General features: G+C 43.5%; 1 protein-coding gene and 1 pseudogene across 1 annotated transcript; both read right to left on the bottom strand.

The window, feature by feature from the left end:
- Positions 1-16,963: 16,963 nt before the first annotated feature.
- LOC141110027 (trypsin-3-like) lies at positions 16,964-26,354 on the bottom strand (annotated as a pseudogene).
- Positions 26,355-42,231: 15,877 nt separating this feature from the next.
- On the bottom strand, positions 42,232-51,281 carry LOC141110667 (trypsin-3-like). The gene is made up of 5 exons (XM_073602145.1): positions 51,166-51,281; positions 49,443-49,608; positions 47,840-48,099; positions 45,483-45,619; positions 42,232-42,420 (listed from the first exon to the last, which is right to left on the bottom strand). The coding sequence occupies exons 1-5, from the start codon at positions 51,203-51,205 to the stop codon at positions 42,271-42,273; spliced, it is 753 nt and encodes a 250-aa protein (XP_073458246.1). The 5' UTR covers positions 51,206-51,281; the 3' UTR covers positions 42,232-42,270.
- Between the last annotated feature and the right edge of the window lie 20,808 nt (positions 51,282-72,089).

Genomic DNA, 72,089 nt, shown 5'->3' with positions numbered 1-72,089 from the left:
TTTTGGGTGGCAAGGAACTGTCAAAAGATCTCTGGGATAAAGCTGTGGACAGGCATAGGTCGGGAGATGGAGAAAAAAAAATATTATTGCCTAGAAGCACAGTGAAGTCTATTATTAAGAAGTGGAAGGTATTTGGTACAACACAGACCCTCACTGGGTCAGGACGTCCCTCCAAACTGGACGAAAGAGCCAGGAGGAAACTGGTCAGAGAGGCTACCAAGAAGCCTACAGAAACTCTGAAGCAGTTGCAGGAATTTATGACAAAGAGTGGTCATTGTGCACGTGACAACAATATCACAAATTCTCCACAAATGTGGTTTGTATGGGAGGGTTGCAAGAAAAAAGGCACACCTCAAGAAAGGCCACATGCAGTCATGGCTGAGCTTTGCCAAAATGCACCTTGAAGATTCTGAGGCCACATGGAAAAAGGTGTAATGGTCAGATGAGACTAAAATTAAATTATTTGGCCTCAACACCAAACGATATATCTGGTGGAAATCCGAAACAGGTCACCGTCCAAATAACACCATTCCTTCAGTAAAGCATGGAGGTGGTAATATCCTGTTATGGGAGTGTTTCTCGCCAGCAGGGACTAGAACACTTGTCCAGATAGAAGGAAAAATTAATGGGGAAAAATACTGTCAAATTCTTGAGGAAAATTTGCTGCCCTCTACCAGAAAGTTGTCAATGGCAAGGTGGTTTACCTTCCAACATGACAATGACTTAAAGCACACAGCAAAAATGACCATGCAGTGGTTGAAGGAGAAAAAGGTGAATGTCCTTGCATGGCTTGTCAGAGCCCAGACTTAAGCCTCGTACACACGATTGGATTATATGCAGACAAAACCTCGGACTTTTGTCCGAAGGGCGTTGGCCAGGAACTTGTCTTGCATACAAACAACAAGGAATTTTCGTCCAACAAACACGAACGTAGTGATCTACTACGTGGTTTTTCAGCTCTTTAGCGCCACCCTTTGGGTTCCTTCTGCTAATGTTGTGTTAATAGAAGTTTGGTGAGTTCGCTTTTCATTGCGCATTTTTCATTTCGCACTTTTCATTTAGTTTCTGAGCGCCGTTCGTCAACCAGCCATGTTGCGGAATTGGAGGAGATAACGTGTTGTTATTGGCCTTGGAGTTATTGCTTTGACCCAAGTCCAGTCGAGGAACAGGAGGAGGAGGATTTCTTGGACCAAAAATTGGTTGCTTTATTAATCGTGACCAATTATGTCATATAAAGAAAAAAAAGAAGAAAACTTAGAATCGCGCTAAACCTGTGAATGTAAATAGGAATGAACTGTAAATGGTACACACAAAATGTGCGAACCATTCACAATACAATGTGAATAAACAAAAAATGTGTTGATAAGCCCTATATTACGTACAAAAACGTGCAAGCCAACCACAATGCACTCGTAAATGGCAAATGGGTAAAGATGAATTATTAAAACCTAAACATTATGTGAACATATATGAACAGTCATAAATTGTAAACAAAAACTCAGTCCATATCCAAACAAGAGAAACAGTCTATGTGTAAATAGCTCAAAAGTGTTACATCCACCCGTGCAGAAATCAAAAATAAAGTCCATCCATAGATGAGATGAATCTTCAACCGCTGATTAACAAGGAATATGTGCAATCCACCACCACTATGGAAAGAATCAGGTGAAGAGAAGGGATACCATTGCTCCAGTCAGGTTCACCGAAATGAAAGTCTCTCCTCTAGGAATGAAGAGCCCCAGGTGCCTGCAAATGCATATAGCGAATGAAGATAATTGGACAAATCTGGACAGCTGCACTCCAATGAAAAGTTTCTTATGCCTTTTATTGTTTAAAACAGGATCACACTGTACAACCCATAGCGAAGCAGTACAGGCTAACGCGTTTCACACTACCGAGAGTGCTTACTTATAGCTGGGCGGAGCAGGACGACGCGCTGACGTGACCTCGAGTCACTGTTTGTGTACGGGTTTGTCTAAATGTGTACCGGCCGACACATCGGACTTCAGGCTTTCTAATTTTTACTACTTTGCGATCTGAAGAGCCGCTAGCAAGCAAGTCAGCAGTCTCAATGTGCTCTGAAGTCACAGCTGTGCCTAAATGATATGCTTTCCCTGATCCCCTGTAGAGGGGGATCACGGCTTTCTGGTAAGAAGTGATTCTTTCCATAGTGGTGGTGGATTGCACATACTCCTTGTTAATCAGCGGTTGAAGATTCATCTCATCTATGGATGGACTATATTTTTGATTTCTGCACGGGTGGATGTAACACTTTTCAGCTATTTACACATCGACTGTTTGTCTTGTTTGGATATGGACTGAGTTTTTGTTTACAATTTATGAATTTTCATATATGTTCACATAATGTTTAGGTTTTATTAATTCATCTTTACCCATTTGCCATTCACAAGTGCATTGTGGTTGGCTGGCACATTTTTGTACGTAATATAGGGCTTATCAACACATTTTTTGTTTATTCACATTGTATTGTGAATGGCTCGCACATTTTGTGTGTAGTACCATTTACGGTTCATTCCTATTTACATTCACAGGTTTAGCGCGATTCTAAGTTTTCTTTTTATTTTTCACTATATTGATGTTATATAGGAGAATTGCTGCTTCCACTACATAACAATTTATCAGGTGTTATGTTATTTATCTTAGCGCAGTTTCTTTTCTTTTTTCTACAATTATATCATATGCCTTTTCTGCGGGAGCTCCAGGAGAATAATCCAGATGATTTTCTGAATTATCTCCGGATGACGGACCCCTGCTTTCACCAACTCTTGGCATTGTTGACCCCCTATATTAAGAAGGACACATGCATGAGGCTTTTATTTTATTTTTTGGTTGAATAATGATTTGATTTAGTGTATTTTCTAGATTTTTGGATGCATAGAATGCACTTTTTGGTTAAGTCCTATTGGCAGATAGCATGTCTAATTTTATTCGTTTTTTTTTAATGCACAAAAAAAAAAATTGTGGAGAATAATACTTGGCTATGTGTTTTACTTCAAATGACAGTTTGTGAGTAGGCAGTTACATTTTAAAAAATACAATGTAAAATTAACAAGGGACACCAACATAGTTGTAGCTTTGATCTTAAAAACTATGGGATAATCGTGTTGTGGTAACTTGCACCAAAAAAAAACAAAAAAAAAACAGGCACAATCATATTCTTGATATCACTAGAAAAAAAAGCCTTTGAAAATTCGTTTACCATAACTCCATCAGTATCACCAGCAAAGCAGCTTCATTATTATCCAATTAAAGAAGAAGAGAATGCGCGCTGCATTTCGAGATTTCATAATTTCCCACGTCACGAATGTTAATTCTGTATTACGAACCCTAGTTTACAAGACCGACCGCTTCCAGCTCGTCCTTGCTTCCGAGCATGCGTGTTTGTACTTTGGACTTTTGTCCGACGGACTTGTGTACACACGCTGGGAAAATCTGACAACAGACAACTTGTCCGCATAAAATTTGAAAAAACCTGCTATCCAACATTTGTCCGTGGAAAATCCGACAACAATTGTCCGATGGAGTGTACAAACAGTTGGGTTTTCCGACAACAGCCTGTCATCACACAATTACGTTTCCGCTTTAGTCTAGGTGTGCAAAGTTAGTAGAGACATATCCCAACAGATCAAAGGCTGTAATTAAAGCAAAAGGTGGTTCAACAAAATACTGACATAAGGAGGTGATCCTTTTTCCAACAGTGATTCTGTTTTTGATTTTTTTTTTCTGACATGTTGGTGTTATATCTTTCACTTGGATGTTATTAGTTGCACTGAGTGAATACATCTGGATAAAACAAAAACTGTGTATCTTCATTTCAGGCTGCAAAGCAACAATATGTGATTATTTTCTATACCCACTGTATGTAATGACAAGGGTTGCTGGTATAAGCTGGAGGGTCTATTGGTGCTGGTTGCAGGGGGATTTATTGTTGGTGGGGGTATCCATGGTTGAGGGTGAAGTCCATAGTTACTAAGTGGGGTCCTATGTTGTGTGTGTGTGTGGGTGGGGGGGGTGGGGGGGGGCAGTTGTTCCTGGGAGGAATCTATTGTTGAGGGAGGGATCTATTGTTGCTGGCTGCTGGAGTCTATCGTTCTTAGAGTGGATCTTTTGTTACTGTATTTTGATGCAGGGGGTCTATTGTTGCTGGGTGGAGGGTGGGTTATCATTAACAAGTTCCGTACAGCAGTGTGAGCAGTGTGCAGCTCAGTGGCGAGAATATGGTGTTACTCACCTCTGTCACTTATTAAGCAATGGCAGGTTGCGCCCATTCGCCCAAATGCAAGCCAGATATGGTTTGTCAAACAAAATGTACTTCCCCTACCTTTAATTGCAGCACGCCATTAAAGCGCAAGCATCCTTAGAGCAGGCGGTGCTATCTCCCACTCCTCTTTTCAATATGATGCAGCAATCCACATCCACTAAAGGGTTCATCTCCAGGTGCTATGCGATGCTGCTGCCAGATTTCCTGGAGAATTTTCTCTACACGGCTATGGAAAAATGGGTGGAGGATGTGGATGATATGGACCGGGGATCAGTGGTTGGAGGCCCTGGAATCGGTCCATGGCTGTTCTTTAAATGTAACCCAAAGACTGTCCCAACTATATACTGTATATATTATTGAGGGTTCATCGTACCCCACTTAAATTGTTGCTGGCTGCTGGAGTCTATAGTTCTTAGAGTGGATCTGTTGTTACTGTCTAGTGGGTATATTGTTGCTAGGGGGGGAGGGTGGGTTATCATTAACAAATTCCATACAAATTACTGCGCTTTACAAATTGATACTTTATTCTGTTTTCTCTCAGAGGTGGGAAGGGTGCAGAGACAAGGGATGACTCAGAAGGGGTGAGTACCTGTTTTCTGAGAAAAAAAGCCCTGAACATATCGGACTATTTTCCAGCAGGGAGGATGGCAGACAACTGAACTTTCGCAGATAGATTCTACGGGATCATTCCCACCAGGTGGATCCGCTGCCTCGGAGTCCGCCTCTGTCCGCCAGCTCAGCGGAGATCTCTCTGTTGATCTCCGCTGAGCCGGCGGATGACAGGTCCCTCTCTGCTGACTGAGCGGGGATGGGCTTGTCCAGCGCCGCTGCTGCCTATGGAGAGATCGGACGAAACCGGACAGCATGTCCGTTTTCATCAGATCTCACCCGATCTGATCTGCCAGCGATGGATGCGAACGTAGGGGCATCCGTCTGCTTTTAGCGTATCAGACCGGGTCGGATGTCAGCGGACATGTCCCCGCTGACATCCATCACTCCATAGACTAGCATGGAGCGCCCGTTCAGGTCTGCCGTCAAAACTGACAGGCGGACCTAAATGGTCCGACCGTGTGAAAGGGGGCTACTTCCTCAAGCAGCCATTAGTGACTCACCACATGAACCTAAAAGACTCCCCCCAGGGGACTACACAGGAGACGGGAGCACTCGAGAGGCTTACATAGATCTAGTTCTTTTACATGGCCCAGTGTGCTCTCATAGATGGAGGTATGTTCGCAAAACTGCCACAGGGTAATGAACAGGAATTAAACTTGGAGCACTTTGCAGTACATCTTCAACTGAAGGACTTGGGACTGGTGTTGCCTGGAAAGCCATGTTTCTCATGTTTTGCTGAAGGATGCCAATGCACAAACTAGAAAACAATGATAAGCTTTCTGGCATGCTATTGGCTAGAATATCTCAGATAAAACATGCCATTTACATTAATTTAAAGTGCAATGGAACTTTCTATTTCAATCAGCTAAATGCATTCCAATAGCATCAAAACAAAAATAGTATAAAGTCTTAGTTTTCTTTTGAAAGCAGCCACAAGGAGCAGAACAACCTAACCCATGGTAGCATGCTACAGAAAAATACCTTTTCTATCTGTGTGGAAGCCGTGGTCTCTCTGCAGAGGTCCAACATGCCCCCTGCTAAGTCAGACCTATGTGCTTCCTGCTGATTGGAGGGATTTAGCTCTAACATGGCAGAATCTTTTATAGTCCTCTGCGAAGTCAACTGCTTCCACAAGGGGAGAAAGGATCCCACTGTTGATCTTGCTGATAGGGGACAGGCTTTTCTACACAGGCTGTTGTAGTGATATAATGTATAGTAGTATCGTGGGTAGATTAGTAGTTATTATAATGATGATGTAAGTACTCTTTCGCAGCAACCCAATTCTTCCAGAGAGATGCACTTTATTGACTTCCAACACAGAACAAAGTCCAAAGTCCACAGATGACAAAAATCCAACAGAGGAAATATAATGTAGAGTCCCTTTTTTCCTAGATTTGCGCCTTCATAGTCACACAAGAGTACTTACATCATCATTATAATAACTACTAATTCATCATCCACCCAATATACTTTATATCACTACAGCTGTATCTGCTTTTTAAGGAATATGAACTGTTAGACTATCCACAGCTGTTGTTTTCATGCACCTGCAATGTATTTAGCTGATTTAAAACTGAAAGTTCAATTGTGCAATAAACAGAAACTATTTTGGTTTCGGGTCGGTTTAATTTTGCATTTTTTAAAGGAAACCTCTTGTGAGGTAATATGGAGACTGACATTACTGACTTTTCCTTCTGAAAATGGAAGTATCTTTGCTCTCATGCTTTATTCAGTAAAGAAAAACATGCACCAATGGAAGGAGTGCCAGACCAAATAATAAGAGTCCAAATTAATTTATTAGTTTGCACTGAAAAAAAGCTAACGTGTTTCAGATGCCAGAAAAAATAAAAATCTCCACCTTCATTGGGCCTTTAGTTAACAAAAGAGCCTTGAATAGACTCAACATAGGGCTTTCCTGTTTGAATCTATGCAGTTAAGGTAATTGCTGGACTTGGAGAGGTAATAGCCAGCAGCATCTGCATGAGCATTCAACTCCTTCAACTTGGCTAACAACAAGGATCTTAGGGGCTCCGAAATCTCACTGACTTTCCTAATTTGAATGCTTGCTCTGGAATGTCGTCACAAAATATTAAATGCAAAAAGGGTATAAGTATAAAAAAAATCTGTATGTTTATTTACTAAACAGTAAATGACATGACATGTAACAGTGGTACATACATGATGATATTAATTACAACATATACATTAAAACTGTAATGACAACATGGCACATTGCAAAATAGGATATACAGTAAGTGATAGTCCTCCATGTCATGAGGTCAACAGAATCACAAGATACTAAATGTGTTTTTGACATGCTGCTTTTGATGGGAAACGCAGGCCCCTCTTTGCAGGCGGTAATGGACATAATCACTGAATATGGCACTTATTCAGGCTTGACTATTAACTGGACCAAGTCAGCCTTGTTGCCGCTAGATGGAGCTCTTGACCCCCAGTTATCTTCTCTCTGCCCAGTGCCTATAGTGGGGTAGTTCAGATATTTGGGGATAATAATCTCGGCTGAGATTGTGGACTATTGTCATTTGAACATGTTTCCCCTGCTGTCACGGTTTAGGGATAAGGTGAAATTGTGGTCTAAACTACTGCTGTCAGTGGCGGGTAGAGCAAATTTAGCAAAAATGATCCTAATGCCCCAGGTGCTCTATCTTCTCCTCAATACACCTGTGGTTATACCCCTTAAAATATTTATAGTGATAAATTCCATATTTCACTCACTACTATGGAAATCAGAGTCAGGCTGGAGCAACTCCAGAGGTCCAAGGATAATGGGAGCCTAGCTTTCCCGAACCCCTGGCTGTAGTATCTGGCAGCCCACCTGCAGCAGCTGCTAAACGGAATGAATGGTGTATTGACCGAGGGGGAAACACACACTGATTCCTCGTTAGCTGTGGCGTTACACTGTGTAGAGTAGGGATGAGCCAGATGTTCGAGTCGAACGTAAGTTCGACTCAAACATTGGGTGTTCGCCTAATCGCTGAACAGCGAACATTATGCGGTGTTCGCGGCAAATTCTAAATGCCGCGGAACACCATTAAAGTCTATGGGACACTAACATGAAAAAACAAAAGTGCTAATTTTAAAGGCTTATATGCAAGTTATTGCCATAAAAAAGTGTTTGGGGACCCGAACCCTTCCCCAGGGGACATTTATCAATGCAAAAAAAAGTTTTAAAAATGGCTGTTTTTTCGTGTTTAAATTGAAACAATAAAAATGAAATATTCCTTTAAATATTGTGCCTGGGGGTGTCTATAGTATGCCTGTAAAGAGGTGCATTTTTTCTGTGTTTAGAACAGTACCACAGCAAAATGACATTTCTAAAGGAAAAAGTAATTTAAAACTGATTGCAGCTGTAATGAATTGTCGGGTCTCGGCAATATAGATAAAACTCATTGAAAAAAACAGCATGGCCCTTTGGCGTGGGGGTCCCCCAAAATCCATATCTGAGCATGCAACCTGGCAGGCAGCAGGAAAGGACCCCAAAGCACCCTCCCCATGTTGAGGGCATGTGGCCTGGTACGGTTCAAAAGGGTGGGGGGTGCTCTCTCGTCCCCCCCTCTTTTCCTGCGGCCTGCCAGGTTGCGTGCTCGGATAAGCGTCTGGTATTGATTTTGGGGGGGACCCCTACGCCATTTTTTTATTTTGGCACAGGGTTCCCCTTAAAATCCTTACCAGACCTGAAGGGCATGGTATGGATTTTGTGGGAGCCCCCACACAATTTTTTTTTACATTTTGGTTCGGGGTTCCCCTTAATATTCATACCAGACCCAAAGGGCCTGGTAATGGACTGGGGGGGAACCCATGGCATTTTTTTCTGTGAGTTTTATCTATATTGCCGAGACCCGACAATGCATTACAGCCGCAACTAGTTTTAAGGTGGAGATCCGCCTAATTTTTTTTTTTTAAGTCAGCAGCTACAAATACTGCAGCTGCTGACTTTTAAAATAAGGACACCTACCTGTCCAGGGCACCCACGATGTCGGCACCCGAGGCCGAACCGTCCCTTTCGTAAGGGAATCAGGAAGTGAAGCCTTGCAGCTGTGCAATCCAAATGGTCCCTGCTGTCCCCCCCGCAGACAGCGGGGGGGGCGGGAAGTGGCGTAGATCTCCCCGCGGGGGTCTATGCCCGAAAGTGGGTGCAAATACCTGTATTATACAGGTATCTGCACCTCCCTCCCCCTGAAAGGTGCCAAATGTGACACCGGGGGGGGGGGTTCCGAAAAGTAGAAGTTCCATTTTTTGTGGATCTCCACTTTAAATGACTTTTTTCCCTTTTAGAAATGTCATTTTGCTTTGGTACTGTTCTAAACACGGGAAAAATGTGCCACTTTACAAGCATACTATAGACACCCCCTAGGAACAATATTTAAAGGAATTTTTCATTTTTATTGTTTCACTTTAAGCATTAATAAAATCACTTCTACTGAAAAATTGACTTTTTTTTGCATTGATACATGTCCCCTGGGGGAGGGCCCTTAGTGTAGAGGCTCAGACTCTCCTGGAAACCCTTGAGGCCCAGCTCTTAAAGTCTAACAAAAGGTATCCCACATATAGGTTACTACATAAGATGTGGTTCAAAGCAAAACAACTACAAAGAGTGTGCAGCTCAGTGGCGAGCATATGGTGTTACTCACCTCCGTCACATATTAAGCAATGGCATGTTGCTCCCATTCGCCCAGATGCAAGCCAGATATGGTTTGTCAAACAAAATGTACTTCCCCTACCTTCAATTGCAGCACGCCATTAAAGCGCAAGCATCCTTAGAGCAGGTGGTGCTATCTCCTACTCCTCTTTTTAATATGATGCAGCAATCCACATCCACTAAAAGGTTCATCTCCAGGAGCTATGCGATGCTGCTGCTCGAGTACCTGGAGAATTTTCCCAACACTGCTGTGGAAAAATGGGTGAAGGATGTGGGTGATATTGGTGGGGATCAGTGGTCGGAGGCCCTGGAATCGGTCCACGGCTGTTCTTTAAATGTAACCCAAAGACTGTCCCAACTATATATATTATTGAGGGTTCATCGTACCCCACTTAAATTATTTGCTCTTGGACTCCGCCCAGACCCATTGTGTGTGAGATGCAAGAGAGCTAATTGGGGACCTGATACATTTCCTTTGGCGGTGCCCAAAGTGGCACCGCTTTTGGACTGGTATAGTAAACACCATCAATAATGCTTTTCAAGTAACCGTCTCTCTTGACCCTGAACCGTGCTTATTGGATATACTGGATGAGGGTATAGCGGACAAATATGACAGAGAGGCAGTGTCCAGAGCACTGTTCCAAGCTCGAAAGCTGATCTTGCAACATTGGATCTCTCAAACCTCTTCAACTTTAGAGATGTGGTTAGCCAATATGGGATTAACTTTGAGATATAAGCACTTGATATATCAGCATAGAGGCAGGCCGACCCGGTTCAATAAGATCTGGGGCTGCTGGCTAGCTATCCCTGGCTTGGCTTCATTAGACCTAATTCTTGATAGGCTATTGACTTAACATGGGAACTCAACCGCTCAGTGTGTCCTCACCCTTGGAGTGAGTTTAATTTAAAGTACTGGGGAAGAGATATGATGAGAATGTCTTCCTAAACCATATCTGGGGATGCATACACTGTGAGATATAATGACTAATGACACCTCAGGTTCAATCTGATTTATAAACCTGCTTTGGCTATGTACAAGAACATTATTCTACTTTGTATTCTGTGAAGGTATTGTATAAATGTAATGCCGTGTACACACGGGCGGACTTTTCGACCGGACAGGTCCGACGGTACGACACGGTCGGACAATCCGACCGTGTGTGGGCTTCATCGAACCTGCAGCGGATTTTTTCGGTCAAAAATCAGACGGACTTTAGATTTGGAACATGTTTCAAATCTTTCCGACGGTCTCGAGTCCGGTCAAAAAATCCGCTTGTCTGTATGCTAGTCTGACGGACGAAAACGGACGCTAGGGCAGCTATTGGCTACTGGCTGTCAACTTCCTTATTTTAGTCCGGTCATAGGTCATCACGTAAGAATCCGTCAGACTTTGGTATGATCGTGTGTAGGCAAGTCCGTTCGTTCGAAAGTCCGTCAAAAGTCCGTCGGACCTTTGATGCCGAAAAGTCCGCCCGTGTGTACACGGCATAATACTTCGGAATGTGCACGGTTTATTGTATTGTTAAAAGTTGTTAATAAACTTTATTCTGATTTAAAAAAAAAGTGGTTTAATAAAGAAAGTTAAACCATCTAGGAAATGTAGGTGTCAATGAATACATCCAAAAAGTCTCAACGCGTTTCGTGGACTTGATCAAGTTCATCAGGAGTGGATGCATCAATAATCTGAAAAGGGATATAAATAACAGTGTAATCTAATGTTGGAACCAAACATGGGGAAAAAATATGGGTGGGAGGAAATGGCTGGCCATGCCTAAAAATACTCACATGTCAGCTGGAGTAAAGTCCATGTAGTACCGCAAACCAGGGGCTGTTCAAAACATGTCTGTCCCGGGAGCTGTGGGAAGAGACCCAGTGGAGAAGCCGGGAACATACTTGTAGTCCCCAGAGACACCTACATCTCCTAGATGGTTTAATTATCTTTATTAAACCACATTCTGTGGACCTCATGACATGGAGGACTATTACTTATATCCTATTTTGCAATGTGCCATGCTGTCATTACAATTTTAATGTATATATTGTTATTAATATCATCATTTTTATACTTATTGAAATTTCTTTTGTTCCACCATACAAACCTCACTCAAAGTCCCACTTCCCCCCCCCCTTTTGCATTCAGTTATAGGGATGGAGGCGTATACAATCCCATACGTCTCATTTAAAGTCCCAATTAATCCCCCTTTAGGGTACATGTCACAAAATATTAAAGGCAAAGGTAGCCGGCAAACTATCATTTTTAGGAGATCAACAATGGTAGCTCTATATTTCTCTCAGTTCAGGTTACCTCTAAAGTAAACCTGTCATGAAAGGCACTAGTAGTGGTGCTCATACTGCTCATACTGCTCATACTGCACAGCCCGAATAAGACGCTAATACATATGTTTACAATCATTACATATTTACAATATGTTTTTTAAACCGACGGATCGGAATAGCTACTTGTCGATTCATAGTGGCCACCACTTTATATGACTGAAGAATATACCAAAGGACCAATTCACAAGAGTTAGGAGAAATGGCTCACGAGATGACGATTACTCAGTACAAGCACAAATCATACAAAATATATTTGTGGTGAAGGGGTACATTACAGCAGTCCTCGATAAGGCCATTAATGAAATACATCAAGTTCCCCAAAGCAGCTGTTTGATGGATAAAGTCAAACAAAAGAACATCAAGTGTGAATGGGGCTTCATTAGTGGTTACCATGTGCAACATAAAGAGGTTTAAATGATTTTTAAGAAATATTGGTCGGTTTTAAGTATGGACAACATTTTAATGAAAGCCATTCCGGAGAATCCAGTATTCATTTACAGAAAAGGACAATCTTTTGGTGATGAGGTTGTCAAGAAAATCTTAAACCCACCAACTAGACTCACTATGTTCTGGGATAGGTCCAATTTTTCTGCATGTCGCTGATGTATATCTTGCAGACAAGTAAATACCAGACTAAGAGGTCTAACTGAATTCCAATTGACTTCTAAATCTAGGATGTTAAAAATAAAAGATTTTATTTCATGCAAGTCATGTACATTGGTTGCACCAAATGCACTTTAGGTAAACGTGTATCTGAGCACATTAACAACATTAGGATTGGCTATAAAGAACACCTCATATCAATGCACTTTAGAATAAAGCATAATAGCAACCCCTGAGGATTAAAATTTTGGGGGGTAGAAAAAATGTATCCAGATTGGAGAGGAAGCAATAGAGTAAGGGAGTTATCTAAACGTGAGACAAAGTGGATTTATTTGACCAATACCTTGAGTCCCAGGGGAATGAACGTTGAGTTGGATTCAAATTGTTTTATTAGTGATTACTGATTTTTTTATTGATTTTTATTGTTTTTCAATGTTTTCTATGAATTTATGACGGTATATAAGAGTATATGTATACTTTTTTAATCATTTCTTGAAGAAAAACATTCTAATTTTTATATTTACAATTAATCGATATGTATTTTAGGGGTTATAATGACCATTACCCTATGGTTAGTGAGTTTTAGATAATAATGTTGCCAGGATATGTATATTAGGATAAAATGCATCAATACTGCTATGAGATTTATATACATATATTGGATGAAAATCTTCTTATATGCAGATTTCATTTATTTCTGGTCAAGCAACATTTTATTTGTGCTGTTTGTATATTGAAAAAGTATAATAACAGTAGAAGATAGATTAAACACGCTTCCGATGGTGTAATTTAATTGGGATCTGAATTATAATACCCAGCTGTTCCGCCGATCGCCATTTTGTAGTTACCATACATGGAACAATTGGTTGAGATTGTGAGCATCTTCACCGATCTGACTTTAATATATAAAGTGGTAGTGGTGGTCTTGACACATTCACTCTCAGTATTCCACCCTCGTATACCATGTGCCTTAAATGTAAAGGCTGTGGTCTGTGTTGGACACTGCTGCAATATTGGCATATGATGCTTTTATTTAATACAATTGTGTTTGTATGAGAAGCGGCAAGTGCCGTGGATCAGCCCAATACATGCAAGCGGGTTAACTCCCCAGCGCTCAGATGTGTATATAATGATGGGAGCTGCGCTGTGTGGCCACGCCCCCTGACGAAGTGATGACGAAATGCGTCACCACGCAGCAACCCACGTCATCGGATCCTCTGTTCACCTTACCCGGGAACACTGCGGTATGAGACATCATTCGAGCTGTGAAAGGTAGACAGGAGATAGCGAAAAGATACTTGGATGTATACATTACCTGATACATGCTTTTTTATGTTTTAAAAATTGTAAGTGTACATTTGTAGGGGGGTTATTTTTAAATAAAAATTACAAGTAATTGGATTACACTATGTGCACCTTTTAATTTTGCTTGTGAGGAGCAACAACTTACCGTATATATTCGAGTATAAGCCGAGTTTTTCAGCACATTTTTTTGTGCTGAAAATGCCCCCCTCGGCTTATACTTGAGTCAAGCACTTTTCTGCAGCAAAGAATGACACTTTCCGAACCGAGTTTGGGGCCCCGTATCTCGGGGCCACTTGGTGCTAGGAGCCCCAAATTTGGTGTGCAAACCCAGTGGAACTAGCACTACAATATGTAATGTGGAATTCCTAGCACCAAGTGGCCCCGAGATACAGGGCCCCAAAGTCGGTTCGGAAAATGTCATTCTCTGATACAGAAAAGTGCTTGACATTTTCCGCACCATCTTTGGGGCCCCACTTGGTGCTAGGAACCCCATTGGTTATGTTGTAGTGTTAGTTCCACTGGGTTTGCGCACCAAATTTGGGGTTCCTAGCACCAAGTGGCCCTGAGATACGGGGCCTCAAATTCGGTCAACTGTTCATCTGCAGCAATGTCATTTCGGGACCCTTTGAGTCCAGAGACCCCATATTTTGGCTGCAGCTAGGGGGCATCTAGGAACCCTTAACTACTGAGTTTGAAGTTCGGGGGACCTATGGCTGCAAATGGGCACAGTGAGGCTGCAAATGGGCATTGTTGACCCTCTTTTCCACTTACATTAGCTGCACCCTAGGCTTATACTCGAGTCAATAAGTTTTCCCAGTTTTTTTGTGGTAAAATTAGGTGCCTCGGCTTATATTCAGGTCGGCTTACACTCGAGTATATACGGTAGATGGAGAGATGCAGTGCTTGCTGACAATGATTACCTAAACACAAGCGTATGACCTAGTGCCATCTGTTCATTACCTTAGGGGAGTGTTGCACATGTGGTGTGGTGAAGGTGATCAACTGGAGTTAACCCTGCATGGATTTTCCTTGTTGGACAATTTATTACCCACATTTATCCATAAAGTGAACTTTTTATCACAATCTTAAAAATAATATGATTGATTAGCGCTACTAATGTTTTGGTTTTTGCTGTAACATATTTCTGGTTCATATGTTTACAATCGCCAAGGGTTTTTTTTTGTGAAAACGCTGATGCCAGGGGGAAAAGCGTCTCAGAGACATGGCCAAACATCCATATAAATATAGGATATAAATTCACTGTGTACACTGAATGTCTTTGGAATCCAAAATATCCTTGTTAATTATATAACGATATCAGAAGTGTGCTACACATTGCCTGTGCAGAGAGAAGAGCTGTGGAAGAGAGACAGCAGGCCCCACTACAGAATGCATACAGAAAACGACGGGAGGGGGCGGAGACCAGACCAGTCACCCTGCACAGTAATGCCCCGTACACACGGTCGGACTTTGTTCGAACATTCCGACAACAAAATCCTAGGATTTTTTCCGACGGATGTTGGCTCAAACTTGTCTTGCATACACACGGTCACACAAAGTTGTCGGAAAATCCGATCATTCTGAACGCGGTGACGTAAAACACGTACATTGGGACTATAAACGGGGCAGTGGCCAATACCTTTTATCTCTTTATTTATTCTGAGTATGCGTGGCACTTTGTCCGTCGGATTTGTGTACACACAATCGGAATTTCCAACAACAGATTTTGTTGTTGGAAAATTTTATATCCTGCTCTCCAACTTTGTGTGTCGGAAAATCCGATGGAAAATGTCCGATGGAGCCCACACACAGTCGGAATTTCCGACAACACGCTCCGATCGGACATTTTCCATCGGAAAATCCGACCGTGTGTACGGGGCATAAGAGAGAGCAGCAATGAAAGGTCTTTATTACAGAAATATTCCTGCACAGAGGCAAAGTGCAGGAGTTGTTTCACATTGGATTATTGCACAAAGACACTGGTGGCTGTGGAATTTAAACAAATAAATGTTCATAGCTCCCAACTGTCACTGATTTGGAGCAATGTCCCTCTGTCCCTCATTCCTCCTCATTTTTCCCTCATTTTGGTCTGATCTATATAGTTTTATATAAAATGTACTTTTTATCTTTCAAAAAGTGTTTCCCAGTGCTAAACATTTCATCCAATTTCTAAACTGCTGCATTTGTCAATTTTAAAAGACAATATAAAGGAATAGTAGTGGTAAAAAAAAGCACTTGTGGGTTTAATTAACCTTTTTTTAAAAATTATTTCCCCTTTAAAGAGGTGTGACAGGGGGCGTGTTCTATGCCTACATATGTTTGCTAGTAGTAGGTGTCCCTCATTCCCATCTCAAATTTTTGGGAGATATGTATGTTTAGCCTGGATTTCAGCTTTAATTCAAGTATATCTGGTATGAAAGAAATATATAGTCTGGTATTGCTGGTGGCATCCTGAAGATGCTTGTCCCCTTGTTATTTTGATTTGTGAGTCGTTTACTGAGGAAAGGACTACAGATCAGGAAAGTCAGAAAAAAGTCACAAGTCCTTTTCTGCATACTTGTTCATATCAGTTATTTTGAAATCATTGATGCAACAGGGTAAGCAGGACAACCAGATCAGTAGTATTTATAGAAGGAGAACACAACAGTGCTAGCCCCTATGCTTCTTTTATGGCAGGTTTCTTTTAATGTGCACATCAGTTCTAGTCTAAGAATGAAGAATAGAGCTTCTAATGGAAATGTTGGCTGTAGCATTAAACAAGGCTTCATCAGGCATTTATTAAATTCCCTGTGAAACCTCTGAAATATCTACTAAGGCCAGGTAATAACCAACAAAAGTCTCAATATACATACAGATAGTAGATGAATGCATGGAATTGCACATTAGTTGGTTACCTTCATGTTATATTTAGACTTCTCTGAACAACAGGTGTCTGTACAGGTTCTCAGTTATTAGTATTGCTACAACAGCTGCATGGCTTGGTGAAAATATAACATATATTTCCGTGTGTAAAAAAAAAAACTGGTGGCTTATAAACTCATTGAATTATGTTATGCACACAAAAGTCCTAAAAATCACAGGTAGTAAAAGCAATACAGACACTCAGAGATGCTGGGAACATGTCTTATGCTTTATTATAAGTTTGCTTTGGTGTAACATAGGCTTCAGTTACTCTCCATAATGTTCTTAATCCAGTTAGAATAGATACAGACTTTGTTGTAGACACCAGGAAATCCACGTTCTGCACAGTTTTTACCCCAGGAGACCACTCCATACAGCTCTCCATTGCAGACCAGTGGTCCACCAGAATCCCCCTGTTAAAATAGAAGGTTCATCAATGCAGGAAAGTACTTAAAGGATAAAACGACTAATAATTAAGTTTTTTGTTTACTTGTGTGGGATAAACCACCCTCCAGCTTCTGAAAGTTTATATTCAATATAATACTTCAAAATCTAAGCAAAAAAAAAGTAATAGATGCTGGCACATTTTAATTATTAAATCACTTATTTCAGTTATATTGTATAATTCTATATTTTAAATGTAATGCTTAGGCATCAAACTTGCAGTTTCATTTTAGCTTAAAAAGACCCAGTCATGGCAGGGACAGAGCTGGTATGTCACCAGGGGTCATGACTGTTCACTTGGGCGTGTAGGCAAACCTACCAAACCCAAAACTGATATTTTTTTTAAAAGAGGGTTAGAAAGCAGGAAATTATTCCTCCATAAAAGTGAATGTGCAATATATTAAGCTGCATATACGCTTCCAGAACTATAGTAGTGTAATTATGGCTTTTTGTACAAAGTTATTACACAATCTTCATATATACATATATATGGCTGGTGCATATTATATATTGGGTATCTTTTGAATAGGAAGAGGTCCATATTCCACTAAATATGCTCCCATGGAGCCTGGCTCCGCTTTGACCTAGCTTTTAATTAAATTGGCATTGAACGCTTCCATCTCCCATATTGCCTGTTGCATGACACTAACTTTTCTACTTTAGGTACCCCACAGATCCTTCAAATAGCTCATAGTCTCTAATCCTTGTCTATGGCCACCGTTTTTGCACACCCACTGAATCAGTTTAAACAGGATTGCCAACCTTATTACATGCTCTCTACCTAGCTCTCCCAGAGATGTGTTGGAGATGTGGCAACACACCCAGAGATACTGTATGCTTCATTTTTCCTGGTCCTGCCAAATCCTTCATATATTTGGGCACAAGTTCGCATCATTGTTCAGATATTCACTAAACATACTGCCCCAAAAACATTGGAGTTTCTTCCGTACCATAATACGTTCCCTCTCAAACCCTACAAAAAATCAGTAGTAAGATACTTAATGTGACCTGTTCCTGCATGCTGGCTCTGTGGAAAGCTTTCTCCTTTCTGACAGTACAACATTGGCTTTGCTCTGTTGATAATTTGACTAGTTCCCTCAAGGGCATGGACACCAAGTTCCGTAACACTTAGTTCTACTGGATTTTCCTTTACAGATGAATTTAAACAACTCTTGGTTGTCTGTCTAACTCGCATGTAATCCATTCATTTGCTAACCTCTCCTACTTAACATCCTTTATCTACTTTTGGGCCTTCTGAGCCCTTCACCAACAAGCTTTTTACTGCCCATTTTGTTTCTCTAGTCCCCTTACCCTTTCATATCCCCCACCCACTGTCCTATATTCCCCATCTTTCTCCCTTTTCTTAGATTCAAATAATTTAGGAGATGGTGAACATTCCCTGCACAGTCTATCTATCTATCACAGTCTCTATCGCTGCATCTTTATCCCCCCATCCTGCTGTTGGAGCTCCCTCCCTGCTTTTTTTTTTTTTACTGAAAACCCTTCTTCTGATAGATATCCAAAAGCAGTTGACTAATACCACAATGTACAAGATTTACACCTGCTAACTTGCCTTTTTGTTATTTTAGAGCATTAGTACTTTCAGGTACTATTTTTCACCCAACTAATGTTTTGGTCGCCGATTTACCTGCATTGGCTGTAATTGTATTGTATAGTCACATATACTGATTTCCAAATAGGGAAACACTATGTATGACCACAATCTCTATTATGGTGTAAACTTTAGAACACTGCTGAGAATGCCATATTCAAAGCAACAAGCTGCCTATTCCACAACCACTGGGGTAAAGAGACTAGGTCTACAACGTGAATACTGTTCCATGGTCTGGTCTCTTTTTTAGAAAATCCTTGAAGGCTATGTACTGAAATAGAAGTCAATTTTAGAGCCAACCTCCATGAAAACAGATAAATACACAGTACAAATACATAAACGGGGTCCCTTTACGTGTTGAGCTTAGAGGTCTGTCCCATAAATATGTACAATATAATACAGATGTAAACACATATTTGACTACATAGATTGAAAATATGAAGACTCAGAATGAATAGGAAACAGTAAAATCAAAGTGGGTTTCGTTTTGAGTCTTCAAGGCGTGAACAACTTATTAGTATAAAAAAACAGGTCAACTCCATGAGAAAAGGCATCATGTGAAACTCACAAAATCAAAGGCTTCCACCCTGTTAAAGGAGAGATATCTGAACCTGTAAATTTACTATGCAACACTGCCTTACAGTACCTCACCCTATCAAATACTATAAAGCTTCCCAATTAGTTTTCATACACTCTGTTAAGGTGTAAAACTATACTCTCTTCTGGAGTTCCCTTGAATTGGACTTCCTCGATCAATATTCTCTAGCAGACTTTATTATGTCACCCCACCTTCTGCCACCAAAGACTAAATGAAATATGGAATTTAAAACTCTAGGTTAGATGTACAACCACCATTGCAGCACCCTTCCACTTCAAGGATAAAACACTTGTTTTATCTATGAAAATAGGAATAAGCACAATGCTAACCTATTCCTGTGTGTTCTGACACTTTTCTATCAGAATAAGCAATAACCTTTATAGCAGTTTGAGCAATAGTAGCTCTTCTATTGGATTGGACTACACAGGCCAGCCTTCCCTACCCACATGCATTCATGGGCCCTGGCCGCCCATGATCCTGTTGCTTGTTAAATGGTTTTCCCTCTGTGGATCACACTTAGTAGGTCCTGTTCATGCAAACTGGGAACATCCCACAGGAGCTGCAGTTTTGGAGTTTCTCTGACCCATTCATCTAGCCATTACAATTTAGCCCTAGTCAAAGTGACTTGAATCCTTGCCCATTTTTTCTGCTTCTTCAGGGAAGAAATGTTCACTTGCTGCCTGATTCATTCCACCCACTTTCAGATGCCATTGTAACAAGATAATCAATGTTATTCACTTTACCTGTCAGTGGTCATAATGTTATGGCTGAATAGGGGTACATGTCAACCCCACCATTTCTATTTGAAAGCAGTGCTGCTCAGAGACGTGTGTCCGACACAGGATTTGACATCTCACCAGAGCATTGCTGTTATTTGTAAACACAGAAGCAGGCAGAGAAAGTCTTCCATTACTCGCTTCCTATGCCTTGTTCTCCAATAGATGTCATCAGTTGGAGCCACAGTAGTTGCAGCTGAAGCCTTTGCTTTGCTTCCTCTTCTGGCTTCTGTGTTTACAAATGACAGCAGAAAACAAGTGACAAACAGGTGAGCCATCAAATCCTGTGCGGTACTGTGGGGATTGATGTCTGGATAGGTTTGGGAGGCAAACAGCTCTTCCACGCCTGACCTCAACCCCCAACCCCCCCCCCCCCTCAAGCTCACAGCTACCCCAACTCCCCCCCCCCCCCTTGGCTCATCCCTGATTGAAACCCCCCTTTCCCCAGCTTGTTGGCAGCAACCTAAATTACTCTGCCACCAATGAAACTTGGGAAAGAGGGGGTTACAAGTACTCGGTGTACTTACAATCCCCCTTTCCCCAGCTTCATTGGTGACAGTGATAATAATTATATTAATCTTGGGAGGAGATTATTCCGCATCTGAGTCCTGCACTTGGCTCACATTGACAGAAAAGAGGGAGGGGAGTAACAAAAACAACACTAAAAACTGTGCAAGTAACAGAACGGCGAGCAACAGACAAACATTAAAGCTGAACTAAACCCTCCTATCCTTTACAAGGGCCCCATAGCCCAGGCAGTAGTTCTGCCATTGGTCCTATAGCAGCCATATGGTTTGGTATGGATATACCATCCTAAAAATGAACTATAAAGACATTTATAAATATTTATATTTACTACTCACCTGGCACGAGTCTTTGCCACCTTCCATGTAACCGGCACAAAACATATTTGTAGTGATCTGGTTGGGATAAGAAGCTTTACAGCTGGAGTCCGACAAAACAGGGAGATCAAGACACTGTAATTTTGTAGCATATTGCACTGAAAAAAAGTAAATATATTGTTATTAACTACAATGCAGTGTCATTTAAGATATAAGTGATGTTATGCACGTCAACATGTTTACATTATCATTTACGTTATTTTGGGAGATGACCAGAGCCATTTTTCTTTTAAATACGTATTTTAACTAACGTGGAGTTCCAGCTAAAACAATTTTGTTCAGTTTTGTATTAAGGAGATTTCCCCCTCACTTGTTGTCCTGGTGACAATACAGAAAGTGGAAATAATCTTGCAATGGGAAATTGACAGCAATAAAGACCTGACAATGTATAACCCTTCCCTGTTCTTCTAAAATCATCAAAAAAAATGGTAGCAAAAAAAGCGTGAAAAAAACAAAAACCTTGTAAGGAAACTGAACAATAGACCAAAGACTGACTCCTTTGAAGCCAACCTGTGCTTTGCAGGGCACAGCAATAGTCTTCTCTTAAAGTGTAAAGTATGTAAGCTCTAACTTTACTTTTTTGCTCTTTTTTGGTATTAAAAATAAAACCGATATAACATAACAAAATGCTTTGCAATGTTATGTATAAATGTAAAAAATGTATTTGTTGAAGTGAATTAAGAGCTTTCCTGTGTCTTTTGCACACATTTGCTGCAGGGCTGCTGATAGAAATCGGGGAGCCCCGTACAGACTACCTGACAGGTCCCCCCCACACCTCCAAGAAAATATTAAAGCTACAACATTCAAATTATTAGCAGACACAAATACAACATAACTCACAGAATTCCTGCTAAATCTAAAAGATAAAACTGAGTTAATAAATAAGAATGAAGATGAGATGAAAAAAATATATAGACTTCAGGATCATAGAGACAAGGAGAAAAACAGAGATAACAAACTCAGGAGCACAGCTAACATTAGAGCCAGTGCTGAGAAGGGGGGGGCACAGGCAGGGGGATTACTGAGGGACAACTAACTCTTTCTCAGCTGATAAAAGCTGGCAGCAGGGAGAGGGGGAGAGACCAGCTTTCAGCTGCTGAAGGAAGAGCAACACAAGTGTCGTCCATCATTATTGCCACTCCCTTTGTGGGCCCCCCTGTGTGCTCGTGCACCCTACAAGAGGACCGGTGGCCCCTATCAGTGGCCCTGTGCTGAATGATGTTACAGGCAGCATAATGTTCTCCACGGCTGCTCCAGACCCCTTCACATCCGTCACATGTGCTCAGGGTGAACCTGCTCTCATCTGTGAAAAGCCAGTGGTGGACCTGCCAATTCTGGTGTTCAATGGCAAAATCCAATCAAGCTCCATGGTGTCAGGCAGTGAGCACAGGGCCCACTAGAGGACTTTGGGCCCTCAAGCCACCCTTATGCAGTTTGTTTCTGATTGTTTGGTCAGAGACATTCACACCAGTGGCCTGCTGGAGGTCATTTTGTAGGGTTCTGGCAGTGCTCACCCTGTTCCTCCTTGCACAAAGGAACAGATACCGGTCCTGCTGATGGGTTACAGACCTTCTGCAGCCCTGCCCAGCTCCCCTAGAGTAACTGTCTGTCTCCTGGAATCTCCTCCATGCTCTTGAGACTGTGCTGGGAAACACAGCAAACCTTCTGTCAATGGCATGTATTGATGTGCCATCCTGGAGGAGTTGGACTGCCTGTGCAACCTCTATAGGGTCCATGAATCGCCTCATGCTACCAGTAATGACACTGACCCTAGCCAAATGCAAAGCTAGTAAAAAGATGAGTAGGGAAAAAGTCAGTGGCCTCCACCTGTAAAACCATTCCTGCATGTATTATCACAATAGGAATGAATTTATAACTTTTGGGATTTTTTGGGAATGTTATGCCTTTTTTTGTGTGCACTGATTGAATTTACTCATTGCCAATTATTTTCCTTGCAGTGAGTGCACGCAGCACATAAACATCGCCCAGCAAAGTGTATGTGTGTTGACGCTAAAGTCATCATTCTGCTGTTTCCTTCTTTCAGCATGTTTGTAGTCAGAGCATGTGCAATGCCTCAGACTCGCCCTTTCTCTCCCAGTCTGTTGTCATGCAGGTTATACAGTTCTGAGATTAAAACTCGTCATTTTATTTTGAGTATTTATCTATGATTAGGTCCTTGGTTTAAATGCATTTGATGTTTTTACTGAATAAAATTCGGCTTTACAACAACTATTTATAAAGCCCAGACAATGAACTTACCTCCAATGATTCTTGTGTTCCCCCAGCCTGACACCAGGCACTGACTTCCCACTGTTGGACAGGATGTGGCTATTGGGATTGGTTGAACGTACTTATTGAACTGGGCAGGCTCAGCTAGTTTGACCAGCATGAAATCAAAATTTAAGGTTTTATCGTTGTAGCTGGAGTACTTTATAGCCTTTTCCACCCGGATACGCTGTTCTGTCCCCTCTTTACTAATATCATGTTCCCCAAGGTGAGCAGTCAGGTACTGGGGCCTGTATAAGTTGGATATAAGAATAAAGAGGACATTTAGATATCAATATACTACATTAAATAAAGGGTGACTACAGATAATGTGCAAAATGTAGAGGATTTCTATAAATAACATTCATGGCTAAACAATTTAACAGAGCAGTAATGAGAATGAAAATAAACATACATACTTTGATGGCTGCAGAATCAATCCAATGCTGTGGCTGTCCCCCGCCAGCTCTAACACTGAGAACTGAGTGATCAAAGACCCCTGTTCGCTCAGTTCTTGGGTCCTCTCTGAGCACTGAGTGGTGACTATTAGTCCCCGCTATGTGCTCTTCCCCTCCAGAGCTCACTGGAGCGCCGGGTTGGATCAGGCTCTCAGCTGCATTTTAACTGCAGGTTAGGCATCTGGGCGGATCGTGACATTATTGTTGGGATCCATGCAAAGTCTAGACTGGCTCTGTGACATCAGTCAACAGTGAGCTCTAGCCCGCTGTCGGCTGAATCTGGGTCACAGGAGTGCAGAACTAAGGCAATTTGTGACCCACAGCGGTAGCATGGCCAAAAGATCTTTGCAGGACTTTGGATATTAAAAGTGAAGGTGTAGAGGGTGTGACTGTGTTTTTCTACACAGCCAACTTCGCTCTATCAGCTAAATATTAACTTGTTTATAATCATTATATTCTATCCTATTTTCGATACTGGGTGACTTTGTGGCTACTTATCATCATAAATATAATATAAGGCAATATATTAAATAAACCATGGACATAAGATGGCATTTGGTTTGTGGGCGTAGTCCAATATCTAAATTGATGTATTATGTTTTTTAATGATTTGAAATTTTAAACTAAAGGAACAGAAGCCGGCCATTGTAACCAGCCCTGTCAGTGTTAAATACATTATCCAAACCTTTCTAGCTTCCACTTTTGCTGGATCACTTGGCCTGATAAAAAAGTGGAAAAATACTGGAATTACATGCAGGATCAACAGGTAATAAAACCTGTTGGAGGGATATCCCGTTGGTATGATTATTCAGACAATTACAGATCCCCATATTATGGCTAATCTAGGATTCTTTGAGCCTATTCAGAAACCCAAGCCATTTCAGCCCTAGGCCACTGGCTTGATCTGTGTTCTGTATTGACAAGTATTAACATTCTACAAAGGAGAATCACAGAACTTACGGCTGATAGCAATGAGCTGCAGATATGATCCACCGTGATCAGATGAGGGATCCACCACACCATCATTGGTCTCCAAGAACGGTGAAATATACTTGCCAAGGCTGGGAATTACGGGCACACTCATAGCCATTAATAATCTTATCATCATCATCATACGAAGGAGCAGCAGCTGCAAAGGAATCAAAAAGAATTTATTTACAGATACTTAGTGAAACAGAACCCAAAGTTTGCTGCCAACTTTTGTGAAATATGGCATGCAGGTGCCGCCGCACTCTGTATTCAACTCCAATGTAAGGTAATTGAAAGCCAGGCTTCAGCCCAGATCCCAGCCCATCAGTCCTTACCCTCTGACAAGTTTCACCCACATTGGGCTCAATCGTAGAGGTGCAACTTTTGGGAAAGTATATAGTTTACGCCCACTTCCATATAGAGCATATAATTACCTTCCCTTTGCTCCCCCGCTGCTATGTTCAGCCAGCAAGCACAAACAAAATACTTTCAGACATTTTGGGGTATGGATGCTTATGCATACTGACTTAATGTGAGAGTGCTGGGAAAATCACCAAGCACTGGACTTGTCACATCAGCAGAGTCCATAATCTTGCGGCACCTACAACTTGAGTGACTGTGTGCATTGACAGGGCAGCTCCTCCTGTTCCCAGCAGCTAAACTGTGTGAAGAGGGAGTGAAGGAATGGTCAGTATGTGCTTCTGCGGGTTGGAGGGGGAATTAAAGTTCACCTTTTGCTATGAGACTGCTGTTTGAGAGAGAGAGAGTCCGATATCTGAGAATGCAGCACCACAGTAGGCATCAACCTCCTGCATAAAAACCAGAAGCCCCAGGGCAGATGGGCTATGCCGTAAGCATTTCAAGGTTATTTTTATTAACTTTGTCAGCATACCTTTGACCACCATCTTTACAGTGAAAGCTGATGGCAACCCTATATGCATATTGTACGTATGTATGTGTCTATAGCTATTTTTCGTTCTGTAGAATGTAGGAAATGGTTAATATATCTGTCATCTTATTTTTTTTGTCTGTATACCTTCAGGGAGATTTACCTTCCCTTCTTGCCCCAGAAATGCAACAGAAAGTGAGTGTAAATCTCCCCAAGTGAGGGAAATTACCATCTTGGATAGTGGTCAGTGGGGATGCTGTCCCCTTTGGAAAAAGTCCCCTTTCCTTTTTTGTTCTGGTGACAACATTAAAATGTTGAGTTTCCCAACACTCACTATCTTGGTGGCATTGGTGCCTAGGACAAATAGAGAAGGTGAATCTACTTAGCAGAGACACCTACAGCAATAAAAAAAAAAAACTATTACATTTCTAATCCTTCTGCATTCTATCTAAAACAGTAAAAAATGTTTTGGATATACTTAGACTTCATGACCAAACTATTTCTAATTCAAGCTGCAACAGAAATGATATGAGGTGTGACTGTCATTAGGTTTTACCTGCAAGCCCCAGGAACATGCATATCCAGATATAAAGCATAGTGAGCTGATGGTAACTCCTCTTCTTTGAGTTGCTGAAATTTTGAATGGACCGTCATCAGCTCCGGACAAGGTTTATAAAGATCTGCAGAGTGAACAGATTGTCCATTCCCATGACTCACCTCCAGACATCTGACAATTCCCATAATATCTGCAAGGATATTTCAGCAAATGCCTCGGAAACAGTGACTATTACATACATTTGTCATCAACTTGTTTGGTTCCTATTTATTTGGGGTATTTTTTTATACCTAAACTGGAAGAATATTGGGTGAAGCAAAGTTTAATATGTAAAGGTGCTAATTTCCCATCTATTTATATTTCAGCACCACATCCCACAACTACGGTTTACGTCAAAAGCCTGTTGGAAACCGTGATAAGAACTTTAATTATTTTTACGAGAGGATCAGAGAATTCACAAACAATGTATTTTTCTAAAATCTATAAATTTTATTGGAAACAAATTAAAAGCAATCTTGAAACTTGTCATTGCTTACATGTCATAGCATCATCCATATACATTCAGCTGCCTATCCCCCTACTTAGCATTTGTACATATCTTCTTGAAAGCTTAGTAAACATATCAAGGTTTTTTTTTCAGGGGGAACAGGGGGGGGGGGGGGTGGGTGTTGCAGTTCTGGCACCTCAATTGGGGGATGTATTGTTGGTGGAGGTATCTATGGTTGAGGGAGGCATCTATTATTACTAAGGGGGGTGTTATGTTGCTGTTGGAGTAATTGTTGCTGGGGGGAATCTACTGTTGAGGGAGGGATCCTTTGTTGCTGGCTGCAGGGGTCTATTGTTCTTGTGGTGGATCTATTGTTTCTTTGGGGTGATTTTGTTGCTGGGGGGGGGGGGGTATAGTTGCGGGCTGCAAGGGATCTACTTTACTACTTTTCTTTTCATCATTAACAAATTCCATACAAATTACCTAGACCCCTTTCACACTGGGTCTTATTGCAAGCACCTGCAAACCAACCTGAAACAGCTGCTGCTGTGTCTCCAGTGTGAAAGCCCCAAGGGATTTCACACTGGAGCGGTGCGCTAGCAGGACGTAAAAAAAAGTACTGCTAGCAGCATCTTTGGAGCAGTGAAAGAGAGGTGTGTATACCGCTCCTCCACCGCTCCTGCCCATTGAAATCAATGGGGCACCGCGGCTATACCGCCGGCAAAGCGCCTCTGCAGAGGCGCTTTGCTGTGGTTTTTAACCCTTTCTCGGCCGCTAGCGGGGGGTAAAACCGTTCCGCTAGTGGCCAAATAGCGCCGCAAATCCGACGGTAAAGCGCCGCTAAAAATAGCGGCGCTTTACCGCCGACGCACCTCCCGCCCCAGTGTGAAAGGGGCCTTAGCATTACAATATTTGGTTCTGTTTTCTCTAAAATAGATGGTATTGGGTGGTACACAGGATTGGTGCTCGGAGGTGGGAAGGGTGCAGAGACAAGGGATGACTCAGAAGGAGGGAGTATCTGCACCTATTTTCTGGGGGAAAAAAAGCCCTGAACATATATTTTCCAGTATTATTTTCCAGTAGGGAGGATGGCAGGCAAAATCTGAATTTAACTGAATTTACACAGATAGATTCTACTTCCTCAAACAGCCATACATGTGTGTAATAAGGAATCAGTCAGTGGCCACCGCTCATTAGGGGTGCACAGGCTCCACACCCCCAATCCGTGCATCTAGCCACTAATCTACATGCAGGGCGCCGGAGGCATGGATTTCAATGGAGTTTTTTTTTTTTATAAGCACATGATTAGATCCTGGGGCTTTTATTGGCTTCAAAAAGGGTGGGCTCAGGGTGCAGAGCACTGTGCCCTAAGCCCACCCTGTTGTGTGACATTAGTAATGTTTTCCTGTTTTTCCTCCTGGCCAATCAGGAAGCAGGTTCTGAGATCTCATTGGCTGGGAGGAGAAGCGGCGGTCGGGACATAGAGGAGACAGAGGGGGGAAGCCGCTGCCTCAGTCATGCCCTGCATGGGGAAAGTGCAGGCCAGAGGGCAAGTGAGCTGGTGACTGGGGGGAGGATATGGTGTGCGGTGGTGGGCTGGAGCGACGGGGGGAGGGGGCGAGTTTGGGTGGGCTGGCGGGCTGGAGCGACGGGGGTGGGGGGATGTCTGTAGTCAGGTGTCTGCCACCCCCCCCACCCCGACTGATGGAGCACCAGATGCTACTGGAATCAGTGACTCTCCACATGAACCTAAAAGACTCCCCCCAGGGGACTGAACAGGAGACAGGAGCACAAGAAGAGGCTTATGCCGCGTACACACGACCGGACTCTCCGTCAGAATAGACTCCGACGGTCTTTCCAACTGAGTTCTGCTGAAACGGACTTGCCTACACATGATCACACCAAAGTCCGATCGTTTAGAACGCAATGATGTACGCCGCCCTTGCGTCATTTTTGGTCCGTGTGTGGATAGGTAAGGTTAAATAAAGGCTGAGACTACTCTGTTTTGGATCAAGTGTGCATAGCAGAGTGCAGGGGTTAAGAGTGCATAATGCACAAAGTGAAGAGGTCAGACGTAAGCATTGCACAGAGTGCAGGGGTCAGGAATAAATAGTGGAAATGTTCAGGGCGAGGAGTCAGAAATGCATAAAGTGCAGGGGGTAGGAGTAAGTAACTGAGTGCACAGATGAAGGTTAAATAAAACACACAGTGCAGAGGTCAGACTCTGCCTTAATGTCTTCTTGTTCCAGACCACTTGTGTTTTTTTTCTGCTCCAACCCAGCAAAAAAAAAATGTTTCCATCCATATGTGGCAGACTTGACTGCTGAGGTACAATGGGCCTAGGTACAAATCAACTATAACATAATGGGATAAACCCCCCACTCTTGCCCCTTCATCCCATTTAAGAAACAAAATTACCACCATTAGGTTGGAAAGGGCAAGGCCACAGCTTTATTTAAATTCCAGAACATAACATGTGAACACTTTAAACCAATGCCAGTCACAGTTGTACCGTGAGCACACAATTCCAAAAGGGGGCCTGTCCTTACCATAAGTGCTGGACAGACAGCCTACTTCCAATTTTCCATCAAGGGCATAGCCCATTACAGCAACTTTATTGCTGGCAAGGTCAAGAAACCGTAGTCACATACGCTAAGCTGTCACATTAATACATAAGCTGTCACATACCACAAAAAAAAAGGGTGGGAGGGTGAGCAGCTCTTCCAGCCATGTTCTTCAAAAGACCCAGAATTCTCTGGGAGCAATACTTTTCTGAGCTCAGGTCCAGCCCATCCTCCATAGTTCAGCCAATCCATGGTGACCACTCACCCACATTGTCCGGCACCTGGCCATGCCCCCATCAGTCAATGCTCTCTTTCCCTATAAGGGCTCAAGAGGCCTTCAAAGGAAGGGGTGAGTTACAGCACGCATTGGCTGAGGAGGCAGTGGGATGTGTAATCTGCACACTTTTGCAGTCGCCTGCATCTTAACAACCAAGGATGCTAGATGATGTGAGCTACCTGTGTCCTAGCATCCAAGGACACTACACGGTGTGAGCCACATATGCCACAGTAACCACTAGGCAATGCAAGCCTTATCACTTCCCACCCTCACATCCAGAATGTACAGTATTATGAGTTGCACCACTTCTCGGAAATACTTTTCTTCGTTCTGTCAAATACTTCAAAGGCTCCGTAAAAACACCTCTTTAGGAAATCCTATCATATTCCCCAGTCTTCTTTTTCTTAAGACTCTTCAGACTTGGCCATTGTGCATACTTTTACATCCACTTCTCCCCTTCTTGGACTTATTTACTAATCCTAAACAACTTTTCCAGTTGAATTCTAATTACCTGTCCGTAAATCGTGAGTTAGTTGATTAACCACTAGGTGGCATAAGCTGCGTGCCACCATAAACTAAAAACATTAGGTGGCATGAGCTGCCTGCCTCCTAGCGATGCTGGGAGGTTTAAGCCATCTGTGTCCTAGCAACCAAATGGGCTTCCATTTGCTAAATATGAAACAGTGTCCAGTACTGAATCAATACAGGATGTAGTAATTTACTTTGCAATTTGGGAAAACCCCGTAATATACTGGACAGATGACAACCCTACTAGAAAGAGAGATAGGTGGTTGTTTGCTGTCCACAACTGGAGGCACTAGTGGAGTGATGATCAACCCGTGTCCTAGTGTTGTTCTGCTTGTCAATGAACAGCTGGAGAGGCACTAGATGAGAGTTAATAGGTCTCAGGCCTAGTATAGTAAAATCCAAGATGTCATAAAAAGATATTCTCAGAGATTCTCTCTTTTGTGTAACAGCCACCCACTATACCCTCATATAACACATACACGTCTACTTAGGGCCACCTATAAGAAGATAAGCCCTCCTGTATGGGCCTGGGCCCTGTCAGGTCAGCAGGTGGACCCAGGCAGCTGACAAGTAGGGGGAGGGGGATTGTGGACAAAAAGTATGATCCAGGCAGCGGGGTGGGCAATTACTGGAACGAATCACCCTGTGGCTCCCCATGCGGCAACAGAAAGCCGGCAAACTCTGGATGGACCCTCTGCACACTGCTACATCCCTCCCAGCAAACTATGCTATGAAAAACAGGGATATTTAATTCACATATATTGCAATACATGTTTAAGCTGACCAACTGCATCAAAATAATCCCTTTTCTGGCCAGTCCTTAACTACCTTACCACTGCAAATGCTACGGTGGACACCATGCCAACATGGGGCATAAAGACCCAAGATGGGGGAGAGCAACTAGGTTCAGATCTTGTCACTGACCTGCGTTGCAACAGAGAAGAGATATACCTGTGCTCAAATCCCAATAGCTTGTACATGTATTTGAACTACCAGGTGCTAAAGGGGTGTGACCACATTAACACTACAAGTTCTGGATGGACCCTCTGCACACTGCTACACCATTTCATTGCATAGTTTGCTGGGAAGGGTGAAGCGGTGTTCAGAGGGTCCATCTAGAATATGTAGTGTTAATGTGGTCACACCCCTTTAGCCCCTAATAGTTCAAATACGTGTACAAGCTATTGGGATTTGAGCACAGGTATCGCTTTTCTCTCTCAACAGAAAGCCGACTTCTCCTCCTTTCCCTCATGCTGGCTTTTAGCTGCTGAAGGGAGAACCACAGGGGGATCTGTTCCAGTAATTGCTCCCTCCCCACTACACTCATGACACTCACTGGCCTTGATCCCCTTCCCCCTGCTTGTCAGCTGCTTGGGCCACCCATGTGCTTCTTTTCTACCTGCAGTGGTGCGGGCTTGTTCTTCTCTCCCTCCTAACGGCTGTCAACTGCTGCGGTCACACAGGGGGATAGTTTAAGTTTGGAGCTCAGACGAAGGTGATAAATATATCATTTTTACAAAACCCTTCCTACTATGAACACAGTGTGCTTGATTTACTAAAACTGAAGAGTGCAAAATCTGGTGCAGCTTCTAACTGCAGCATAAAGAACTCTGTACAAAGTGCCTCCTGTTCATTCACTCTGTTTTGTTCAATCGACAGCTGAGGCTACAGAGAAAGTGATTGAGGAATCTATGTCCTCATTTTTTTCTCTGTCTCAAAATGTTTGGAACCCTGATATTTCAACGTAGCCCCATAGCCTTGCCCCCCTAAAAATTCCAAACTTGTAATTGATAGAAAAAAAATAGGCTCATTCACAAAGGTTCTCTTGCTCATACAGCGTGAATAAGTAATTTGTTTGTGTTGCCACCTGTTACTCTATGGGAATGCAGCAGATGTATGACTACAGCCAGAGGTCCTATTAAAATAAGTACTGAGCACGTCACCATTTTTCTAGGTAAATATATTTCTTAAGGTGTTATTGACATTACATTTTCACTACATGTCGGTATTAACCCATGCAATCCATACATACAAAGAAACCAAAAACAAACAAGCTCAGAAATTAGGTTACAATAGGGAAAATCATTATTTAATCCCCTGCAGATTTTGTAAGTTTGCCCACTTACAAAGAAATGAAGGGTCTATCATTTTTATCATAGGTGTATTTTAAATGATAGAGACAGAACATCAACCAAAAATCTAGAAACAACGCATAATACAAATGCTATAAATTGAGTTGCAGTTCAGTGAGTAAAATAAGTATTTGATCCCCAAGCAAAACACGACTTAGTACTTTGTGGAGAAACTCTTGTTGGCAAGCACAGAGGTAAGACGTTTTTTGTAGTTGGTTACCAGGTGTGCACACATCTCAGGAGGGATTTTGGTCCACTATTTACAGATCTATAAATCCTCAAGGTTTCTTGACTGTCGCTTGGCAATTCGCATTTTTAGCTCCCTCAATACATTTTCTGTACGATTAAAGTCTGGAGACTGGAGGCCACTCCATGACCTTAATGTGCTTCTTGAGTTAATCCGTTGCTGCCTTGGCATTATTTTTTGCGTCAATGTCATGCTGGAAGACCTATTCACGGCCCATCTTCAGTGTTCTGGCTGAGGGAAGAAGTTTCTCATCCAAGATACATACAATACATGGCCCTGTCCATTGGCCCCTCAATGCGGCAAAGTTGGCATGTTCCTTTAGCAGAGAAACAGTCCCAAAGCACAATGTTTCCACCTCCATGCTTGGCTGTAGAGATGGTGTTCTAAGGGTCATAGTCAGCATCTTCCTTCCTCTAAACACAGCAAGTCGAGTTAATGCCAAAGAGCTCAATTTTGGTCTCAACTGACCCCAGCACTTTCTCCCAATCCTTCTCTGAGTCATTTAGATGTTCACTGGAAAACTTCAGACAGGCATGTACATGTGCCTTCTTTAGGAGGGGGGCTTGTGGGTGCTGCAGGATTTCAATCCATGGTAGAGTGTTGTGTTACCAATGGTTTGTTTGGTGACTGTGAGCCCAACTGCCTTGAGATCATTCACAAGCTCCTCCTGTGTAGTTCTCTGCTGATCCCTCACTTTTCTCATGATCATCCTTACCCCATGAGGTGAAATCTTGCAAGAGCCCCAGACCGAGGGCGATTAATGGTTATTTTGTATTCCTTCTATTTGCAAAAAATCACTCCAGCAGTTGTCTCCTTCTCAACAAGCTTCTTGCTGATGGTTTTGTAACCCATTCCAGCCTTGTGCGGGTCTACAATCTTGGCCCTGACATCCTTTGACAGCTTTTGGTTCTTGCCCATGATTAAGGGGTTTGAATGGAAGAAAGAGATTCTGTGGACAGGTGTATTTTATACACATAATGAGTTGTCATTAGGAGCACCTTCTTAAATTGACAGGACTACTCTGTGTACCATATGAGCATATACTATAGCCAGTCTGTGGGAGGCAGAATTATTCTTGGTTGGTAGGGGATCATTTCTGTCATGTGTTTTTTCTGGATTTCTGGTTGATATTCTGTCTCTATCATTTACAACCGTGGTCATCAGGGCCGGACTTATCATTGGGCTTGAGTGGGCTCAAGCCCATGGGCCCCGCCTAATAGGGGGCCCCACGGGCAGGGGCGGATCCACGGCAAACTCCCGCCCCCTAGCCAGCCCATTTCGCCGGCTTATTATTTAACGGGGACCGATCAGGCTTGTGTACTCTCACTTCCTGGTAGCGGTGGAACGCAAGATAGGGCCTCCTATGTCTTGCATCATTTCTGGCTGATTATATCACGTCCGCCCTATCCTGCGTTCCACTGCTACCAGGAAGTGACAGTACCCAAGCCTGATCGGTCCCCGTGAAATAAGCAGCGATGCCGACAAAACGGGCTGATTAGCAGGCGGGAATTTGCCACCCCCCCCCCCCCGAATGTTAGAAATCATGGGGCCCCCATACATCCTACCTGACGGGGCCCCCTTCGACCCGGTGGCAGGTGACATGGCAAGTGACACCCTACATCAGCTGGCAAGTGACACCCTGCATCTCCTGGCAAGTGACACCCTGCATCCCCTGGCAAGTGACACCCTGCTTCCGCTGACAAGTGACACCCTGCATCTGCTGACAAGTGACGTGGCAAGTGACACCCTGCATCCTCTGACAAGTGACACCCTGCATCCGCTGGCAAGTGACGTGGCAAGTGACAATCCACATCTGAAGGCAGGTGACGTTGGCAAGTGACACGCTCAGGCTCCGACTGATTCTGCTTATGGTGAGTTGAACTATTTTATTTTAAATAACAATGTAATAATAGAAATATTGCACTTCAATCATTTTTTTTTGCGATACGGCACTGCGATTTAACTGACAATTGCGCAGTTGTGTGATGCTGTACCCAAACACTTGGCGGCTCTCGGGTCCTCTCGCAGTCCCGAGCGGAGCTGAGAGTAGCCGAGATACACAGGACTCTATCTCGGTGGTGCCATTTTTAAACTTCAAGACCGCAATGACAAGGCTGCAAATGACAAGGCTACACTGACAAGGCTGCAATGACACTGGACAAGGCTACAGATGGATGTACAAGGCTGCAGATGGACGCTGTGCAAGGCTGCATTAATGGGCATTTGAATGTAAGTTTTTTCCTTAAACTTACCTCCTAAAAGTTTTTTTTCCTTAAAATTCCCTCCTAAACTTGGGGTGCATGTTATACGCCGGCGCGTGTTATACGCCGATAAATACGGTAATGTATAGGGCGCGAAAGCGACTCAAGCCCAGGGGCCCCAACCACCCTAAGTCCTGCCCTGGTGGTCATCAACCCTGTCCTCAGGGCCCACTAACAGGTCAGGTTTTAAGTATTACCTTGGGGAGATGCAGACTAGAATACTACAATCTCTGAGCAGCAAATGATATCACCTGTGATGTATTTCAGTTATCTTGCAAACCTGGCCTGTTAGTGGGCCCTGAGGACAGGGTTGATGACCACCGATTTACCATACACCTATGATAAAAATTATAGACCCTTCATTTATTTATATGTAGACAAACTTACAAAACCTGCAAGGTATCAAATAATTTATTTTCGCCACTGTATGTGTAATAGAATGGCACAGGGAAAAAGTATTGAACATGCTAACTGAAATTAATTTATTACTGCGTACAAAATCCTTTGTTGGTAATGACAGCTTCAAGACGCCTCCTTTATGGAGAAACTAGTCGCATGCATTGCTCAGGTGTGATTTTTGGCCCATTCTTCTACACAAACTGTCTTTAAATCTTGAAGGTTCCATGGGCCTCTTCTATGAATGCTGACCTTTAGTTTTTTTTCCATAGATTTTCCATTGGATTCAAGTCAGGTGAATGGCTGGGCCATTCTAGAAGCTACTGTAAATTTTCTTTCTTTAAACCCAATTAAGAGTTTCCTTGGCTTTGTGTTTGGAATCATTGTTTTGCTGAAGTGTCCACCCCCATTTCATCTACATCATCCTGGTAGATGGCAGCAGGTTTTTATCAAAAATGTCTTGCTACATTTTTCCATTCATCCTTCCTTCAATGATATGAAGTTTGCCAGTACCCATCTCCAAACTTCACTGTTGGTATGGTGTTTTTGGGGTAATGTGCAGTGCCATCCAAACATGGTGTGGATTATGTTGCCCAAAGAGGTAAATTTTGGTCTCATCTGATCAGACAATATTCTACTAGTATTTCACAGGCTTGTCTAAATGTTGTGCAGCCAACTTTAAACGAGCTTCAACATGCTTTTTCTTCAGCAATGGAGTCTTGCGTGGTGAGCGTGCATACAAGTCATAGTTATTGAGTGCATTACTTATTGTTTTCTTTGAAACAATTTTACCTGCTAATTCCAGGTCTCTCTGAAGCTCTCCACAAGTGGTCCTTGGCTATTGGACAACTCTTCTGATAATTCTTTTTACTCCTCTGTCAGAAATCTTGTGAGAAGCACCTGATTGTGGCCGGTTTATGGCGAAATTGTGTTATTTCCACCTCCGGATTATGGCCCCAACAGTGCTCACTGTAACATTCAGACGTTAAGAAATCCTTCTGTAACCAATGCCATCAGTAAGTTTTGCAGCAATAAGGTTGCAAAGGTCTTAAGAAAGCTCTTGGCTTTTACCCATAATGAGATGTTTCTTGTGTGATACCTTGGCAATGAGACACCTTTTTATAGGCCGTCAGTAGAGACTGAACCAGCTGATATTAATTTGCACTGACAGGGAGCAAGATTGCTTTCTGATTACTGATAAATTTCAGCTGGTGTCTTGGCTTTCCATGCCTTTTTGCACCTTTCTTCATGTGTTCAATACATTTTTCCTGTGTCATTCCATTTTATTACACATAACTTAATTTTTTCACTTATTTGTTTTGGTTTCTTTGTATGGATTGCATGGGTTGTTACTGACGTGGTGAAAATGTCATGTCAATAGCACCTTTAGAAATATATTTACCTAGAAAAATGGTGACATGTTCGAAACTTTTTTTTACCTGCTGTATTTTTTTAATTTTTTAATTTTGTCATCTACTTTAAGTTACCATGTACCCTATGGTTCTTTGTCCTGCTTTCTTGAACTGTTATTTGGTCAAACTGACAGTAACCAGTTTTTAGTGAGGTAAAAAGAGGCCCTTCAAGGGTATTATACATCAGTGTAAGAAAGATAGTTGAGTTCCTCCAGGGTTCTTTCATGAGTGCCTGGAAATAGAAGATCATCATTCTGTGTGTAGCTAGTGTAACAATGTGGACCACAATTGCAATGAACAGTTATTTCGTGCCTGTATCTGTATATCGTTTATCCCCCTAGTGCCCAGCGTTACTAAACTGACATCATACTTGTGAGCTCAACCAAAGGGATTGTGGGATTGGTAGTTCTTTCAGATAGCTGTTCCCTTGCATGACTATACACTCGGACCACATATCCCAGGGATCTTTGTTACCATCAAGGAGATTTCTGGGAAGACCTATAAAAGAAACCAGATGTCCACCCCACGCTCTCTTCCTCGTGGGCCTTGTGTGTGGATGGACCTCTCCGTGTAGGGAGAATGAGATCGTGGCCCACCATGCAGTAACCAGAACTCCTGTCTGATCGAGAAAGGGTCCAGCTCTGCCTGCGGTTCGTCAGACATCTGAACAGCACCTACTCGACAGTGTAGCAACCCGTGCTACGGGCTCCATATCAGGTGATCATCACTAGCGGGTCCGGGAATCGCTATCTGGAAGGTGCTGGATCAGCCTGGTCATTGGTTAGAGGTCAATTGCCCACCTTTGCAAGCCTTTCCTTGGTTATTTACTGGGACACTGTGTGTAGACAGCTTTACTTTGGGACCACCACTCTGCTATCACACTTTATTGGATATAGTTAATGAGCTCCGACTGCTGGTGAAGACCATCAGATCTGCAACAGGGACATTCTGTCATTGCTGCTTAAGGGACTCTCGTACCATCCTTGTTTGTTTTAATCTCTCATTAGGAACACAGTAAAACAGGCCGGCCTGGGTTTCTCCTTCTAAAAGTATTGTCAAAATTGATGCTTAACTTTATTTATCCTTTTCATGTTACGTCCAAGTGGTGTTCCATTGTACATATGTATATATAGCATTCTGTGTTTGCCAAATGTTTTATCTGGCATTTCTTGTGGAGGCATTCTACTGAGCTTGTGCTGTTACTCAAAGCACAGTAAAACTGTTACCTCTTACAACAATATCTTAACCAAAGTATTCGAGTAAACTTTAATAGAAAATAAATGCTGAGTGTTGTCTTATTACTTAAAGGTGTTGCAATGATGTCTGAACCCAGAGTGTCAGGTGGGTTGGAATGTTTGCATGGTCATGGTGATGCAGATGAGCTGGTAAATCCAAGCAGTCCTCAAGGGCGCCGTGCTACACTAGTTTATCATCTGTAATATTCCTTTAATCCAAGCTAAGTAAATATCTTTTTTTATAGTTTACGCAGGGTTGCTCCTCACAAATTTACTTGCCAGGAGTAGTTATCCTGGTTGATTCGTAGAGATCTATTGATTTCTCCCTAAGTTTGGCCTTGTTGCACTTTTCTCTTCTACCACTAGGTGGCCAGGTACTTGGTGGTACTAGATACAAGAAGAGAAACGCAAGGTCAGGTTATGGGTATATGGGGTTTCTCAGCCAATGGGCAGGGGTTTTCTTGGATCCCTTGGCCTGCAGGGAGAGCCTATATATTCGGGTGGATTTAGGTGATCTATGTTCTGTGCCATCTGGATGACTGTCTGGGTGCACGTGTGTCGTATTGCCCGGGCTGCTAGGCCAGAGATGGGGCCTATCCTGGGCACAAATGGCCGCTAGGCTGTCTGAGGGCCTATCCAGAAGCAAGAGAGCAGTGCAGGGTTGGGACTGCGGCTTGCAGTCCAACCAAAAGTGACGGTTCTGCCGGCCGGAGAACCTGTCGTGGTCGGAGGTAGAGGGGAAGCTGTTGCCAGTGGGGACTATCCGCCTAATTACCAGGGACCACAGTAACTGAAGCAAGTACCGGAGCAGCATTCTCACCAACTGGGGACGGTGAAGAATCAGGAAACTTCAGTGGGTATCAAGCCAGGGACCCAGCCAGAGGAGGTGATGCTTACAGAGCAGACTTGTGTGCCAAACCAGAGACCGAGCAGGCCAGCAGGGGTGAAGCTGGAGAGGTATTTAGAGTGCCAAGCTAGGGACCCAGCAGAGAAGCGAGGGTGATGCTTGAGGAAGATACCACCGTGAAGATTGCAGGAGCTCAAGGGATTCAGTGGCAGTAAATCGGTGGGTCTAGTGAGAGATCGGGAGCTCAGTGTGCTGAAGAACTACAAGGAGTAATTTTGTAGTGAAAGTGAAAGAACTCTTAAGCTTTGTGTTAGGAACTGTTAAAGACTGTTGCCATAGGAAACAGCATTCCTGCACATGCAGTTGTGGCGTCTTGCTGGATGCTTTTCCCTCCTTGAAGTCTCGGAGTCTGCCAATTAATCTTGCAACTACCTAAGGGTGTCCTGGCCCTAACCCTCTCTCCCCCCAAAAAGTGTGTTAAGAGAAATAAACTTTCTTTTGCATTCAAGATGTGTCTGACATTCAATAACTTTAACTACTCTGCACACAGCATGTCTCACAACCCACTACATCCAGAAGGATGTCAGCTACCCCTGGCCCTGAAGGTTCTCATTAGATCAAAGGAGGGCTGGGACCTTGCTACATATACTTTTTGTAAGCAATTGAATTATTACACCACACCCACCTATCTGAAAAGTTAAAGTTGTAAACCTCTAAAATAAAATATTCAAGGCACTTGAATTCTATCTGATGTCTCCTTTCTCCGCTATCTGCATGAGTTCTTTAACAAAAAAGAAATTTAAGCACCACACTGCTAAGAGGTCCAGATACAACTTTATTCCAGTAAAAGTCAGGGGGGACAACCAAAGAATTTCCAAGGAGTTTCAGGGCTCCAAAAGCACCCCCTTCATCATCCCAAGAGCAAGGGAAAGACGTAGAATGGCTCGGGATATATGGAAACTCAGAGCTGTCTGAAGAAGCTTGCTGGTCAGCTTGTAATGTTGATCTGTCTGAATACTCCCAGGGTCATGAACTCCTTTGTTCTAGTTATCTCCAGTTTGGACTCTTTCCAAAGATGCTACACCTTACAGGTAACCTGGGGCAGCCACAGTTATGTTTAGTTAGAGAAAGGACAATATTGCATGTGGTACATGTTCTGCCAAAATTCAGTAAATTTGCTTCCTCTGCTCAAAGTTTGGTCTGAAGTAACACTCAAGGGGTGCATGTTGGCTCCTGGTGTCTCTCTAAGGAACCAGGGTCTGAAATAGCACATTAGTTAACTTGCAAGAAAGTTGCTATTGGTAACCCAGAAGAAAGAACAGCAACCAGTCTTTGGCGTGATACCTGAATAGATGACCGGTCCTTTTGTAGTGAGGAGGTTTGATGTACGGCTCCAACCCTAGCTGTCTGTCTCTGTCTGTCACCAGGATTGGATTAGCATTACGGAGATCTAATACCTGGTCACTGGGAACAAGAAGGGTTAAGTGGAGCACGCATGAGGTCCGTGCTATGTAATCGGCGGGACCCCATTCTGTTGCAGGGAGTGAGATGACAGAGTTTCATCACCTGTATAAAGAATTCATCATCAGCCAGCATATTCACATGGACAGAGTGGAGGTCATCAAACCCAGTCATTTGTATCATACTGTCAACCGCATCCATGAAAGACACCCCACCTTCAGGAGACCCATTCATCTGCTTGATCCTGACTTCTATGTGTGAACTGCATGTTGAACTTGCTCACTTATTCTTTTGTTGAACTTGCCTGTTGTTCAGTTTTGTACAAGTTGCCTATTTTGTACTATACATATGTCTCTTTTTCTACAATTTCACTTTTGTACTTTTTGTACGTGTAATGTTCGCAGCTGGGGTGGCTTGTGTAGCACCCTCTACCAATAGGTAGGTGCTAGTATAGGATTTTTACTAGGGAGACTGTCAGCATAGGTAAATTTAGGCAGGCCTATGCTTTAAGCTAGGCCTGTCTGTTTTGATCTGAGGGCAGGGAGTGGTTAGAGTAGCAGTGGGTGTGACCACCTGTGCTCTAGTTCTGAGGCGCCTCCCCTGCTTCCAAGGAGAATGTTCTGGAAGAGGGGCAGGGCCTAGAACTGGAGTGGCAGACAGCTCATGTGAGAGCCCTGACCAATCCCCAACTGGTATTGGCAGGGGACGGGCCTCGTATATAAGCTGAGGTAACATGCCACTGGGGGGAGTTGTCGGCCGGGTGAAGTGGAGAATGGAGTACTAGACAGCAGCAGGAGGGCACCCTCATCTGGGATGGGGGGGTGCGCCGATCGCAGGAGGAGGCCCGGGGAGAACTGTGAGGGAACTTCGCCTTTAGACGGTCATTGGCGAAGTTCTCATCATTACACGGTCATTGATGAGGAACTCCTGGTGCAGAGGGGCAGTTGAAGCTGTCGGAACTCATGGTCCGGTTAAGTTCTCCATCAAGGACTCGGGGCAGAGAAAGGTCCGTGAGTGTACCACAGTGGAGGGCTGTATGTGCCAGGAAGTCTGTGAGCGAACTTCACTTTTACACGGTCATTAGTGAAGTCCTCATTATTACACGGTCATTGATGAGGAGTCCTGGATCAGAGAAGAGACTGTGGGGAGTTGTGTCAAATCGATGTAGCCTGAGGGCACAGGATTTGCAAGCTGGGCTAGCTGGGAACAGTAGTCCACCGTTCAGAACATGCTTTTAAACTACTAGGCCTCCGGGGAGAGGTACTGCAGGCCTCTGGCCTAGTAGCAGCGAGCAATCAGAGTCTGCATGAGAAACTATTCAGAGTGGGTTCTTTTGTTTACAGAAGAAGATGTGACAAGAAATTAATATGCTACAGAATAAGTTTGTGCAGGAGGAGAGGATTTCTGGGAAAATCACCCTTACACGGTCAAGGGTGATGTCCTCATCTTTACACGGTCATTGATGAGAAAGTTCTGGAAGCAATAGTCTGCAGGAGTTACGCAGAGGAGGAGCAATAGTCTGCAGGGTGATGCAGGAAAAAGACTGAAGCTGTTAAACATCATTCTTTCAGGCTCAAACTATGTGCAAAAATCTTTAACATCTCTAAAAATGATGGCAAAGTGATCTGTCCTATGGGCATCCCATATACCCCTTTCCCCAACCAAGTTGTGCCCCCCCAAATGACTATTCATTGCCTCTGCAAGATATATATGGGAGTCTGACAGCGGGGTGATATGGTGGATGTTTTTTTACTAGTGGCAACTACACCGCTACACTTGCGATAGAGGGGGATGTGTAGGCAAGTTACCTACTGTATGTATTCAGTTAGCACCTGCTGCCCAGGTTGGGGAGGGAAGGGGTTAATGCTTGTAATGCCCTTTCTTATATGTTTGCAGGTTTTCCTCTGGGGTCCAGGCTCCCTCCTGTGTGATATAAAGTGAAGAGGCCCGGATCCTGGGGGAGATGGGGTTGGACTGAGAATGACTCAGGATGCAAAGAAACTCAGAGCTATGTCCTAAGAAGCTTGCTGGTCAGCTTGTAACGCCGATCCATCGGAATACTCCCAGAAACGTGACGCATAGGATGCATTAAGCTGAAAAAACACGAGGGTTTACAACCCCTTTAAAGACTTGTATTTTGTCATGCACACAAGAGTCCTAAAAATCACAGGTAGTAAAAGCAATACAGACACTCAGAGATGCTGGGAACTTGTACTATGCTTTATTATACGTTTGCTTTGGTGTAACATAGGCTTCAGTTACTCTCCATAATGTTCTTAATCCAGTTAGAATAGATACAGACTTTGTTGTAGACACCAGGAAATCCACGTTCTGCACAATTTTTACCCCAGGAGACCACTCCATACAGCTCTCCATTGCAGACCAGTGGTCCACCAGAATCCCCCTGTCAAAATAGAGGTACATCAATGCAGGAAAGTACTTAAAGGATAAGACGACTAATAATTAAGTTGTGTGTTTACTTGTGTGGGATAAACCTCCCTCCAGCTTCTGAAAGTTTATATTCAATATTATGCTTCAGAATCTAAGCAAAAAAGTAAAAGCTGCTGGCACATTTTATTAAATTAATTATTTAATTTATATTGTATAATTCTATATTTTAAATGTAATACTAAGGGCCCTTTCACACTGAGGCGGGGGCGGCGTGGGCGGTAAAACGCCGCTATTATTAGTGGCGTTTTACCGTCGGTATTCGGCCGCTAGCGGGGCGGTTTTGCCCCCCCCGCTAGCAGCCGAGAAAGGGTTAAATACCACCGCAAAGCGCCAAGTGCAGAGGCACTTTGCCAGCGGTATAGCCGCGCTGTCCCATTGATTTCAATGGGCAGGAGCGGTGAAGGCGGTATACACTCCGCTCCTTCACCGCTCCGAAGATGCTGCTAGCAGGACTTTTTTTCCCGTCCTGCTAGCGCACCGCTCCAGTGTGAAAGCCCTCTGGGATTTCACACTGGAATAAGGCAGCGGCACTTTGGTCGGTTTGCAGGCACTATTATTAGCGCAATAGCACCTGCAAACCGCCCCAGTGTGAAAGGGCTCTTAGGTATCAAACTTGCATGCAGTTTTATTTTATAATATATATATTATATTGCCAAAAGTATTGTAACGCCTGCCTTTACACGCACATGAACTTTGATGGCATCTCAGTCTTAGCATGTAGGGTTTACTATTGAGTTGGCCCACCCTTTGCAGATATAACAGCTTAAACTCCTCTGGGTAGGCTGTCCACAGAGTTTAGAAGTGTGTCTATGGGAATGTTTGACCATTCTTCCAAAAGCACATTTGTGAGGTCAGGCATTGATGTTGGACAAGAAGGCCTGGCTCACAGTATCCACTCTAATTCATCCCAAAGGTGTTCTATCAGGTTGAGGTTAGGACTCTGTGCAGGCCTGTCAAGTTCCTCCACCTCAAACTCCCTCATCCATGTCTTTATGGACCTTGCTTTGTGCACTGGTCCAAATCATTTGGTGGAGGGGGGATTATGGTGTGCGGTTGCTTTTCAGGGGTTGAGCTTTGCCCCTTAGTTCCAGTGAAGGAAACTCTGAAGGCGTCAGCATGCCAAGATATTTTGGACAATTTCATGCTCCCACCTTTGTGGGAACAGTTTGGGGATGGCCCCTTCCTGCTCCAACATGAATGTACACCAGTGCACAAAGCAAGCTCCATAAAGACAGGGATGAACGAGTTTGGGGTGGGGGAACTTGACTGGTGCTGACCTCAACCCGATAGAACACCTTTGGGGTGAATTAGAGTGGAGACTGCAAATCAGGTCTTCTCGTCCAACATCAGTGCCTGACCTTACAAATGCTCTTCTGGTAGAATGGTCAAACATTCCCATAGACACACTCCTAAACCTTGTGGACAGCCTTCCCAGAAGAGTTGAAGCTGTTAAAGCTGCAAAGGGTGGGCCAACTCAATATTGAACCCTACGGACTAAAAGTGGGATGCCATTAAAGTTCATGTGCGTGTAATGGCAGGCATCCCAATACTTTTGATAATATAGTGTAAATGGGTTCCTTTTATGTGCAATTGAGCTTAGAGGTATACCCCATAAATATGTACAGTATAATACAGATGTAAACAATTATTCAGCTACATAGATTGAAAATATGAAGATTAAGAATGAATAGTAAACAGTAAAATCAAAGTGGGTTTCATTCGGAGTCTTTAAGGTGTGAACTTATTGATATAAAATAAAACAGGTCAACTCAATGAAAAAAGGCATCATATAAGAAGATTGCCAAGACCCTGAAACTGAGCTGCAGCACGGTGGCCAAGACCATACAGCGGTTTAACAGGACAGGTTCCACTCAGAACAGGCCTCACCATGGTCGACCAAAGAAGTTGAGTGCACGTGTTTAGCGTCATATCCAGAGGTTGTCTTTGGGAAATAGACATATGAGTGCTGCCAGCATTGCTGCAGAGGTTAAAGGGGTGGGGGGGGTCAGCCTGTCAGTGCTCAGACCATACGCCGCATACTGCATCAAATTGGTCTGCATGGCTGTCGTTCTAGAAGAAAACCTCTTCTAAAGATGATGCACAAGAAAGCCTGCAAACAGTTTGCTGAAGACAAGCAGACTAAGGACATGGGTTACTGGAACCATGCCCTGTGGTCTGATGAGACCAAGATAAACTTATTTGGTTCAGATGGTGTCAAGCGTGTGTGGCGGCAACCAGGTGAGAAGTACAAAGACAAGTTTCTCTTGCCTACAGTCAAACATGGTGGTGGGAGTGTCATGGTCTTGGGCTGCATCATTGCTGCCGGCACTGGGGAGCTACAGTTCATTGAGGGAACATGAATGCCAACATGTACTGTGACATACTAAAGCAGAGCATGATCCCCTCCCTTGGGAGACTGGGCTGCAGGGCAGTATTCTAACATGATAACGACCCTAAACACCCCTCCAAGACGACCACTGCCTTGCTAAAGAAGCTGAGGGTAAAGTTGAAGGACTGGCCAAGCAATTGATCATCTGTTGGGGCATCCTCAAACGGAAAGGTGGAGGAGCGCAAGGTCTCTAACATCCACCAGGTCCGTGATGTCGTCATGGAAGAGGACTCCTGGCAACCTGTGAAGCTCTGGTGAACTCCATGCCCAAGAGGGTTAAGGCAATGCTGGAAAATAATGGTGGCCACACCAAATATTGACACTTTGGGCCCAATTTAGACATTTTCACTTAGGGGTGTACTCACTTTTGTTGCCAGCGGTTTAGACATTAATGGCTGTGTGTTGAGTTATTTTGAGGGGACAGCAAATTTACACTGTTATACAAGCTGTACACTCACTACTTTACATTGTAGCAAAGTATCATTTCTTCAGTGTTGTCACATGAAAATATATAATAAAATATTTACAAAAATGTGAGGGGTGTACTCACTTTTGTGAGATACTGTACTTACCAGCCTAAAAATGCAATATAAAGACACTTATGAATATTTATATTTAATACTCACCTGGCATGAGTCTTTGCCACCTTCCATGTAACCAGCACAAAACATATTCGTAGTGATCTGGTTTGGATAGGAAGCTTTACAGCTGGAGTCCGACAAAACAGGGAGATCAAGACACTGTAATTTTGTAGCATATTGCACTGAAAAAAGTAAAATATTTTTGTTATTAACTACAATGCAGTGTCATTTAAGATATAGGTGATGTTATTCACATCAACATTTTTACATTATCATTTACGTTATTTTGAGAGATGACCAGAGCCATTTTTCTTTTAAATACCGGTATGTATTTTAACTAAAGTGGAGTTCCAGCTAAAACAATTTTGCCCAGTTTTGTATTAAGGAGATTTCCCCCTCACTTCTTGTCCTGGGGACAATACAGAAAGTGGAAATAATCTTGCAATGGGGAATTGACAGCAATAAAGACCTGACACAGTATATAACCCTTCCGTGTAATACTAAAATCGTCAAAAAGATACCAAAAATGGTAACAGAAAAAGGTTGAACAAGACAAAAACCTTGTAAGGAACCTGAACAATAAACCAAAGACTGAAGAGGCTCAACTCCTTTGAAGTCAACCTGTGCTTTGTAGGGCACAGCAATAGTCTTTGCTTAAAGTGTACAGTATGTAAGCTCTAACTTTCCTTTTTTGCTCTTTTTTTGGTATTAATAATAAAACAGGTATAACAAAATGCTTTGCAATGTTATGTATAAGTATAAAAAATTGCTTTGTTGAATTGAATTAAAAGCTTTCCTGTGTCTTTTGCACACTTCCTGCAGGGCTGCTGATAGAAATCGCAGGACGCCGTACAGACTACCTGACAGGTCCCCCCAAGAAAATATTAAAGCTATATTTCCCTAAAAATACAATAAAATTATTAGCAAACACAAATACAACATAACTCACAGAATTCCCGCTAAATCTAAAAGATAAATCTAAAAGATAAAACTGAGTTAATAAATAAAAATGAAGATGAGATGGAAAAAATATACATGCTCCAGGATCAGAGAGACAGGGAGAGAAACAGCAATGAGAAACTTGGGAGCACAGCTAACATTAGAGCCAGTACTGAGAGGGGGGCCCGCACAGGGAGAGGGATTACTGAGGGATGACTGCCTCTTTCTCAGCTGATAAAAGTGAGAGGGGGAGAGACCAGCTTTCATCTACTGGAGGAAGAGAGACACAAATGTCCTCCATCACTAATCCCCCTCTTGTAGGGGGTTCCACACAGGGAGGCCCTGTGTGGCCCCCCCCCCGTGTGCTCGGTCCCCCTACAAGAGGAACAGTGTAGGGGGACCGTGCTGAATGCTGTTACAGGCAGCATGACATTCTCCATGGCTTCTCCAGACCCTTTCACGTCTGTCACATGTGCTCAGGGTGAACCTGCTCTCATCTGTGAAAGCACGGGGCGCCAGTGGTGGACTTGCCAATTCTGGTGTTCTATGGCAAATGCCAATCCTGCTCCATGGTGTCGGGCAGTGAGCACAGGGCCCACTAGAGCACGTTGGGCCCTCAGGCCACCCTAATGAAGCCTGTTTCTGATTGTTTGGTCAGAGACATTCACAACAGTGTCCTGCTGGAGGTCATTTTGTAGAGCTCTGGCATTGCTCATCCTGTTCCTCCTTGCACAAAGGAGCAGATATCAGTCCTGCTGATGGGTTACAGACCTTCTACGGCCCTGTCCAGCTCTCCTTAAGTAACTGCCTGTCTCCTGGAATCTCCTCCATGCTCTTGAGATTGTCCTGGGAGACAGAGCAAACCTTCTGTCAATGGAACGTATTGTTGGACTGCCTGTGCAACCTGCTCTATAGGGTCCAGGTATCGTCTCATGCTACCAGTAGTGACACTGATCCTAGCCAAATGCAAAACTAGTGAAAATCAGTCAGAAAAGATGAGTAGGGAAAAAAGTCAGTGGCCTCCACCTGTAAAACCATTCCTGCATGCATTATTGCAATAGGAGAGAATTTCTAACTTTAAAGCTTTGGGGATTTTTGGGGAATGTTATGCATTTTTGAGTGCACTGATTGAATTTACTCAGTGCCAATTATTTTCCTTGCATTTGCAGCACATAAATACCGGGCCTCCAGCAATGCATATGTGTGGAGGCTAAAGTCATCATTCTGCTGTTTCCTTCTTTCAGCATGTTTGTAGTCAGAGCATGTGCAATGAAACACAGCCTCAGACTCGCCCTTTTTCTCCCAGTCTGTTGTCATGCAGGTTATACAGGTCTGAGATTAAAACAGGTCATTTTATTTTGGGTATTTATGATTAGGTCATTGGATTAACTGCATTTAATGTTTTTACTGAATAAAGTTCAGCTTTAAAACAACTATTTATAAAGCCCAGACAATGAACTTACCTCCAATGATTCTTGTGTTCCCCCAGCCAGACACCAGGCACTGACTTCCCACTGTTGGACAGGATGTGGCTATTGGGATTGGTTGAACGTACTTATTGAACTGGGCAGGCTCAGCTAGTTTGACCAACATGAAATCATAATTTAAGGTTTTATCGTTGTAGCTGGAGTACTTTATAGCCTTTTCCACCCGGATACGCTGTTCTGTCCCCTCTTGTTTACTAATATCATGTTCCCCAAGGTGAGCAGTCAGGTACTGGGGCCTGTATAAGTTGGATATAAGAATAAAGAGGAACTTTAGATATCAACATATTCCATTAAATAAAGGGTGACTACAGATAATGTGCCAAATGTAGAGGATTCTATAAATAACATTCACGGCTAAACAATTTAGAAGAGCAGTAATGAAAATAAACATACATACCTAGATGTCTGCAGAATCAATCTGATTCTGCAGCTGTCCCCCGTCACCTCTAACACTGAGAACTGAGTGATCAAAGACCCCTGTTCGCTCAATTCTAGGGTCCTCTCTGAGCACTGAGTGGTGACTATCAGTCCCCGCTATGTGCTCTTCCCCTCCAGAGCTCACTGGAGCACCGAGCTGGGATGGGAGCGGTTGGGTTAGGCTCTCAGTGGCATGTTAACAACTGCCTGTTAGGCACAACATGATTGTCAGGATCCCTGCAAAGCCTGGACTGGCTTTGTGATATCAGTCGACAGTGAGCTTTAGCCCGCTGTTGGCTGAATCTGGGTTACAGGAGTGCAGAACTAAGTGAATTTGTGACCCACAGCAGTAGCATGGCCAAAAGAGCTTTGCAGGACTTTGGATATTAAAAGTGAAGGTGTAGAGGGTGTAACTGTGTTTTGCTACATCAAGTCTTTCTGGTAGCACAAAAAACATGGTACACTAGGCCACCATGCCTTGGCTATAAAAAAAAAAGTCCCCTTTGAACACCACCCACTAAATATACCTCTTGTGATATTACAGTAAAGACAAGCAGGATCTCACAGCCAACTTTGCTCTATCAGCTAAATATTTACTTGTTCTTTCTAATCATTATACTCTATCCTATTTTTTGGTATTGGGTGACTTTGTGCAACTTGCACTACTCACAAACATAAATATAATATAAGACAATATATTAAATAAACCATAAACATAAGATTGCATCTGGTTTGTGGGCATGGTCCAATATCTAAATATTAACAGAAATAAAACAGAAGCTGGCCATTGTAACCAGCCCTTCCACTTTTACTGGATCACTTGGCCCAATAAAAAAGTGGAAAAATACTGGAATTACATGCAGGAGCAATATGTAAAATAACTGTGTTAAGGCGGGGACTCCGAAAAATAAAACACTGCGGTGTGAACGTTAATGACAGACTGCCCCAAATGAACTGAACAGTGGGTGTGTCTACAAGGTAAAGGAGGGATATCCAGTTTGTATGATTATTCAGACAACTACAGATCCCCATTTTATGGTTAATCTAGGATTCTTTGATCCTATTCAGAAACCCAAACCATTTCTGCCCCGGGTCACTGGCTTGATCTGTATTCTGTATTGCCAAGTATTACCAATTTACAAAAAAGAACCATGGAACTTACGGCTGATAACAATGAGCTGCAGATATGATCCACCGTGATGAGATTAGGGATCCACCACACCACTGGTCTCCAAGAACGGTGAAATATACTTGCCAAGGCTGGGAATTACGGGCACACTCATAGCCATTAATAATCTTATCATCATCATCATACGAAGGAGCAGCAGCTGCAAAGGATTCAAAAAGAGTTTATTTACAGATACTGAGTCAGAGGCGTTGCACTCGCAGTTCACCCAGGTGTGTTAGAAAAGCGAATGACTATTCGCTTTCCTAACACTGAACCGTCTCTCAGCCAATCAGGTGCACGGTTCTGTTACCCATCACCTGATAGGTGTCCAATCGTAGTGACTATCGTTTCAGCCAATCGGGAGAAGGGGAGGAGATGACACAGGAGCTGCTGTCTGACCCGCTGCAAGGTTCCTCCGCTCGCCGCCATCACCCACCGCCACTGAGACAGGGTAAGTGCCAGGCAGATGGCGAGCGGGCGCGGGGGGGGGTCACAGTGGCACTATTTGATGGACATAGTGACAGCATTTGATGTGGCACTATTTGATGGGCACAGTGGCAGCATTTGATGGTCACAGTGGCAGCATTTGATGGGGCACAGTGGCAGCATATGGGGCACAGTGGCAGCATTTGATGGGTACAGTGGCTGCGTTTGGGCACAGTGGCTGCAATTGATGGTCACAATGGCTACATTTCATGGGCACAGTGATGTGTTTGGCACAGTGGCTGCGTTTGATGGCACAGTGGCTGCTATATTCAGCCAGCAAGAGCAAACAAAATACTTCCAGTTATTTGGGGTATGGATGCTTATGCTTACTGACTTTATGTGAGAATGCTGGGAAAATCACCAAGCAATGGACTTGTCACATCAGCAGAGTCCATAACCTTGGGTCACCTACAACTTGAATAACTATGTGCATTGACAGGGAAGCTCCTCTTGTTCCCAGCAGGTGAACTGTGTGAAGAGGGAGTGAAGGAATGGTCAGTATGTGCTTCTGCGGGTTGGGGGGGAATTAAAGTTCACCTTTTGCTTTGCTCTGCTGTCTGAGAGAGAGAGTCTGATAATTGAGAATGCAGCACCACAGTAGGCATCATCCAACCTCCTGCATAAAAACCAGAAGCCCTGGGCAGGTGGGCTATCTCCTCTGTAAGCATTTCAAGGTTATTTTTGTTAACTTTGTCACCAAATCTTTGACCATCATGTTTAAAGTGATTTTGAAAGCTGATGGCAATCCATATGCATTATGTATATAATTGTATATATAGCTATTTTTCGTTCTGTAGAATGTAGGAAATGGTTAATATATCTGACATCTTATTTTTTTGTCTGTATCCCATCAGGGAGATTTACCTTCCCTTCTTGTCCCAGGAATGCAACAGAAAGTGAGTGTAAATCTCCCCAAGTGAGGGTACAGTAATTACCCTCTTGGACAGTGGTCACTGGGGTGGCTTCCCCTTTTCTTTTATGTTCTGATGACAATTTTAAAATGTTGAGTTTCTCAACACTTACTATCTTGGTGGCATTGGTGCCTAGGACAAAGAGAGAAGATGAATCTACTTAGCAGGGACACATACAGCAATAGAAAACCTATTGTTTCTAATCCTTCTGCATTCTATCCAAAACAGTAAAAAATGTTTTGGATATACTTAGATTTCAAGACCAAACAATTTCTAATTCAAGCTACAACAGAAATGATAATGAGGTGATTAGGTTTTACCTGCAAGCCCCAGGAACATGCATATCCAGATATAAAGCATAGTGAGCTGATGGTAACTCTTTTTCTTTGAGTTGCTGAAATTTTGAATGGACCGTTGTCAGCTCCAGACAAGGTTTATAAAGGTCTGCAGGGTGAGCAGATTGTCCGTTCCCATGACTCACCTCCAGACATCTGACAATTCCCATAATATCTGCAAATATATTTCAGGTAATGCCTCGGAAACAGTGACTACTACATACTTTTGTCATCAACTTGTTTGGTTCCTATTTATTTGGGGTATATTTTTATACATAAACTTGACGAATATTTGGTGAAGCAAAGTTTAATATTTAAAGGTGCTAATTTCCCATCTATTTATATCTCAGCACCTCACTCATCCCAGGTAAGTAAATACCACAATTATGGTTATCATCAGAAGCCTGTTCAAAAAAATATTTTTCTAAAATCCAAAAAAATGTATTTTAAACAAATTAAAACCAATCTTGAAACTTGTCATTTCTTACATGTCATAGCTTCATCCAAATACATTCAGCTGCCTATCCCCCTACTTAGCGTTTGTACATATCTTCTTGAGAGCTTAGTAGACATATCAAGGACTTTTTTTTCAGGGGAATGGAGAAAACAGAACCAATTTGATACTTAACATATGTTGCTCATGATAGGTGCCAAAAATTGTTATGTGAGTGACACAAAATCAAGATGAAAGTGCAAAATTAAATACACCAAACTAAAAAGTTATACATATTGAAGTGCATAAAAATCAATACAATTGAGTATAGTTAGAAAAGAAAAAATGTCCACTGACTGAAGTGAAAATACAAAAAAGGATTGAAAAAACACCCAAAATTAATCAATATTAATAACGGATCAATCCATATAGTCAAAACAAAAAAGGTCCAGTGACAGCCGGTTCACATGGGGGCGACTTGTCAGGCGACCTAGCCGCCTGACAAGTCGCCTCCCGTTCTGTACAATGGAACCGTTCTAATCGGAGCGACGCAAGTCGCTCCGACTTAGAAGAAAGGTTCCTGTACTACTTTGGGGGCGACTTGCATAGACTTCTATACAGAAGTCGTCTTGCAAGTCGCCGCGGCAGTCATGTGCAGGTCGCCTCGGTGAGGCGACCTGCAAGTCGTGCCGCTTCTAATGTGAACCAGCGCTCAACATGTTGATCCAAAAAGTGATGTTTGGGTGAGATTCCACACTCAAGTGACAAGTGAATAGGTATATCCTCCACCACAGAAAAAGCTGCCACTTACCAGAAAACGGTGGTCCCTTATTACAGGGGACCACACTGAGCGAGTGGCTGTAACCCCAGCCCGGGATCTCACTGGCAGGCACCGGATTCCTCAGCGTCAGCCGGGATGGTCAGCGGAGGTCAGTGGAAGGATCAGTGGGAGGATCGGTGGGTAGGCAATATTGTCACCAAAAAAACAAAAAGCTCCACATAGTGTAAATCCTTTACATTTATTGTAATATAAGAAGACAAATGAACACTTACAGCATAAAAGATGTATAAAGGCAGATAAAAGACTGAGCCGGCCGGCTTCCAAACAGCCCGTAGCTTCCGGGACTGGACGTGCAGCGGTGACGTCAGGACGTGGCTCCTCCTCCCATATTTGTTCAGTGTTGTATAACACTTTTTAGTTGCAGCTCACCTTTATCTTCATTCCTACCCTTTAGCGCAGTATTTTTTTATATTCAATTTGATACTTGGTTTTGTTTTCTCAAAAATGGATGGTATTGGTTGGTACAAAGGATGGTGCTCGGAGGTCTGAAGGGTGCAGAGACCAGGGGTGACTCAGAAGGGGGAAGTACCTGCACCAATTTATCATAAAATGTTCTAGTAGGGAAGATGGCAGGCAATAACTGAATTTTTGCAGATAGATTCTACTTCCTCAAGCAGCCATGGATGTGTGTAATAAGGAATCAGTGACTCGCCACATGAATCTAAACGACTCCTCCCAGAGGACTGCACAGGAGACGGGAGCACCCCGAGAGGCTTACATAGATCTAGTGATTTTACATGGTCCAGTGTGCTCTCATAGGTGGAGGTGTGTTCGCAAAACTGCCACAGGGTAACAAGCAGAAATTAAACTTGGAGCACTTTCCAGTACATCTTTAACTGAAGGACACCGTTAAGGAGCTTAGTTGCTGCCTGGAAAAGCCAAGGTTCTCATGTTTTGCTGAAGGATGCCATAGAACAAACTCTAAAACAATGATTGGCTTGCCAGTGTGCTATTGACTATAAAGACCCAGAAACATGTCACTTAAAGGGCAATGGAACTTTCTATTTCAATCAACTAAATGTATCCTAGTAGCATCAAAACAAAAGTAGTGCAAAGTCTTAGTTTTTTTTTGTTGAAAGTAGCCACAGCCTAAATAGAACAACCTAACCCATGGTAACATGCAGCAAAGAAAGACATTTTCTATCTGTGTGGAAGCAGTGGTCTCTCTGCAGAGGTCTAACATGACCCCTGCCGAGTCAGACCCATGTGCTTCCTGCTGATTGGAAAGATTTAGCTCTAACACGGAAGAGGGTTTTTCAGATCTCTGCAAAGTCAACTGCTTCCACAAGGAGAGCAAGGATCCCACTGTTGAGCTTGCTGACCGGGGACAGGCTTTTTTGCTCAGGCTGTGTCTGCTTTTAAAGGAACATGAACTGTTATACTATCCACAGCTGTTGTTTTCATGCACCTGCAATGTATTTAGCTGATTTAAAACTGAAAGTTCAATTGTGCATTAAACAGAAACTATTATGGTTTGGGGTCAGATTAATTTTTTAAAGGAAACCTGTTGTGAGGAAATAAGGAGACTGACATAACTGACCTTTCCTTCTGAAAATTGAAGTATATTTGTTATCATGCTTCATTCAGTAAAAAAAAAAAAAAAACATGCACCAATGGAAGGAGTGCCAGACCAAATAATAAGAGTCCAAATTATTTGTTTAAACTGAAAAAAAGCTTATGCGTTTCAGAGGCCAGAAAACACTCCCCCTTCATCGGGCCTGCAGTTAACAAAGGAACCTTGAATGGACTCCATATAGGGCTTTCCTGTGTAAAACTATGTAGTTAAAGTGTAAACTCAAGTAATGAAATTTGAGCTGAGCACATATATCTGCAGAGTCCTGTGTTCTTCTGTTATCAGTATGATAACTTCTGACAAGCTGTCTGTCAACTGTGATAAAACCAGGCTGATTTTTGTGTCAGGGTTAATCAGAAGAGAAGATTCTTACAGGGCATGCACTTTCTAAACTGTATATAAAGCTGAAGACAGCAGATATGCATGTAAAACTTATGTAGGAGGATTTGTTTAATCTCTGTGTATCATCGGAGGCTGTTCACTTCACTGGGTATATGTAAGGATTTACATCCACTTTAAGGTAAATGCTGGACTTGGAGAGTTACTAACCAGCAGCCTCTGCATGAGCATTCACTCTTTACTGCTTCTTTCTTCATGCTTTATTTAGTAGCATCAGTACATTTCACATTCAAACTCATTGGCTGAGAACAAGGATATTGGGGGTTCCGAAATCTTTCTGACTTTCCTAATTTTCATGCTTTGGAATGATGTAAGAAAACAAGCCAAAGGTAGCCAAGGAACTATCATTTTCAGGAGATCAACAATGGTAGCCCCCATATTTCTCTCAGTACAGGTTACCTCTATAGTAAACCTGTCATGAAAGGGACTAATAGTGGTGCGCATAGTCCAAATGGGTTGGACTGTGCGCTAAGTGCATTGGATAGGTAAGGTTAAATAAAGTCTGAGTCTAAAGCCTGAGCTTTGGGTCAAGACTGCATAACAAGCAGAGTGCAGGGGTCAGGAGTGCATAATGCCCAAAGTGAAGGGGTCAGTCATAAGCATTGCACAGAGTGCAGGGTCAGGAATAAGTAATGGAAATGTTCAGGGTGAGCAGTCAGAAATGCATAAAGTGCAGGGGGTAGGAGTAAGTAACTCAGAGTGCACAGATGAAGGTTTTATAACACACACAGTGCAGAGGTCAGACTCTGCCTTATCTTCTTGCTCCAACCCAGCAAAATAAAACATTGTTTCATTCATATGTGGCAGTCTATAGAAGGGGTGCATTACAGCACGCATTGGCTGAGGAGGCAGTGGGATGTGCAATCTGCATACTTTTGCAGTCGCCTGCATCTTAACAACCAAGGATGCTAGGTGATGTGAGCTAACTGTCCTGTAGCATCCAAGGACACTACACAGTGTGAGACACGTACGCCCCAGCAACCACTAGCCGATGTGAGCCTTATCACTTCCCACTCTTACATCCAGAATGTACAGTATTATGAGTTGCACCACTTCTCTGAAATACTTTCCTTTCTTAAATATAAAATACTTTCAAGGCTCCATAAAAACATCTCTTTAGGAAACCCTATCATATTCCTCAGTCTTCTTTTTCTTTATACTCTTCAGACTTGTCCATTGTGCATACTTTTACATCCACTTCTCCCCTTCTTGCACTTATTTACTAATTCTACACAACTTTTCCAATTGAATTCTAATTACCTGTCCGTAAATCATGAGTTAGTTATTAAACCACTAGGTGGCATATGCTGCGTGCCTCCTAGAAACCAAGAACATTATGTGGCATGAGCTGCCTGCACCCTAGCGATGCTGGGAGGTTTGAGCCATCTGTGTCCTAGCAACCAAAGTTGCTGGGCTTCCATTTGCTAAATATGAAAAAACAGTGTCCAGTACTGAATCAATACAGGATGTAGCAATTTACTTTGAAATATGGGACAATCCCATAATATACTGGACAGGTAACAACCCTACTAGAAAGAGAGATGGGTGGTTGTTTGCTGTCCACAACTGGAGGCACTAGTGGAGTGATGATCAACCCATGTCTTAGTGCTGTTCTGCTTGTCAATGAACAGCTGGAGAAGCACTAGATGATAATTAATAGGTTTCAGGCATAGTACAGTAATATCCGTGATATCAGAAAAAGACATTCTCAGATATTCTCTTTTGTGTAACAGCCACCCACAATACACTCATAAAACACACCCACATACACATATACTTCTACTCAGGGCCACCTATATGCGGTTAGCCCCAGCTCTCTATATGGGGCCTGGGCTATGTCAGTTCAGCAGGTGGACCCATGCAGGGGGAAGGGAGATGGTGGACAAAGAATATGATCGGTGCAGCGGAGGGAAATTACTGGAGCTAATCACCCTGTGGCTCCCACTGTGGCAACAGAAAGCCGGCTTCTCCTTTTTTCCCTCCTGCTAGCTTTTAGCTGCTGCAGGGAGAACCACAGGGGATTCAATTACAGTGATTGCTCCCTCCCCACTACACTGATCACACTCCCTCTCCTTGATCCCCTTCCCTCTGCTTGTCAGCTGCTTGGACCCCCCCCATGTGCTCCTTTCCCCTGCAGCGGTGCTGGCTTGTTCTCTTCTATCTCCTACTGGTTGTCAACTGCTGTGGTCACACAGGAGGATCATTTCAGGATGAAGCTCAGGCAAGGGTGATAAACATATCATGTTAACAAAACCCTTCCTACTGAATGAACACAGTGTCCTTGATTTACTAAAACTGGAGAGTGCAAAATCTGGTGCAGCTGTGCATGGTAGCTAACCAGCTTCTAACTTCAGCTTGTTCAATTAAGCTTTGACAATAAAACCTGTAAGCTGATTGGTTTCTCTACAGTATGCAGAGCTGCGCCAGTTTTAGTAAATCAACATTAACTCTAGTCTGTCTGGTTATCCTTCCACCTGGTCATGCCCCATCCAAGGGGTCCCAACAGCCACAAGTGCAAGACCTTACACTTGTGCGCCCTTCCAAACCCTAATGGCACGCTGCACTCAATATTCCAGGCCTAAAGCCCAGAGATCGGTACCAACTGCGTTCAGATGTATGCCATCCCTATGCAGGTAGCGCCAAGTCCTTTGCTCCAGCTCAAAATGTCGAACCACTAGTTTTGATCTTACACTATTAGGTTTCCAACTACACCCCATGTTATATGGAGCTTTCTCCTGCTGGTATTTTTCATGGTCGTGCCATGGGGTACACTACCTCAGCTCTCGGGGCTGATGACCTTTCCGGTCGGCCTCCAGCTCTCCACGCTTGTGCCCAGACTCATAATTGGTCTGTAATTGGTCTGTAACTATGATTGGGCGTTTATTTTATTTTTCCATCCTTTTTACCTCCTTCTCTTATAAACAGACCCACTATAACAATTTTCAACTTTTAGTAATTTTCAATATTTTTATAGACCACTATCCTACATCTGCTCCTGAAGAGTAGCAGTAGCCACGAAACACGTTGAGCTATTAAATGCCCCCCTTGTTTACATCTCAAGATTGTTACTAACATTATACTGACTACGCTTTACTGGATTGTACCAATTCAATCAAGGTTGTGGAGACACCTGATAATGATTTTGGTATTTTTTTAATGTCTATAATATGAATTAATATGTTACCATTCCATTATATTACCATGTTACTATATATTTTGTATGAATTTTTTTTTACTCATTTTACTTTTTTGTCATGCATTATGCTATTATGTAACATATACAGAACATATACAGTCCTAACTTACAATATACCTGCCAGACACATTTTTCTTGTGATATCTCCCTGGCCACATGCTTCATATAAAGTCCCAAACCTTCCCCCACATATTTCTCTAGTTGGAGTTAAATGGCCGTCTGGCCTTTTAATAAACAACATAATTAATAAATAACAATTTAAACAGTAACATAAACCAAAGCTAGATGTCCCCAGCTGCAAGAACACAAACTCAGGGACATTAACACTTGCCCCACAGACCTTACAGGTCTTTCACTACCTGGTCCCTCTTAGTGTACCACAACCAACCAGAGGACACCATACCAACGATGGTTCCCCACTTGTATCCCAGCGACAGATTTTTTAACCCCATCCAAGGGGTCCCAACAGCCATCTCCATGCCTACACCCTAAAACCGACTTTACCTAAATCAGAGAGGGAGGGCGAGACATTCATCTGATGGCTTCCCAATGTCGACTGTTACGGTACCACCCCTTCCTCCAGTCTTTTCTTTAATGCTCCTCCCCATCACCCTGTCTACTCAACATTTCACCTAAGTAAGAGACTCCCACCTATCTCTTTGGCGCATTAACTCTAGTCTGTCTGGTTCCCCTTCCACCTGGTCATGCCAGCCCTATGCTGTATATGTTCTTCCTAGCTTCGGGCCTTCCTTGACTAGGGTAGCTCAGAGGTAGCCATCCTACTACTACATAGCACCCTATACCTCCAACCCCCTTTCTCATTAAAACACATGACACTAGTTGGAGTTAAATGGTCGTCCGGCCTTTTATTAAACAACATAATTAATAAATAACAATTTAAACAGTAACATAAACCAAAGCTAGATGTCCCCAGCTGCAACAACAACAACTCTGGGACTTTAAAACTTGCCCCACAGACCTTACAGGTCTACAACTACCTGGCCCTTTTTAGTGGACCCCACCCAACCAGAGGGCACCATACCAACAATGGTTCCCCACGTGTAACTCACCCACAGATTTTTTAACCCCATCCAAGCAGTCCCAACAGCCACCACGCCACAAGTGCAAGTCCTTACACTTGTGCGCCCCTCTAAACCCTAACGGCATGCTGAACTCCATCTTCCAGGCCTAAAGCCCAGAGATCGGTAACAACTGCATTCAGATGTACGCCATCGCTATGCAGGTAGCGCCAAGTTTCTTGCTCTAGCTCAAAATCTCAAACCACTAGGCCCCCATTCCTGACAAATGCCCCACTGCCTTATTAACCTTGATGCAGGCCTTGTTTAATCCTTTCACGGACTGTGCCGCCCGCCAAGATGTGCTGGCAACGATGTCCGACCACACCAGTAACATGGGCAGGAAAGACAAACAGAGCCTCAAAAAGTCATATTTGATGTCCCGAATGAGTTCCCACATATTACGCAGGCCCAAATCATTGCCCCTCATGTGCAGTACCAGCACATCCGGGAGGCGGTCTAGTCTGGCAAAACAGTGTACCTCGGGTAATACCTGGCTCCAGAGCATGCCAGGCACACCTATCCACCTAACAATGCCAACCTCTCTGGACAGCCCCAACTACCTGCCACTCTGACGCACATCAGCCCTCCTGGCCACCCAGAACATGTACGAATGCCCCACAATCCAGATGAGGCTTCCTGGGTGACATGAAATTAAAAAAAGGAACAGTGCAGCAGACTCACACAGCCAACACACAGACAACACAAACAAAAGAGAAAGAGACAGACCAACAATTAGAGTTCAGATCAGATGAGGACGTACATATAACTTGTACCTATCTGACTCCCACCTGCTGATGCGTTTAATAACACCTGCATCCAACCCCCAATGTAATACCTCTGTGGCTGCACCAATGCGAAATGAATGGTAAGAATAGTCCTTTGGAATTAAACCAGATGCCAGGAGGCATTTTTGAAAGACCATAACGAATTGGAATTTGGACAGCAAGACACCATCCCTGTGCCGCAGCAAAGGGCCATCCACTTGCAGCTGCACGTTTAAAAATTCCTCCACTGCCATAACCGGGCATAAACTCTGTCAATTTCCCTGAAATAATACAACCCGTACACCCCTACCTCCTTGGTCTGTCTTGGACCAGTGGATCACAAGCTGAAATGAATCATTCCTGTAAGCCCTGTCTTCTTCCAGCAAGCCACCGGCCACTGTCTTGGAAGGACTCACCAATTCACTGATTCGCAGAGCCCTAAAAAAGGCAACCAAAAAGGCTACCCGGAACAAAAGAACAGAGCGTAACACTGAAAAGGAGACTGGCCTACGCGTGTCGCTAACATGGCGGCCCCTATGATAACCCTTAGAGATTGACGGACCGCAAAAGCTTTAGTAAAATCAAAGTCTCCCCCAATTTAAACAAAAAGGCAAGACCTGCTAACTTGCGCCCAACCGACAATGCTGAAATACCCTCTACAAAGTTGCGACAAAGTATAAGTTCACGGAACCCAGATCAAAGTGTCGGCTCCCCAAACTTACCTACTCCAGCAGGGAAAACCATTCCTTCCATACCTTTGAATATGCCGCCCATGTTGTAGCAGCCAATGAATTGCGAATCTGTCCCGCGGCGACTCCAGTGCAATCCCCCACATTCGCCGAGGACAAGGAACCCTATGCTGTGCCAACACACAAAACTCGTCCCGTTGAAAACGAGATAAAGAATCTGCTAGTTTGTTGGATGCTCCCGGGATATGGACAGCATAAACAAAGGCATTCAAATGCAAGTAAAGCAGAACCAGGTACCATAAAAGCCTAATAACTGGAGGTGAAGATGCAGACACACTGTTGATCGCCATGACCACCCCCATGTTTTCACAGTGGAATCTAACCTTCTTGTTCACAAAAGCAGAGCCCCAAATCTCGACCACTAGAACTATAGGAAATGGTTCCAATAGCACCAGGTGTCTCAGAAAATGAGCCAACTGCCATTCTCTGGGCCATGGCTCAGCGTTCCATTGCCCTTGGAAGTAGGCTCCGTAACCAGTCGAACTCTCCACATCAGTGTAAAGTTCCAGATCCATGTTGCTAATAGGCCCCTCCATCTATAAATGACTGCCCATTGTAATGTTCCAAGAAACGCTTCCAAACCAACAGATCAGACCTATGCTCACTCGTCAAACGGACATAGTGCCAAGGACAATGAAATCTTGTTGTTTCCGCGGCTAAGTGGCGATAAAAAATCCTGCCAATTTAGATGATCCTTCAGGCAAAATTCAGCTTCCCCAAAAAGAGATTGTAAGTCCTGAAGCTGAATTTTCTGCTGTTGCCAAGCGCTAGACAAGAGGTGGTGAATAAGTCAAAACTTAACTTGTTCCTTTTTTGGGACCACCCCCAATGGCAAAATCACCAGGCCAGCCAAAGGTGGAGACGGAGAAGGGCTCATGCACCCCAGAAGCACCCCCTTCTGTACCCTGTCCGTAATCACCCCGGGCCGAGCGAAAGTTATCAGGAACAGATGGGACCTCTCCAAGTGTGCATGGTATATGAAAACCATCACGAAAACCTATTTCTGGGATCCGAGCAGCCGCCCTATCCGGATATCTATTTAAGAATGGCTGCATCCTTCGTACCATCACCAGCAATCTCCCTTTTTCCAGCAGCGTCACTGACACTTTCTCTTCCAGTCCTGATGCAGCGAGAAAGGGAGTGACTACCCCCACATCCAGAACACTTGTGTTTGAATCGACAGGAAGGTCTGAATCTGCAGGAGCCCTCATTAAACTGCCAACAATAACCCTTTTTCTTGTTGGTCGGGGGTCCCGAGGTTTTTTAGCCCCCCCCCGAACAAACTACGATCCTACCCTTGCCGAAGTCACCAACCGCATCCAGAGGCTAATGTCCTTGTGATCCCACCGGATGGATGTGTCGCTTTACGCTGACAAAATTGTTCATCATTGTTTAACCAGGCCACGCCACCGTAAATCCTATGTGCTTCTCCAATAGCATCTAAATACCAAAAAAGGGCCGAACAATTTTTCGGCTCATTTTCGCCAATAACGCTTGCTAAAATCGCAAACGCCTGTAACCAACTAGAGAAAGTATGAAGTATTAACCGGTAACAGCGGTTTTCCTTCTTACTGTCATGTGCCTTGATCCTATCCAAATTAAACTTCTCTAAAGGGAGTAAGGAAAAGATTTCCACATACTCCCCATTGCAAATTCTTTCATGCACCTCTGACTTGAGGTAAACGCCCAGAGACCCTTCAAAGCAAATGTATACCTCCCCTCTGTCTGAATCCGCTAGACGCACTTTGTCCGCCTCCTTGTCCCCTGTTGGCATGTCACCGGCCAAGCAATTCCCGTGGAGCGTGTCTCCACCCACCGTCAATGCCACCCGAGTGGCTGAAGGCTCATGTGTCTCGTTCTGCCCTGCAAATCCCACGCCGAAACCAGCTGAGGGTCCCGCGGAATCCCAGAATCCAAACAGTGAAGCAGATCTCTCAAGCCAGACAAAACCTCCTTGACACCACCCAACTCTCCAGTACCCCCCACCCCCTGACCTAAGACCACAGACCCCACAGAGCAGAGGAAGAACACAAAACAGTGGCAAGATTAGAGCGCTTACCAGGCTGCGCAGGCCCCCCCTCCTCTCCAGCCGCAGATCCGGGTGCCCTCGCTGGCTCCTGGAGCTCGCCATCCTCTGAGCTGGTGACTTCTCCCTCAGATCTGATGTCCTCCAGAACCTGCACAGGTGAACCCTGCCAGCTGTCCTCCTCTGAGCTTGCATCTGGTGCTGTCTGCGTTTCTGGCCGCCTGCCAGATCTTTTCTGCACAGATTGCTGTGCAGCTCTCCCAGACCGACCTTTCACGTCCTGGGGACAGGCCGGATCCCATAACTGCTCTTCTCCCACCCTGAGCCGGCACCACTGCAGGGACCTTGCCATGTGGGCCAGCCGAACGGTCCTGTGTCCTCCCGACGATAGAGGAGAGACGAGTGGATGGCTGGTGAGTGTCTCCCTTCTGTGGACCCTGCCGATGATGGAGATTCCTCCCAGGATCACCCCTCCCAGCAGGTGTCCGCTTAGAAGGGAGCCCCAAAGGGTCCACATTGGGGCTCCATGGGTCGTGCTGGGCCCGAGCCGTAGTCTCTGGGCTGAGGCACACTGGAGGCCTAGACCTCTGAGCATGTGCTCGAGGAGCAGGTTCTGTTGGTGGTTGTACCTGGCCATCACCACGTAGCATTTCAGGAATCCCGCCCTGCAAAAGTTCTGTGCCATGCATTGCAGCTGCAGCCCTAAGCTAGTCCAAAAGCTGCTCCAAATCTCCCATTTTTTTTTTACAGGAAAGAAACACAGGAGATGTGCCGATGGACGTTCAGCTGATGGCTTTCCAACGTCAACTGTTATGGTACAACCCCTTCTTCCAGTCTTTTCTCCTATGCTCCTCCCCATCACCCAGTCTATTCACCAATCAAGTCACTAAGAAACTCCCACCTATCTCTTTGGCACAATAACTCTAGTCTGTCTGGTTCCCTTTCCACCCTGTCATGCCAGCCCTATGCTTTATTTGTTCCTCCTAGTTCCGGTCCTTCCTTTCACTCTGTTTTGTTTGCTGGGCAGCTGAAACTGCAGAGAAAGCGATGGAGGAATATATGTCCTCAATTTTTTCTCTGTCTCAAAATGTTTGGAACCCTGATATTTCACCATAGTCCATAGCCTTTCCCCCAAAATTCCAAACTTGTAATTGATAGAAAAAATTAGGCTCATTCACACAGGTTCTCTTGCTCATACGGCGTGAATGAGTGATTTGTTTGTATTGCTGGAGCCACCTGTTACTCTATGGGAATGCAGCAGCTGTATGAATATAGCCCTGTTAAAGTAACTACTGAGCACGTCACCATTTTTCTAAGTAAATGTATTTCTAAAGGTGTTATTGACATTTTTACCACATGTTGGTAATAACTCGTGCAATCCATACATACAAAGAAACAAAAACAAACAAGTTCAGAAATTATGTTACAGTGGGGAAAATAATTATTTGATCCCCTGCAGGTTTTGTAAGTTTGCAACTTACAAAGCAATGAAGGGTCTATAATTTTTATCATAGGTTTATTTTAAATGATCGAGACAGAATATCAACCAAAAATCCAGAAAAAATACATGATACAAATGTTATAAATTGAGTTGCAGTTCAGTGAGTAAAGTAAGTATTTGAGTCCCAAGCAAAACACAACTTGGTACTTGGTGGAGAAAGACTTGTTGGCAAGCACAGAGGTAAGACATTTTTTGTAGTTGGTTACCACATCTCAGGAGGGATTTTGTTCCACTCTTCTCTACAGATCTTCTATAAAACCTTAAGGTTTGTTGGCTGTCGCTTGGCAACTCGCAGTTTCAGCTCTCTCCATACATTTTCTATAGGATTAAGATCTGGAGACTGGAGGCCACTCCATGACCTTGTGCTTCTTCTTGTGTCACTCATTTGTTGCCTTGGCATTATGTTTTGGGTCGTTGTCATGCTGGAAGACCCATCCACGACCCATCTTCAGTGTTCTGGCTGAGGGAAGAAGGTTCTCATCCAAGATTTTACAATACATGGCCCACGTCCATTGGCCCCTCAATGCAGCAAAGTTGGCCTGTCTCTTTAGCAGAGAAAAAGTCCAAAAGCACAATGTTTCCACCTCAATGCTTGGATGTAGGGATGGTGTTCTAAGGGTCATAGTCAGCATCTTCCGTCCTCTAAACACAGCGAGTCAAGTTAATGCCAAAGAGCTCAATTTTGGTCTCAACTGACCCCAGCACTTTCTCCCAATCCTTCTCTGAGTCATTTAGATGTTCATTGGAAAACTTCAGACAGGCGTGTACACGTGCCGTCTTGAGGAGGGAGAACCTTGTGGGTGCTGCAGGATTTCAATCCATGGTAGAGTATTGTGTTACCAATGGTTACTGTGATCCCAACTGCCTGGAGATCATTCACAAGCTCCTCTCGTGTAGTTCTGGGCTGATCCCTCACTTTTTTCATGATCATCCTTGGTTGCCTCATTAAGCAAAATGTTGCATAGAGCTCCAGACCGAGAGCAATTGATGGTTATTTTGTATTTCTTCTATTTGCGAATAATCGCTCCAGCAGTTGTCTCCTTTTCACCAAGCTTCTTGCTGATAGTCTTGTAGCTCATTCCAACCTTGTGCAGGTCTAGAATCCTGGCCCTGACGTCCTGTGACAGCTCTTTGGTCTTGCCCATGATTGAGGGTTTGAGGCCGGGTTCACACTGGTGTGACACGACAGTCGCCCTACTTTGGATCCGACTTTGCCCTGCGACTTGAAGCCGACATACGTCCGACTTTCAATGAACGGGGATCCGACTTGGATCCCCGCCAATGCCAGGCACTGTGTTTTGGTATGAATCTTAAGGGGGAGCTCCACGCCAAATTTTAAATAAAAAACTGGCATGGGTTCCCCCTCCAAGAGCATACCAGGCCCTTCCATCTGGTATGGATCTTAAGGGGAACCCCTACGCCGAAAAAAAAAGACGTGGGGGTCCCTCCCAAAATCCATGCCAGACCCTTATCCGAGCACGCAGCCCGGCTGGTCAGGAAAAGGGGTGGGGACGAGCGAGCGCCCCCCCTCCTCCTGAACCGTACCAGGCCCCATGGCCTCAACATGGGGGGTGGGTGCTTTGGGGCAGGGGGGTGCCCTGCACCCCCCCCACACCAAAGCACCTTGTCTCCATGTTGATGAGGACAAGGGCTTCTTCCCGACAACCCTTGCCATTGGTTGTCGGGGGGGCTTATCGGAATCTGGGAGCCCCCTTTAACAAGGGGGCCCCCAGATCCCGGCCCCTACCCTATGTAAATGAGTATGGGGTACATCGTATCATCCGGTGACCCTGGTCACCCCCGGTGAGTCCCGGGGCTGTGACGTCATAAGGTGGTTGATGACATCCACCTGGTGACCCCGCCCCATGCCTATATAAGTCATTACGCACCATCCACACAGCATTACAGCGGGAGAGAGCGTCGTGGCAACATGGGAAGAAGAGAGGAGGTAGGAAGACGACGCAGAAGACCGGGCCACTGCTAGCAAAAGAGCGGCAGAAGATAGTGGAGGAGCCCAGCAGAAGAACCGGACACCAGGAGAAGAGGCCGAACACCGGGAGAAAAGGCCGGAGAGAGCGGAGAAGTCGGAAGACGACCCCCTGGAGCTGCCTAATAAATTACTTTAAAAACCTGTGTATTGTGTTTTTTTATTGACGCTTTTTTTCCTAGGTGAATGGGTAGGGATACTCATTCACATAGGGTGGGGGCCAAGATCTGGGGGCCCCCTTATTAAAGGGGGCTCCCGGATTCCGATATGCCCCCCGCCCGCAGACCCCGACAACCAACGGCCAGGGTTGTCAGAAAGAGGCCCATGTCCTCATCAACATGGGGACAAGGTGCTTTGGGGTAGGGGGCCGCAGGGCGCCCCCCTGCAACCAAAACACCCACCCCCATGTTAAGGGGGGGCGCTCGCTCGTCCCCACCCCTTTTCCTGACCGGCTGGGCTGTGTGCTCGGATAAGGGTCTGGTATGGATTCTGGGGGGGACCCCCACACTGTTTTTTTTGGCGTAGGGAGTTCCCCTTAAGATCCATACCAGACCGAAGGGCCTGGTATGCTCTTGGAGGGGGAACCTATGCCGGTTTTTTATTTAAAATTTGGAGCGGAGTTCCCCCTCAAGATCATCTGAGCACAAGTCGCATTTCAAAGTCGGATCATCCGAGACGGCGATCCGACTTTGATCCAACTTCAATGGTAGTCAATGGGCTGAAGTAGGATCAAAGTTGGACCAAATTAGTACAGGGAGCATTTTCAAAGTCGGACCAGTTAGAACGGCTCCCATAGGGAAAAGTGATTTTCACACGTCATGCGACATGAGCTCCCAATGTCAGAGCGTTTGTCGCACTAATGTGAACCCAGCCTGAATGGAAGAAAGAGATTCTGTGGTCAGGTGTCTTTTATACACATAACGAGCTGTCGTTAAGAGCACCTTCTTAAACTGACAGGACTAATCTGTGTACCACATGAGCACATACTGTAGCCAGTCTGTGGGAGCCAGAATTATTGTTGGTAGGGGATCCAATACTTATTTTACTCACTGAACTGCAACTTAATTTATAACATTTGTATCATGTGTTTTCTGGTTGGTATTCTGTCTCTATCATTTAACCACTTGCTGCGCGCTGATTTAAGTTGGCAGAATGGCACAGGCAGGCAAAAGGGCGTACCCGTACATTCCTTTGAATTTGCCACCTTGCGGGTGCGTGCAAGCTGCCGCCCGCCACAGGAGCATGCCCGCAGGTCCTGCGAACTCAATGTTCGCTGAAGGCCCACGATTGGGGCGAGGAAAGGCAGAACGGGGAAATGTAAACAAGGCATTTCCCTGTTCTGTTTAGCAACTTGAAAGGGATTTACTGCTCCCTGTCATCGGGAGCAGTGATCTCTGTCATGTTGTAGTGAGCCCATCCCCCCTACAGTTAGAACACATCCAGGGAACACACTTAACCCCTTGATCTCCCCCTAGTGTTTAACCCCTTCCCTGCCAGTGTCATTTATACAGTAATCAATAGCTATTTGTAGCTCTGATCGCTGTATAAGTGTCAATAGACCCAAAATGGTGTCAAAAGTGTCTGTCTGCCATAATGTCGCGGTCCCGATAAACAATCGCAGATCACTGCCATTACTAGTAAAAAAAAAAACAAAAATAAAAATGCCTTAAATCTATCCCCTATTTTGTACACTCTAATTTTGTGTAAACCAATCAATATACACTTATTGCGATTTTTTTCTAAACTGTGGAAGAAATTTGTTTTTTTATATATTTTTTGGGGATATTTATAATAGCAAAAAGTAAAAAATAATATTTTTTTCAAAATTGTCGGTCTTTTTTTGTTTATAGCGCAATAAATAAAAACCGCGGAGGTGATCAAATAGCACCAAAAGAAAGCTCTATTTGTGGGAAAAAAACATTTGTTTGGGTACAATGTGGCAGGACCACGCAATTGTCAGCTAAAGTGACACAGTACCGAATCGCAAAAAATGCTCTGGTCGGGAAGGGGGTAAATCCTTCGGGTGCTGAAGGGGTTAAAATACACCTATGTAAAATTATAGACCCTTCATTCTTTATAAGTAAGCAAACGTACAAAATCTGCACGGGATCAATTTTTTTTTTGCCATTGTATGCGTAATAAGATGGAATGACACAGGGAAAAAGTATTGAATGCGCTAACTGAAATTTATTCATTCGTACAAAATCCTTTGTTGCTAAAGACAGCTTTAAGATACCTCCTTTATGGAGAAACTAGTCTCATGCATTGCTCAGGTGTGATTTTGGCCCACTCTTCCACACAGTCTTCAAATCTTGAAGGTTCCATGGGCCTCTTTTATGAACTCTGATCTTTAGTTCTTTCCATAGATTTTCTTTTGGATTCAAGTCAAGTGATTGGCTGGGCGATTCTAGCAGCTTTATTTTCTTTCAAAAGAAAGATTAGAAAATTACCAACATGGTCAGACATTGTATTTTAAGAGGAATCAGGTCTTCAATAAGAGTATTACACATTAAATATAAACAATACCAACTAACACAATGTTGATCTACCGTTTGCACATAATAAAAAGTTGTGTTCAAGTTAACATACACAAAAGCTATGTGACACTACCAAGTATGTGGACAGCCTGGTAATAGTACACATCATGCTAGCAGATTAAGGCAGAAAAATGAAATACAATAAACCGGAATGGGACATTATTCACAGAAAAGAGATTAAAAAAAAAAAGAAAAGAAAGAGAAAAAAAACAAGTACAATTTACGCACCTGTATTTTAGTCACTATAAGTATAAGTAATAAACAAACCGTGATTACCTTTTTACTGATATCTTCATAAGTCAGATAGCTTGTTAAGTCGGTCCCAATAAGTCTATTTAGAGTGGAACGATTTAAGGCCATGGCTATTGCCTGCTAAAAACTTTTCATATAAATAGTGGAAATTAACTCTATTAATTATATCTGTTAGGTTAGGTGCTTGCGTAGTGTTCCATGCTTTAGCAATGGATAATTTTGCAGCTATAAGAATATGCAAGATTATGGTTCTAAATTGTACAGGGAAATTATCTATTGTTAAGCCTAATAATGCTAAATATGGGGATGGGGCAGTGAGTATACCTGTGATTTGAGATATGAGAGAGAATACAGTATTCCAAAAGCTTCGGAAGGACTTGCAATCACATAGTATATGCAGTAAATTCTCAGTAAGGCCGCATTGCTGCCAACACAAAGGAGAGCCATGGGATAACTGTAACTGACTGGAGCAGGTGTTCGTAGGCTTTTAGTGGGATTCCTAGATGCTGAATAGAGTGTCAGGGATTAAGGTGGTCTATTAAGAACCTCCAGGCTTCTAGTGAGGCAGAGATACAGGGTAGAAAAGGTGTATGAGTGGGATTGGAGATCATCTTGACATATAACAAAGATTGTAAGTTGTGGTTAGTTGTCATAGCCCTTTTAATGCTCACCCAATGCTTATCCTGAAGTATAGACCAGGCTTTAATCTGATCGAGTAATGCTGCATAATAATATTTGGTTAACATTGGCAATCCTACCCCTCCTACCGATTTGTGTTTAAGTAAAGCAGAAAAGGGAATCTTAGCCTTATTAGCCTGCCATATATAACTCTTAAGCATCAACAGTGCAGAAAAATATTTTAGGGATAGGCACTGTACGGAAATAGTATAATATCTTTGGCAGAATCAACATCTTAAATGTGGCTACCCTGCCCAGCCATGAGAGTTCAAATTTTGCAATATTAGTAATTAACCTCATATGTCTGGGAGGTGGGGGCAGTAAGAGAGATACCTAGATATGTTAAACTATTAGTTTCCCATTGATATTGAGACCAAGTCTTAATGTCCAATAAAAGCTCCTTAGGTAATCCTATGGGAAGCGTGGAGGATTTTGTTATGTTAACCTTGTAGTAGGATATTTCACTATACCGATTTAGGGCAGATTCTACTGACATGAGAGAAGCTAGTGGATCTGTGAGGGTTAGGATCACATCATCCACAAATAACCCTATTTTATGGGGATGGTTAGCCACCATAATTCCCTTAATCGAGGGGAGAGATCTGATTAGGGCCGCTAGAGGCTCCATTAGTAGGGAGAATATAAGAGGGGATAAGGGGAACCCTTGGTGGGTCCTATTCATAATTAGGAAGAGGTCAGTGAGCGCATTAGATGTATAGATTTGTGCCGTGGGGGAGGTATATAATGCTGCAATAGCATCCTTAATTAGACCCTTGAAGCCAAATTTTATTAAAGTGGCATGGGGGTATCCTCAGTGGACCCTGTCAAATGCTTTTTCTGTATCTAGCGCCAGAAAAAACTTAGGGGACTTGCGCACCTCTGCTATTCTCATAAGGTTGAACATCCTCCGCGTGCCATCAGCTGCTTGCCTGCCCTTAAAACTTGATCAGCTTGAACTAGTGTAGGAGTAACATTCAACAATCTATTAGCAATGATCTTCGCGTAAATTTCAGATCAGTATTCAGTAAAGAAATTGGACAGAAGTTTTGAGGCCGGTCGGGAGTTTTCCCCAGCCTAGGCAGAGTAACAATGATCACCCTAAGCATTTCAGGGGGAAAAAAGGTCAAGGTCGCCGCCCTATTAAAAATTCTTCTCAAATAAGGGAGAAGTATGCTGGAGAATGTTTTGGTAGTACTCAGCTGAAAAGCTGAGCAGCTTTATTTCCTTAATTGAAACCAAATGAGAGTTTCCTTGGCTTTGTGTTTGGGACCATTGTGTTGCTGAAATGTCCACCCTCATTTCATCTTCATCATCCTGGTAGATGGCAGCAGATTTTTGTCAAAAATGTCTTGGTCCAGTTTTCCATTCATCCTTCCTTCCAATGATATGAAGTTTGCCAGTAGCGCACACCATGATGTTCCCACCTCCAAACTTTCCATGCATCTCTCCTATTCCTATTCTTGTTATATCCAGTCCCCTGTCAGAATAGACCTTAGTGCCTAGCAGCAATTTAGCCTCCTACTAGTGCGTGAGGAATATTTTAGGTAACCCATAAATCCAGAAATGCAAATTAAAAGACATACTAATGCTTAGATGGTCACCTGCCCAATTCAGCGTATAAATCATTTGTGCCCAATAAAGTGGATTGCAGACTCTCATAAAAATAAGTTCAGAAATTAAGTTATATGTAATAAAATGGAATGACACAGGGAAAAAGTATTAAACATGCTAATTGAAATTTATTTAATATTTCATACAAAATCCTTTGTTGGTAGTGACAGCTTCAAGACGCCTCCTGAATGGAGAAACTAGTCGCATGTATTGCTCAGGTGTGATTTTGGCCCATTCTTCCACACAGTCTTCAAATCTTGACGGTTCTGTGGGCCTCTTCTATTAACTCTGATCTTTAATTCTTTACATAGACTTTCTATTGGATTCAAGTCAGGTGATTGGCTGGGCCTGTCTAGCAGCTTTATTTTCTTTCTTTGAAACCAATTGAGAGTTTCCTTGGCTTTGTGCTTGGGATCATTGTCTTACTGAAATATTCACCCTTGTTTCATCTTCATTATCCTGGTAGATGGCAGCAGCATTTTATCAAGAATGTCTTGGTAAATTTTTCCATTCACCCTTCCTTCAATCATATGAAGTTTTCCAGTACAGTATGCTGAAAAATAGCCCCACACCATGATGTTACCATCTCCAAACTTCACTGTTGGTATGGGGGTGTTTTTGGGGTGATATGCAGTGCCATTCAACCTCTAAACATGGTGTGTATTATGGCATCCAAAGAGTTAAATTGTGATCTCACCTGATCAGACAATATTCTCACAGTATTTCACAGACTTCTCTAAATGTTGTGCAGAGAACTCTAAACAAGCTTCAAAATGCTTTTTCCTCAGCAATGTAGTCTTGCGTAGTGAGCAGGGCTGTCTTTAATATTGATTGGACCCTGGGCAAAACTTTTCTTGCCCCCCCCCCCCCCCCCCCAATGCAGTTTAGCTCTCCACCTGCTCTGGGACATACAATAAATAGCAGCTGGACTCAAAATCAGTTTACTGAATCAGATCAGGCAGTGATTGCGATTGGTTGCCAGAGGTTACAGTGTATCATTACCGCTCACTGACTGGTTGCTAAAGGTTACAGCACACACTACGGCTCACTGATTCGTTGCTAGAGGTTACAGCACATAATTTTTGCTTGTTGATTGGCTGCTAGAGATTACTGTGGATATGACCTCAGGGGGGCATGATATACATATCACGCTATTTACATATGAATGCCAGTAATTTACATGTAAACACAGGGTCTGCAGGTAAGTCATCTGTACACAACAATAGGGCAGAGCTGGGCAGCATTACTAGCAGCACTTCACATTGAGATATTGGGACACAGCA

The sequence above is a fragment of the Aquarana catesbeiana genome, linkage group LG10 (genome assembly GCF_042186555.1).
Source record: "Aquarana catesbeiana isolate 2022-GZ linkage group LG10, ASM4218655v1, whole genome shotgun sequence".
Taxonomy (NCBI): Eukaryota; Metazoa; Chordata; class Amphibia; order Anura; family Ranidae; genus Aquarana; species Aquarana catesbeiana.
This window is presented reverse-complemented; position numbering and strand designations above follow the sequence as displayed.

Excerpts from the sequence above, each read along its gene's own strand:
- LOC141110667 (XM_073602145.1), bottom strand. The coding sequence starts at position 51,205 with ATGCTTTATATCTGGATATGCATGTTCCTGGGGCTTGCAG. Across the intron at positions 49,609-51,165 it reads CATGTTCCTGGGGCTTGCAG|CTGCTGCTCCTTCGTATGAT; the intron begins GTAAAACCTAAT and ends AATCCTTTGCAG. Across the intron at positions 42,421-45,482 it reads GTGGCAAAGACTCATGCCAG|GGGGATTCTGGTGGACCACT; the intron begins GTGAGTATTAAA and ends CTATTTTGACAG.